General features: G+C 47.4%; 1 protein-coding gene and 1 pseudogene across 1 annotated transcript; both read left to right on the forward strand.

Annotated features, from left to right (window-relative positions):
- Positions 1-18608: 18608 nt before the first annotated feature.
- LOC121833531 lies at positions 18609-31455 on the forward strand. Its single transcript, XM_042286927.1, has 12 exons — positions 18609-18699; positions 19835-19896; positions 22788-22977; positions 23044-23244; positions 23340-23390; positions 23935-23994; positions 24493-24531; positions 25193-25231; positions 25895-26097; positions 26680-26839; positions 28118-28243; positions 29969-31455. The coding sequence occupies exons 1-12, from the start codon at positions 18642-18644 to the stop codon at positions 29977-29979; spliced, it is 1200 nt and encodes a 399-aa protein (XP_042142861.1). The 5' UTR covers positions 18609-18641; the 3' UTR covers positions 29980-31455.
- A 34877-nt stretch (positions 31456-66332) lies between these two features.
- LOC120843893 lies at positions 66333-66963 on the forward strand (annotated as a pseudogene).
- The last annotated feature ends 5126 nt before the right edge of the window (positions 66964-72089 follow it).

A 72089-nucleotide genomic window follows, 5' to 3' on the forward strand; every position in this document is an offset into this window, starting at 1 on the left:
TTGCCTTCCAAATGAAAGCTGGACGTGGCCCACTAACTATTTCTCAAAAATAAAGGTATGAACATGTTTCACTTCATACTGCATCTTACGTGCACTTCCTCGAAATTGCTTACTAACACGTATTCTTGTGCGAATAGATGATTTTGAGTTAGAAGCGAATAGAGGTATTGGCCGAATATTTTCGATTTGAATATCGAATAGTTTTTCCATGCTTTTTACTATCACTGCATAATCCTTAGACGAAAACCCAGCTAAACTTGTGAACATTGTTCCACTTGTTTGTTTATACGCGAAGTTTAATCTATCTATATTTATAAACTGACTTCAGAAGTTCTGATGTCTTGGAATGCAAGTAAACGATGGATTTGACATAAAATGAATCCTATAGAAATGTCCAATTGAGTGAATTTACAAATCTTGGTATATAAAATAATCTTTCGTTAATTTGAGTTAAAAAATGAAAGCCGTTTACGACTCCCTGTTACACCGGATAAGAGCGCAGCTCTTGAGGAGGAGGATGGAAGGGTACTGAGGGCTAGGTGACCCCCTGAGGTTGCGCGACCTCGTGGGGGCAGGTCACGGGGCTTCAGGGGGGTGACCCTCGTGAGGGTAACTCTCATAACCCTCATGACCCTTGTGAGGGTGATCCTCGTGAGAGCAACCCTTGTGACCCTCGTGAGGGTAACCCTTTCGAGGGTAACTAATTCTCGCAATCCTTGTGAGGGTAACGCTTGTGACCCTCGTGAGGATAACCCTCGTGACCCTAACCCTCGTAACCCTCACGAGGGTAACCTTCGTGACGTCATTATAGGAAACTTCCCATAATGCAAAGCGCGATTACGGCGACGCCGCTCAAGCCGGAAACGGGCGCCTAAGAGCTGTGCTCTAAAAGAATGAATCGCGCATGAGGAACGCAGGTTGTAAGGGCATCTCTGCCTAACATAGTATACTCTTGCATAACAGTCAGTTTAATTTTAAAACTTTTACTACAAAGTAGATATGCACATTCACAAAGTTTCCATTTATTTTCAAATACAGCCGGCACACGTGCACCACCCCGCGTTCAATGTATGCTTTTCTTCCAACCACGCAATTGCGATATTTCTATTTTCCCAAGTGTTTATCGTAGTGGGTTATCCTGTTGAGTGCGCTTCTTATTGAGCACCGTTGCACTGCGGAGAAGCAACACCCGCGGAGCTCGCTTCCACAGGTATTGCTTCTCCGCAGTGCAACGGTGCTCGGTAAGAAGCGCACTCAACGAGACTAGCCCGCCGCACGCAACCAACACTTCAAAAAACACGAACAGCACAGTTCTTCTCAAAGCGAATATAGAATAGTGTATTATTTGAAACTACAGTTCGAAATTCCGAATACTCGCACAACCCCACTAACACGGTGTTTAATTATGTCTGGGAGGCACAGCTGGCAGTAACTTCTGAAATTAGCTCGTGACAACAAACTTGAAGTAACTTATTGAATGCGGAAATTCTGTCTTCAAAGGAATTTTTCTAGCTTCCCTTGTTAAAATGGTTTCATACCACAAGTCACAAGTTGGTTTCACTGTTTAGTGCCCGCCAGAGTTCAGCTGAGGCTCCTTCAATGCCCTTACATGTAACTCATTGTTTGTGAAAATTGGGAGGTTTATTCTGTCATCACATTCTGTTCATAACCTAACCATATTCCACATTTTTTGTTTCGTTTTCCAGGTTCTGTAATTCTTCCTATGGACTTGATTGCTCAGAAAATTAGAGATTGCCTTTCACAGGAAAGGTGGACATGGCCCACTAATTATTTCTTAAGAATAAAGGTATGAACATGTTTTACTTAATACTGTATCTTGTGTGCACTTCCTCGAAATTTCTAACACAGTGTTTAAGCAGCTGTTAATCTCTGGGATGCGCAGCTGGCATTAACTCCTGAAAGAACTTGGACCCGCAGCCTTGTCACATTCCCTGGCCATTAGATATTTAATTTTAATTGTTCCCGCGTCAAAAATTAGTTTATGTGTTGTCTGTAACTTGCAGCGGCAGAAAGCTGTAACTCTCAATCACTGAGCTGCACATCATGAGTGACGACGGGAATCGTTCCGACATTGAAAATTAGCTGGCGTGTTGTCCGCACATTGCAGCAATGGCCAGAGACTGTTAAAATGTTAGCTGCAGTGATTTAACAAAACCGATATCTCAGTGAACAATAAATAAGCAGTAAAATGCTATATTGTTCACTTAGACATCCATTTTGTTAAGTCACTGCAGCTAGCAGTTTAACAGGCTGTGGCCGACGCTGCAAGGTGTGGACAACACACCTGCTAATTTTGTATGCAGGAACGATTCCTGTTTTCGCACATCACGTACAGCTCGGTGATTGAGAATTACGGTTTTTCGCCGCTGCAAGTTACGGACAACACACCAGCTAATTTTCGATGCCGGAACAATTTCAGTCGTTGCACATCACGTGAAGCTCAGTTATTAACTGTTACGGTTTTTTGCCGTCGCAAGTTACGGACAACACGCCAGCTAATTTTCGATGCCGGAACAATTCCCGTATCTGTGGTTCACGTACATGAGAGTTACGGTTTTCTGCCATGCTTCTACGGGTCAAGTTACGGGCAAAAACCGTAGGGCCTCATTACTGTCATGCACGTAATACCTACGTAATGCTGTGACCGTTATGCAGGACAACGGAAATTGTACCGGCATCAAAAATTAACTGGCAATTTCCGTAATTTGACGGGATTTTTTTTTACAGTGTAGCGTGAGCTGGCGCGCTCACCGGCACTGCGCCCGGCGCAGTGGAGTCTCGGTTGTTTCATCTAGAACAACGTTCACTCGGGTGTTTTCTACAACCCGTGAGGTTGTGGCAGCTGTCGGGCACCCTAGTCGGCTCTGCTACAAACCAGTTGCAAGTAGCGCTCTGTGGTGTCTGTCTCTCCTAGTCGTCCGTCGTTTTTAGCGCTTTTAACCCCTAAACAGGTCAACCAACTAGCCCAAATCCAAACCCTTCTGTTCAGAGAACTACACACAGAAAACTACATGCTTAGACTACATTAAATATAAAATTTAATTTTGAAGCTTCCCACGAATTTTCGACGAATATTGCGACACCACCTCCTGTCCTGCAAGGATGGATGAAAAGGAATCCTGTGTAGCCGGGCAGTGAAATTTGATTAGTTGGATCTTTTGGTATACTTGTCTCCATTAAGACAAACGTCCACTAGGGATTTCAAAAAATTCACAGTAACGCGAAACTGGTCCCAGTATTTCCGAGCATTACGGATATTAATATGAACACGGTTAAGTGCATTAACTGAAGACAGGTCAAAATCCTAAGGAATGAGTTAAAGTCTTGGAACTTCAAAAACGATGGGGTCATGCGTGTTAGACAGTCAGTTCGAAATCGCCCACAGGATTCATGCGAATGGCTGTTTTCGTTTCCCCTCGACCTTGCCGTTCAGAAAAGCTCCTCGTTTGCATGGGTGAGGTTTTCAATAAAGGAAAGTCTTAGTAGATCTTCCTCACGTGCAAGAGGACCCAGTAAACGTCGAGAGCTTAAAGGGACAATGAAGACAATTTTATTTAATTTTTTTAAATGGTGTTTTTATGCTTCTTGGGAACATAGCATGCTGCCCAATTTTTTGTAGACATTTGTGACGCGTATGTTTGTGCCTACGAAAGAAGTAAAGAAACCGAAACTGTACAATCTCCGTTCTCGTTTCTGGGCGTCCGAAAACGGAGGTGACGTAGGAGTGACGTCAAGTGTGAATAGTCGGTATCGGTAGCATTTAGGAGATCGAGACTCTGGTTAAAGCGGTGGGTTATAGCAGCGCGGTGGGGCGGTCGTTTCGTCGAATCGGTCAACATCGTCGGCAATGCCGCTTTCGCGAGCGAGTTCGAGCTTCCGTTCAGTGACCGAACACCAACGGAACGGGAGTACGTGCGTGGCGGCCACTGCCATCACCCGACGGAGACCGCCCGGCCGGCAACCAGCGGCCCGCATGCCGAAGGACGGACGCGGGGGAGACGCGGAGGGGAAAGCGGCAGCGATCCGGCCGTTCCGGGATCCGGTTTCTCCGCGGACGTCCTCTTTTCGTCGTCAAAGAACACAAAACTAGCGTCGCCCGAACGAATACTGGTCTTCAGTCGACCGTTGGAACAGCCATCTACAGCTACCATTTTGCAGGATACTTCCAGTACCGTGTTCTTTTTTATTTTATTTTGTTTGCATAGTTGTTCGTTGCCCGCTTCGCGTCCAGCGTAGCAAAGCAAGAAACAATTATGCTGTTTTATTTACGGTTTAGTAATCATTTTCGGTCCGATTTATAGTTTTCATGGTTATTCAAGCGGAAATTAGAACAGTATTCTCGTTTCGACCAATCGCTGACGCGTCTCTTGTGACGTCGCGCTTCTTGGCCCCGAATCGATCACGTGAGCTCCGCTTCTCCTGGCTTCTCCCGCAACTCTTGGGGCGTCGCTCCAGTCGATCCCGGTACGATTATTACCGTGACTGTTTAATTGATTTGCGCTGCATAGAAGCGCCGGTTTCGGCTGAAATTTGGGCAGCGTGACATGAGACTTGCCTGGAACCCAGTTCAATCGCCAAAAAGATGTGCGAAATTGCCTTCATTGTCCCTTTAACCAGCGTTCTCTGGTCCGCACTGCCCGAAACCTCACCAGAATAACCGGATCGGCTCCTCGAGTAGAGGGCAGGCGATGAACGGAATCAATTTCCGAGGCCTGCAAATCTTGTATGCCTATCCTCAGGGCGTTGTCACCTACTAAGGATGAAAGCTTTTTTTTCGTTTCTTTTTTATGTCTGCATGGAAATCCATGAATCTCTTGATTAGACTGCCGACGAAATTGCTCGGACTTATTGACCTCAGCACGAAGGAGCTGAATCTCCTGCGACTGGGCTAATAAATTAGATTTTAAAGACCCAACCTCAGTTCGCGGCTCAGTCACAGTGGCCTCATTCTCAGATACTTTCTTAAAAAAGAGTCGTACTGAGCTGAGTGAAAAGCAATGGATTCCAACACCTCAGGTATTGACCTTTCTATGATGTCTAGAGCGGATTTGACGGCCAGTAGCTCTTCGACTTTTGCAGGAAGCTGAAGTAGCGCATCGACATTACTCTTGAGCAGCGATACTAAACCACTCAGTTGGGAAACTGCCATGGAGACTGCCCTGAAAAAGTGGCCCCGATCTGTCCTTGAGCACCGAGCTAATGGCGAACACAACGCCGCCAGTTCACCCGCAGTGGCCACTCGAGGAACTGCACGTGACGTCTACATTGTCTTTAATCGGCCATTTTGGCGCCGAAACAGATACAGCGGAAGGGGTTACAGGGGTACCACCCGCATCTCCCCGACGGACGCGCCGCGTCTTACTATCGAAGTTAAAATGCACCTTGGTCGGGACGCGCTACCTGAAACCCCGCTGAGGCGTGGTTGTATAAAAAGAATTTTAATTGTGCCGCAAACCCTTGTAAACTAAAGTTTCTAAAAACATCACGCGCCCTTCATGTTGTACTAAACTCCAATAAATTTTATACAAAAAGTCTTTTCCGTTTGTTTTTACGCAAAAACATGCTTTCTAAAAGCTCAAAGTGACCAGTACAGACGAATGATAAAGAGTGGCGCTGTTGTCGTATTTAGCTGGGTCTTGGTGGACGCTGACATTGTATGTCATGCTTAGCTAGTGTCCATTGGATTATTTTATGTATAATTGCTTTTTATGCTGACACTGGTCCTGTACACAGTCGAATAGTCGTATATATATATATATATATATATATATATATATATATATATATATATATGTATAAGACGTTGGTATATTTCGCTCAACATCAAGTTATCAATAGACATAATTATTAATGAAAAAAATATCAAATGCATTATGAAACGCACTTTGAAATCTGCTACCCCTTTTCCTCACAAATTTTAAGTTTAGGTCACTGGGGCTAAAAATACATTCTTACTCTTTTCTTGAACATGCAGAATCTTCGACCTCGGCGTACTATTTCAACAATATTGGGCTGGTTATTTATAAGGTCAGATAATTGGCAATCAAGTTTAATCAAACTACCATCAAAATGATGAGTTATATAAAGCGCCCTGCTGAACACCCGTCTTGAAAAAAAGTGGGCTATTGCTTGTTTTATCATAGCTCAAAATGCAGTCAACGACTATAAGATACACAAGCACAAACGCGCAAACTAAAAGCGCAAGGCCATGGTGCATGGTTTGCGCTTGGTTCCCTTGGCTGGTGTGGGGGACAATGAGCGGCACAGCACGCGGAGGGACGGCGCCGGGAGCGGCGAAGAGAAAGGAGGGGCGAGGCTCGTGGTGTGTACATGAGCTGCAGTTCCGAAGGCAGAGACATACGGAAGAGCCGGTGCCGAGCAGCGAATCCGAACAGAGACCCGGACCACACGGCAGCCTTGGCCTTCCGCAACATCCGCCTCGGACTGGAACCTTGAGTATCAATTAAACCTTTCTTTATGATGGCGCTTCCTCGTGTGACTTCCTCGGGGCCAAGGGAACTCGGCCTTGTCGGGCGGTATTGACAGGCGACCCACACCGGGGACACAAAACGCGCCATAAGACGTTGAGCTCCGTGACATAGCGTTTTCTGGCTCTGCTTCATTGGCCTCTTTGACCTGTTATGTCGGCTGCGCTCTGACTTGCAGGAAAAATGAATTTAAACGTTTATGTATTGCAAAAGCTCTTTCATTCACAAAATGCTGACAAGGCATGTCTTATATTTTTTTTGTTTAATAACATTCTTCACTGATTGATTGACTATGTTTTTTTTTAATTCTTGATTTGTTAAAACGATAGCTACCGACTTGCGAAACTCTAACGCAATCGCTTTGCCAACCGAGCAGCGCGGAACAAAGCCAGTATCAAAGAACGAATTTTTCCCAGCTAGTCACTCTCGATCGGGTCGATCACATAGCTAAGCTCCGCTTCTGTGCGATCTGGGCACTGCTGGCACTACTGGCACGTTTGCTGGCACTGTGTCAGCGGGAGCACGCGCTGATCGCTGAAGGAGCACGAGCGAGCAGGAGAAAGGAGGACATTAAAGGGGCGATGCAACGATTTTTGTATTTTGCGCAAATACCGCTTAGAACGAATCCCTGACGTTAATGACCTGTGAAATACCCGTTCGTTTTTCACTACACGCAATCAAAGTCGCAGAAAAAAATAAAGAAAAAACGAGCGCAATTCATCCCCTCAACTCGCAGCCAAAACAAGCGGCCACGGGATCTGGAGCCGATTATATGCCGCCAATGTTGATCAGAGCCACGCACTGGGGTTGGCAAGCCACAGGACACGCGCTGAGTTCCAGGCATTGTTATGGTTCGGCTGTTGTCGTCATTGCAGCGATTGGACACAGGACACTACCCGAATGCTTCTCGAGCTATAGATTATCACGAGCCCAAATCGAGTGCCCACGTAATGCTCGGGTCCAATCTATGAGCCGCATTCAAATATCGTCACTGGGCGGTACTGTTACCGCCGAGCTACGTCATCAGGTTTTGCTAAGGAGAGATTGAATGAAAACGCTCGGTTTTTTCCTCAAAATTACAGCGCAAAAAAAGAGTTTCTTGGTCAGTGGCTTTGCGTGCGAGTATCCTTGAGTCGCATTAGTGCTAGTAAGCTCGTGTAAAGTGAAAAACATTCCAATTGAATATTGTTGCACCGCCCCTTTAAGAACAAAGGAGGAACATCACTGCCGCGAGCCTGTTGTCTCGCCACAAGGATGAGTGCCGCCATGTAGTGGTTGAACTAATGGCTTGTTCAAGATGGCCGCCGTGGAACCGTCGACGCGCGAACAGAATACCGCCAATTGCTAGGAGGTCCCACGCTAAGGCGTGGAGCGTTTGTGTAGGGTGCCTCAATGACCTTCTGTTTAGAGTGATGAAACTCTTTGTAGTACCCGATGCCGACAGCACGCGCTCACAGAGAAAATACAAAAAAATCGACGAAAACAAAATGTCGCCATAGCACAGTCAGCGCCGCAGACGCGTGCAGGGACACGCTCTTTCACGCGCTTCTGAACAAAAAATAAACACAAAATAAATGTAAAAGTGGGAACAAAATGGCCAGATGTCTCCACTCTAATCAAAGCGCACATGAAGGCACCCTACGTTTGTGTAGTCCGAACAAGAGGTCCTCCATCCTCCTGGGATGTCTACGACAGCACGGCTCCATGCAAAAGCATGAATATTTTTACCACGGGATGCGCGTCTTGTGGTAAAGTGACGGATTTCGCCCCCCTCTGAATACCACTTGAACAACTACTATTTTGTAGAAAAATACAACATATACAAAAGATTCCTCTATCATTTTTCAACCCATACAACACTTTCCTTTGAGAGGTAAATGTTTCAACAAACCCAGAAAAGGACAGACGCCCCATAAAGAACGCTACATTTCTCGTACCGAATCTATATTTTATCAGAAGCAGTAGAAACATAATGAAGAGTGGTTCGTATATCCTTAGGAAAACAAAGAAATCTTTCAGTATGGGACAGACAAAAGTTTCCTTTAATGGTATGAGCAGAGATACCTCTATTGATAAAAGCAAATATTTACAAAACTACGGAAGCTTTAAATTATTAAAAGGGTTACTTAATTAAGCTAGTCGGTGTGTAATATTCAAACTTGTTGGTATAGCTTCTTCAGTGTTGGGTATAAAGTTGAACAGCCCGGCTTGTAAATCTCGAAGTCAAGGTCAGCGACAAGGGTGCATCGAGAGCTTCCTCGTGAAATGTTCACGTGTAGGAGATCCCTTAGCAAGTCAGCTGACAAGTACACGTATTGTAGTGCCACATTATCTTTCGACCTAGGAACAATATAAAGTCTGCAGTTTTGCGAGGCGGATTCGACTGGTAGGCCTCCTTCGCACCGTTCGAAAAGCGGAGCCCTGCCCGGTATATGGGGAAAGCGGGTCGATGTTAAAAGATTAAAATTATTCGGATCCACGAGAAAGGCGGCCATGGAAATACCGACGCAGAGCTTTCCCTGATGCTGATGATAGCCAGGAATACTTGTGAGAAACTCAAGTGTTTTCTTCTTGACGTACTGACAAAGGTCATGGCGCCGGGTGTTCGGTCGAAACTGGCGGGTCACGAAGAAGAAAAAGTCTACCAGGTCCGGCAACATTGAGCCTACGGTTGCGGTGTCTCCGTAGGGTAGAATGAGCGTCATCAGCGCTGGTAGATTGTTTAGAATCAAAAGCTTCTTCACGTTAGCGAAAAGGACTGACAGTGTGTTGTTAACATCAGAAGGCTGGCAGGCGCCTGCGGGCAAAACCCAATGGATGGCGAGTCCGTCCAGGCGAAGGTCGACCATCATCGTTACGATGTCGGCGACTAGGGTGTCCATGGCCACGGAATCTCTGCCCAGCCTCGAGAATTGCGGACTTTCCTCAGAATATCCGCCAAGGGCCATCAGAACCCTGGTTTTGCCTCCGCTGAGGCGGTCGCTGGTGTTCTTCAGCTCTGAAATGCCGTACAGCCTGTCAAATGCAGGAACTCTACTTTTTACCCGCCCATCAACGATGCTCATTGACCAATAGATGACATATGGACAGAGGTCAAACGGCAGATTCTCCGGCAGGTAGTGGAAGTCTTCGTTTTTGCGGAACCTTGAGTTGTTAAACAGACAAAAAAAATAGAGGTCTTTCGTATGTGGCATCGAAAAATTTGAGTTAGCACGGCACAGATTGGTGATATTGTCGTCCAGGCTCACCGCACCAGAACAATTTAATTCGACGGCTGACAAGGGATTTATAGTTGTTTTTTGACGAGCATGGGAACGCGTCATTGAGACCGCTGTGGTGCTGTTTGGTGAAATCTTGTCTGAGTGTGACAGGTATCCAATGAGGACCAAGCCAATGGGAATCAACAAGGTTGCCACACTAGCGGAGCAGAGGAACCATATCTGTTGGCACCTTCTGTCGCCTTCTATCTCTTCTCCGTTTGACTCCTCTTCACTGGAGAAGACGTTTTGTTTGAAAAGGACTGCACTCGGTGCAAGGGCGGGATCGGGACCTACCGAATGCCACCTCTCAGCTGGCGGATTCTCTTTTCTCGGTGCACTTCGTGTCCGGAATAGATACAATTCTTTCTGTGTCGTATGGCTCTGCGATGTGGGCACGGCTCTGACTTCGATGGAATGGGTCCCATCGGTGGCTGTGGTCCCGGTGGAGGCGCTCCCGGAGGGTAGTGGACTATCGCTGGTTACCTCGTACTTGTTAGCGTTTGCCAAAGGTGGGCTAATGCTCTCCATTTTTGAGTCCACTAAGCTGCTGCGAGGTGGGCACACGGATGTTAGCCAAGAGCAATGGACGTCCGAAGTGGAACAGCAGGTGCCGTGCGTGCCAAAGCGGGAGTATGGCACGAGACGTTTTCTTCTTTTTCATGCACAGTTAGAGAGATTATTCGGTCAAATTTCGTAATCAAAAATAAACATCTAGACCTCATTGTAAATGGCTGTAAAACCATGTTCCACGACAAACCTGAATTTGGTGCGCTTGCCTGACAAGTAATTACATTTTAAACCAAGAGTACATAAACGTCGTTTTCCTCTTCCACTACGACGAAGTAGATCTTCGTTGATAAAAGGAAAATATTTTTCGTTGTGGAAAAAATGGGACTTTTTTTCCGGTTGCCACGCTCCACACTTATCCGCAAATTTTATTCGCGATTCCAAACAACTCTAGGTGTCGACACTCGTTTTCCAAACTGGCGGTTATAGTGAGGGTCGGAGATGCCTGCCACTGTTGAGCCTGTCTAGTGTGCTGGCTTCAATGAGCGACACGAATTATTTCCGGTAATACGAGGAAGCTGGGGTGTTACGAGCGCCAATCGCCTCTTTATCCTTAAAAAAAAAAAGAAAACGGTGTTTAGCGTAGTACTTATTCAAGGATGCAGGTTTCAATTCTAGAGCGAAACCGAAACTAACGTCTATTTTCGTATGGTTCACCAACTCGCTTGGGCGAGTTGGTGAACCATATTTTACGGTGACAGCGCAGAGAAACAATCACGCACCCGATGCCTCGCGTGCCGTTGACTTGCGAAAGTGACGGTGCCGATAGAAGTTCATTTCTGCCATTGATATGGCAAAACCTAAACTTCTTTACGAACCACCAGATGGCACTGAGTTTCGGAAGGGGTTAGAGTGCCTTCATACACAGGCGCGCTTTGTAGGCACCCTAGAAGGGGTCTAGTGACAGTGAGGTCTAGATTTTTTTTTTTTTTTTGTTTTGTTTTTGAAGTACAAAATTTGACCGGACAATTTCTTTAACTGTGCATGAAAAAGACGAAAACGTCTCGTGCCAGACTCCCGCTTTGGCACGCACAGCACCTGCCGTTCCATTCGTACGTCTACTGCTCTTAGCAAATATCCGTGTGCCCACCTCGCAGCAGCTTAGTGGACTCAAAAATGGAGAGCATTAGCCCACCTTCGGCAGACGCTAACAAGTACGAGGCAACCAGCGGTAGTCCAATATCCTCTGGGAGTGCCTCTACCGGGACCACAGCCACCGATGGGACCCATTCCATCGAAGTCAGAGCCGTGCCCACTTCGCAGAGCCATACGATACCGAAAGAAGGGTATCCATTCCGGACACGAAGTACACCGAGAAAAGTGAATCCGCCAGCTGAGAGGTGGCATTCGGTAGGTCCCGATCCCGCCCTTGCTCCGAGTGCAGTCCTTTTCAAACAAGACGTCTTCTCCAGTGAAGAGGAGTCAAACGGAGAAGAGATAGAAGGCGACAGAAGGTGCCAACAGATATGGTTCCTCTGCACCGCTAGTGTGGCAACCTTGTTGATTCCCATTGGCTTGGTCCTCATTGGATACCTCTCACACTCAGAGAAGATTTCACCGAACAGCACCACCGCGGTCTTAATGACGCGTTCCCATGCTCGTCAAAAGACAACTATAAATCCCTTGTCAGCAGTCGAATTAAATTGGTCTGGTGCGGTGAGCCTGGACGACAATATCACCAATCTGTGCCGTACTAACTCAAATTTTTCGATGCCACATACGAAAGACCTCCGTTTTTTTTGTCTGTTTAACAACTCAAGGTTCCGCAAAAACGAAGACTTCCACTACCTCCCGGAGAATCTGCCGTTTGACCTCTGTCCATATGTCATCTATTGGTCAATGAGCATTTTTGATGGCCGAGTTAAAAGTAGAGTTCCATCATTTGACAGGCTGTACGGCATTTCAGAGCTGAAGAACACAAGCGACCGCCTTAGCGGTGGGAAAACCAGGGTTCTGATGGCCCTTGGCGGATACCCTGAGGAAAGTCCGCAATTCTCGAGGCTGGCCAGGGATTCCGTGGCCATGGACACCCTAGTCGCCGACATCGTAACGATGATGGTCGACCTTCGCCTGGACGGACTCGCCATCCATTCGGTTTTGCCCGCAGGCGCCTGCCAGCCTTCTGATGTTATCTACACACTGTCGCTTCGTTTCGCTAACGTGAAGAAGCTTTTGATTCTAAACAATCTGCCAGGGCTGATGACGCTCATTCTACCCTACGGAGACACCGCAACCGTAGCCTCAATTTCGCCGGACCTGGTAGACTTTTTCTTCTTCATGACCCAGGAGTTTCGACCGAACACCCGTCGTCATGACCTTCGTCAGTACGTCACGAAGAATTCAAATGAGTTTCTCACAAGTATTCCTGGCTATATTAAGCACCCGGGAAAGCTTTTCGTCGGTATTTTGATGGCCGCCTTTCTCCTGGATACGAGGAATAGTTACATTTTAACATCGACCTGCTTTCCCTATATAACGGGCAGAACTCTGCTTTTCGAAGTGTGCGAAGGAGGCCTACCAGTCGAATTCGCCTCGCTTAACTGCAGAATTTATAGTGTTCCTAGGTGGATAAGTAATGTGTCACTACAATACGTGTACTTGTCAGCTCACTTTCTGAAGGATCTCGTGCACGTGAACATTTCACAAGGAAGCTCCCGATGCACACTTGTCGCTGACCTTGACCTCGAAATTTACAAGCCGGGCTGTTCAACTTTATATCCAACGCTGACGAATCTATACCAACAAGTGTCAATATTACATACCGACTAGATTAATTAAGTAACCTGTTTAATAATTCGAAGCTTCCGTAGTTTTGCAATATTTTGCTTTTATTAATTGAGGTATCTCTGCTCATACCATTAATACATACTTTTGTCTGTACCATACTGAAGGATTTCTTTGTTTTCCTAAGTATATATAAGCACTCCAGTTTATTTTTCTACTGCTTCTGATATAATATCGACTCGGTACGGAGCAAGGTAGCGTTCTTTATAGGGCGTCTGTCCTTTTCTGCAGGGTTCGTTCAAACCGGGCTGTCGAACCGGTCATTATTTTGGTTCGGTTCGATTTTGGGTTCAGTAGCATTGTATTTTGTTCCGGTTCGGTTCCGGTTTAGATTAGAGCACATAATATCACCCCGGTTGCCGGTTTTAATAAGTGCGGACCTGTTCGAACCGGTTCCTTAACTCGACTTCTGAATATTGACGGAGCACTTCCTGCAGCCTTTTCTGAACACGAGATACTTGCACTACACCCATGCCAAAACTACTCCCTCTTCAGGCAGATATGAAGACCCTGCACATTGACGTGCGCAAAAGACACCGTTAATTTGGCAAGTCTATTACTTGCATAATGCTGTTCTTAAGTGAACTATATATAGGCGATTGCTTTCCATTTTTACTGTTTTTTGCACACGCAGCTGTGCAGTATTTTAAACTCTACCAGAAGAAGGCGTAATGAGCTTCTGGCCGGTGCCATCTTTAATGTTCGTGCGCATAGCGCGTGCTTTGCTCGCTTTGCGAAGCGAAGAACGCGCACGTGTATGGCTCTGAAGATTGCGCGCTGGCCGAGCGGCTCACCGGCCAGCTCGGCCACTCTCAACTTGCACCCCAAAACGTTCGCTTAGGTTAGCCAAAGGCTCACATACTGACAGACGTGCTGTCGGCCTTGCCTTACGGGGAAGCCACCCACCGTGTTCTACATGGATAGTTCTATACTCGTTAATAGGTCTACGGGCTAAATTTATACATTAATAGTTCTACGGGCTAAAACATTTCTCTCGTATAGTGAAATGTGACTACATCTTGACAGCGCTTCGGGAGCTGGCGGAAAAACGCGGTTCTAAAGGTCTCGGGGCTATGCTTTGTCTTGTCACTTTGACTTTTTTTCGCAAACAGAACTTTATGCAAAATGACCCGGTCGGAGGAACTCAGAGCCAGTCACATAGCATGAATTGTCAACGTTAAGTTTGTGATAATATAATAGCACTCACATTTAAAACTGTCAGCCACTGAACAAAGTTCCGGTAATGCCACCACAGCGAACGACGTTTCCCTAATGCTCAGTTGAAGACGATGGAAGAGGACTTCAAACAAATATGAGAAAATGGTTGATCAGGCGGCATGCTGGCCCTCGCTAGTCTGACAAACCTACAAAAAAAGATACAAAGAAACATTTTCTCCCCCCCACCTCCGCCCCTCCTCCCCTCGGCCTCCCTCTAAGGCGTGGGCCGTCGGTAAATCGCGGTCGCTTGTTTACATAGAGTCTTTGCCGGTCGGGTCACTTGTTTCGTTTTCTCGCCATTAACAAGATGGCGGACGTAGTTCTCGGCGCGCTACTAGAAGGCGCTCTACATTTGACATAGGACCTATTGCCCTTGCAACGTACGATAAATGTTTATTCTATGTCATAGCCGAATAAAAAACACTCCCACATACTTTACGGTATAAGCATATTCAAGCGGGGAACAAACCCAATTCAAGCAAAAAATGTTTCAAAATCCGGGATTCATGATTAAAAACAAATACCTCCGACTTGCATAACAATACCAACAATTTATCAGACGTTTCGTCTCCTATGCGGGAGACATCATCAGTGCGGCCTGGGAACACCTGACTAGCTACCAGCAATAAATTGTTGGTATTGTTACGCAAGTCGGAGGTATTTGTTTTGAAACAATTCAAGCAGCAGCAACACCAAAAGATCTCCGAGAAACCCTCTGACCTCTCCTAGCCCAGCACATACCGGGGACAATTTCTCCCCCGGCAACAACCCCCCCCCCTCCCCACCATATGCAGGGTCCAGTAACCCCCTCTTGGATTCGGACATTACGGTCCCCGAGGTTTGTGCGGCTCTGCTTCAGCTCCACATCAACTCGGCGCCGGGCCCCAACCAAATGACTAACAATCCCCTTCGCAACCTGGATGACCCATTCATAGAAGCTCTCACGAAATACATGAATGAGTGCTGAGGAACAGGCAATCTTCCCCCCGCCTGAAAAACTGCAGAAAATATCTTTATCCTGAAGCCGGGCAAGATTCTCGCCTTAGAAAACCTCCGGCCAATCTCGCTCACGTCTTGCGTGAAGAAGGTGATGGTACACGTCACCCTGAATCGCCTCGTGGCGTTCGTGAAGACGACAACCATCTTCTCCCTCCGCAGATGGTGGGCTTTCGAGCCGGCCTCTCAGTTCAGTATGGGGCGCTACAACTTAAGCATCGAATCCTACAACCCACTACCTCTCGCGACACCCGAGCCATCCTAGGCCGTGACGCCATTAGCCCAGGCACCCGCACGTACGGGTGCATCGAGGCTTTCTTAACTCACAGGCAGGCAGCCATCACACTAGGGTTCCTCACCTCCGATCCCATACAACTGGGAAGCTTCGGTACCCCAAAGGCTCCGTACTTTCCCCCTTCCTTTTCAACTTAGCCTTTTTACCCCTTCCGGCAACACTAAACACCCTTTCGGGACTTCATTATAGTCTCTACGCAGACGATATCACGCTGTGGGTGGGAGGTAGCAGCGATGGACACATCGAGGCAACCCAACAGTCCGCCGTGGACAGCATAGCAGTACACACGGGAGCGGCCAACTTATCTTGCTCTCTACAAAAGTCTGACATCCTCCTACTGCTTCCAGCAGAGTGGCCACGACCCCTCCCGAAATCACGTTACTAGTAAACAACCATTTGATCCCTGAAGTTCCTACTATACGAGTTCTGGGCCTCTTAATCCAAAACAACGGAAGAATGCGCAAGCATTACAAAAACGACAAATAAGCATAAATCAAACGCTTCTACTCATTCATCGAATCTCCTCACGACATCATGGCCTCAAGGAGCAGAAGATGCTTCGGCTGGTCGAACCCTTTGTGATCAGCCGTCTAGTCTTCTCCACAGCCTACGTTTTCCTACAACGAGCAGAACTCAACAAAGTTAACACGCTCTTTAGAAAAACCTACAAGGCGTCCCTCAGCCTCGCACCCTCTACCTCCACCGATAGACTCCTTAAATTATGAGTCCATAACACGGCTGAAGAATTAGCTGAGGCCCATCTCACTGCACAATACGAACGGCTATCTGATACTCAGGTGGGCCGACACATCCTCACGTCACTGCAGATTAACTTCCCACCCAACCCATCTGACAAATGCTCCCTACCCCTCGATGTCCGCCAATCACTCCAGGTTTTTCCTATCCCACGAAACATGCACCCTCAATTTCACGAACAGAGGCGCCTTAAGCGCAACGAGGCCCTCCATTAGCGCCTCGGCGGCCGAGAGGACGTGACCTACGAAGCCGCCGCCGAATACACCCGCCGAGAGGCGTTTGCCCTCTTGGCGGTTAACAATGCAGGCCCCCTTGTGATCTCCGCAACTCTTTACACTACACTTTCAGAAGAGGCGGAAGAGTTAGCCATCGCTCTGGCGATGACCGACACCTCCGCCACCACAATCGTTAGCAATTCCAAAACAGCTATCCGTAATTTCATGAAGGGGCGAGTTCCCCCCCACACCCTACGCCTTCTCACCATTCCGTCCACCTCATCAGGACCCGTGCGCACTCCTCCCTTCCTGGCAACGAGGCCGCCCACACTTCCGCCCGAGGGCTCACCAACCCGGCTGGGGACTCCGCACCTCCTGGGATGCAGTTTCGTCGGCCCGGGACCGATTGATCACTTTTCACAAGATCACTAACCATCATCGACTAAGGCGGCGCATCTACCTTTCCCTCACTCTTCCCTACCTCGAACTCAGGCCACTATGGGGCGACAGCTCCAGACCAACTCATACCCCAATCCAGTCCTGTACTCCCATATACGCCCAGGCCCCTTCACCCCCTTTTGTGCGCTATGCCATGGGAGGGCAGACCTAAACCATATCATTTAGAACTGCCCGAAGGACCATTGGTCCGACGGGCCTGGCATTGCTACCCTGGGGCAGTGGGAGGCCACGCTGCTCAGCTCGGACCCGGTCCTTCAGGACAGGGTCACCCAACGGGCTGAGCAGTTCGCCGGGGTCCATGTACTCCAATCCACCAGGTGGGAATAAGCTCCCTATACTGCGCGCTCAACAGTCGCCCTAAAACAAATAAACCTTTTCTCCTTTTTCTCCTGGACGTCAGCGCACAGCTTTTGCAGCGGCGAGAACCCGAAACCCACTTGTTAGCTCGGGAGAAGTGTGCTTCGTCGTCTCGCCACAGTAGCGCGCCAGTCACGTGGCTCTCCTCTCCTCCGTTGTCTTCCGCTCCACCTTTTCCATTTCGGCGGCCGCTTTTCGTGGTGATCTGCTAGGCTTTGTCAGTATATTGGAGGCTATGCTCAGGCGCGTTCGGAGACCTGACGACGCTCGTTGCTTATGCTCAGCTTCAACCTAAAATGAACCGAGGTCAATCCTACAAGCCATCCTCAGAATTCAGCGCCTTGATCGTACACAATGGTTTCACGTACCGCGCGTCTCTGCTTGTCCGGGAATATAGCCTCTTAACACTGGATATACTAGCGTCCGCTGCAGTCTACCTTAGGGTGAGACTGTACCAGTGTTCTTTCTTACTTGCTTTTCTGCGAGGCCCTCGGCTCGACGGTTCAGCTGGTTCGGCCCTTAAGAGGCCGCTTCAACTCCCCCTCACTTCTTCATTTGCGCTAGTTCCGCTATCACCCGTGTGACGTATCTTTGCCTTGTATTTCAGTCGTCGGTCTCTGACGCGGCCTTTAGTTCATCGTGTGTGATACCCTCTGGCTCTTGAACGAAACCATAAGTGCAATAGGGAGCAACCGAGCGAATCCTGTTAAAGGATTCTTCATCTATGGACATCGCCTCCAACCGGTCAGTGTGCCAAATCGGAAACTGCCGGCAGGCTCTTTCTGGAGGTCATGGTTCAAACTTGGAACGCCACGTGCAGCGGCACCACAAAAGTTAACATGAGCAGCTACTAACGGAGGAAGCAGCTAATAAAGCTGCGTCCTCGAAGCGCTCGGCTACAGTCACGAAGAGTCCACGGCAGCAGAGGTGAGGCAAGTGGATATACGAAACATGCCCTGACCGAAAACGTCACAGTCGCTATCACTTGACATGACCGAGGAAACTATATTGAGGGGCTGCGTCGAGCTAGTGACAAAGAACGGACGGCCATTTCGCCTCGCTAAGGACTCTGGCTTTCTCCTGATCATCGGCCCGGTTCTAAAAGCCTTGGGCAACAATCGTGCCATAATGCTGCAGTGATCAAGGACAGAGTCCAAGAAGATGCTAGGATGATCCCATTGGACCACGAATATCCGAGGGACATCCGGTTTAGATCCGAACGTCCATGACCCCAACGACCGAAACGGGACGTCCAAGGGACCAACGTGGGAGGTGTATTTCAGGTTATAAAGAACGTCCATTTTCTCTGCTCCTGTGGATGTCCTCTCGATGTCCGCTTTGGGATTTGCCCGATAGATCCCGGGCATGATATCCTCTGGACGTCCAATGTAACACAACATATATTACTTCCATTAGCGGGTCTATATAGTGCATTCCAAAAGCTAGAACAGCACTGAGCAACTGGAAAGGCCCCAAGTTTCCAAAACTAGTGAAAAAACAGCGAGTGTGCTGCAGGCAAGCTGGTGAGCCTCTGCGCTCGCAGCATGCAGTCTCAGGTGTTGAAGCTGCCTCCCATAGCTTTACCTTCGGCTTTCAGATTTTCCTACCCTAAACTAGATCCGAGATGGGAGCGCAGCGCCACCGAGATGTAGTCACAGCTTTTATTGTGCATTCGAGAAGTTTTGTAATTTGTAACTCGACTTATTGTTTCGAGGCGAGAGAGAAACAAGACAGCGAGAAGCAAGTCACGCACCGCTCGGAACAACCTTTTATATATGCATAAAAAAAAAAGAAGAAAAAAAAAAAGCAATTTAGTGTGGCCACATACCAGGAAAGTGGATTGAACAGCTCGTACGAGAACGAACGCTGCACGATACGCGCTTCGCTTCCACCGCACAGGGCAGACGAGCGCCATATTGGACGATGGGATGGAGCGCGACTGCTGCGCCGCGACTCGGTTCTGAAACAAAGCTTGGCAGTTGGTCTAATAACGTTGGTTTCGGTCGTTTCGGTACTCTGTTGCCAACGAGGTCTGTTGCAGGCGTTTAGGCCATAGGCGCGCGGTTAACCGTCAAATTATGGGACCGTGCGTAACGAGTTCAGTTTTATTGGTAGCCTTTGATTATCGTACTTTGGGAATATTTAGTGATTCTTGACCCGGTCAGATTCAATGACTTTAGCTCCGGCTTCGAAGGCGGCTCGTGCTTTTAGTAGTTTTATTGTGTACTTTTATAATGACAATTTTGTTACACAAAATATTGGCCAAATTTTGTCACTTATTAATTTAATAGTGATGCGTCGTGTTTTCATCCCGTGTATTTTTGTTTTGTTTTTGGAGTTATTTGCTGGAGAGGCTGCTAGATCTCCATGCTGCTAGATCGCCATCGTCATCAATCCTGTTTTCCGGCTCCTCTGCAGCTCGTGCGCGCGCGAACGTTTTGGCGGGTTTTCTACTTCTGGTTCGTCGTCTCGGAAATAAGGTGAGTACCTCATTGTATTCATCTCGTCCGATATGTATCCTATTTACGTACGAATCCGGCTATACCGCCATTGTGCACTGAGGCATGTCGTAGCGTAGTAGCCCGCGTTGACTGTGAGTACTGTGCCGCCATGCCTGGATCACGGCCGGCATACGCCTGCGAGAAAGCCTCCCGAGAAACAAGAAGAACTTTAGCGCTTTTTGAGCATGCCAGCAAGGACATACAGGAGGCCGAGTGCAACCCCAGTGAACGTCGTCTCGAGCAACGTAGCACGCCCGCCGCTGCTGAACATGCCCGCGAATCCCCGATTGGGCGAAGTGTTCCCGTCGATGGTGCCTCGAGTGCTGACTCGCCCGCATATCATCTCTACCGCCAAGACCCCAAACGCGAAGGGGCAGGTTACGACCAAGGCCGTTCGTTTGCCGAGTTAGCTGAAGGCGGCCCGCCAGGTTTAGATGATTCCGAAGGCAACGGGGATAGTGCTGGAGAAGGCACAAACGCGCTCTGCGAATTCCAGGATTCCTTGCGGGATTGGGCTGTAGAGAGTGGGATTAAAAGAAGGCCACTGACGGCTCTCCTCAAGATATTAAGGAGACGGGAAGGGATGTCAGACCTACCGAAAGATGGACGCACACTCCTGCAGACTCCTCGCAAACCACACGAGCAGTTCCCCTTCACACCTATGGCGCCAGGGAATTACTGCCATTTTGGACTTGCTGCTGGGCTGCAACACTCATTGCGTAATGTGGAACGGCTGCCAGCTTTCCTTTCCCTCACATTCAACATAGATGGCTTGCCATTGTCAAAAAGCTCGAAAACGCAACTGTGGCCTATTCAGTGCATGGTTTCCGGTTGCAATGAAGCACCATTTGTTGTTGGTGCCTTTGCTGGGAATTCGAAGCCAACATCCTCAAACGACTTCTTGAGGGCTTTCGTTGAGGAGCTGCAGACCTTGCTTTTGCACGGCCTGACTATCAATGACAGTGTCATTCAAGTCAAGTTGGAGGCTATTATTTGTGATGCTCCTGCACGAGCATTCATAACTATGACAAAGGGTCATGGAGGTTACAGTGGCTGTCCAAAGTGTACAGTCGAAGGCTCCTACTTGCAAGGTAGAGTTGTCTTTCTTGACATGGATTGCCCATTGCGTACTGACTTGAGCTTTAGACAACAAGACGACTCGGAGCACCACAAAGGGGAATCCATTTTGTTGGATTTGCCTATTGACATTGTGCATGACCTGCCTTTGGACTACATGCATCTCGTACTGCTCGGGGTCGTGAAGAAGCTCCTTTCCTTGTGGACTTCGGGGCCACTGGCTGTTCGTTTGGGGCCATTGCAGCGACACACTTTCAACGAGTACAGTGAGCTTCTGCGTCCTTGCATTCCCTGCGAATTCCCACGCAGGTCACGAGGACTTGATGAAATCGACCGCTGGAAGGCAGTTGAGTTCAGGCTTCTCCTCTTCTACACGGGTCCGTTGCTTTTGAAGTCCTGCTTGCCAGTTCAGCTGTATGAGCATTTTCTTCTCCTCCATGCTTCACTCTCCATACTGGCAAACCAACAGCTGTGTCGTCAGCATGCCGGCTATGCTGGTGAACTCCTGAGGTGTTTTGTGTCAGAGTTTTGTGAGCTGTATGGTAATCACAATGCCTCTTTCAACATACATTGCCTTATACATCTTGCCTCCGATGTTCAAAGGCATGGGGAGCTAGACTCTTTCAGTGCTTTTCCTTTTGAAAGCCACATGCAAGTGCTGAAGAAGCAGCTCCGGAAGCATGGGAAGCCCTTAGAGCAGTTGTGCAATCGGATGGTAGAGGCACGATCAAAGGATCACAGACAGCCTTCTGATGGCGGCAAACCTTTCAAGCTCAGTCGCCAACACTGTGGAGGGCTCTTGTTGCCTGAATGTTGTCCGCCAGAGTACCAGATGCTGAAGTGTCGGAACTTCACCATTGCTCTAAAGGAACGGGACAACTGCTTCATGCAAGATGGCCACATTGTTATTGCGAGAAACATAGCCCACATGAGGGGCTCAAATGAGCCTTGCATTATTGGCCAAGAGTTTCTTGTGAAGGAAGACCTGTACCCTGCACCCTTCGAGTCTTCCAGGCTTGGCATCTTCATTGTTGCACGCCTCTCAACGCCAAAGCCATGGCCTTTACGTAATGTGCGGAAAATGGTGAAGCTGCCCTGGGACAGCAAATTTGTGGCTTTGCCAGAACTGCACACAGTTTGATGCCCTGTTGCCAAGTAGATGTTGCGTTCGAGTGTACATAGAAGCTGCAAAACCCATCTGTTCTACGCACTTAGGTATGTGCACGTCTTAATGAGGTTCATCGTTGGCTCCTATTCAAAATAACTATAGGATGTCTCAAGTTACCGTATAACGCACTAAAATCAACAGGAAAAATCGCCGCCTGCACGTAACAAATTCCCATTTTCACAAGGGGTGTATTTTATAGGTGCATTTTACCTTGTGAAATCTCAAGTCGTAGCTCCATTCCTGTGAAACGTTAGACTTGGCTCTGTTTTTGTGTAATCCAATGCAGCTGACAGCTTTTGCCGATGGTAAACCGAGTCTTCTATGACGGGCATATTTTTTAAATTTAAAGCATGTTCTTACTCTGCACTGGAACTGAGCTACACCTTGAACGTTCACAAGGTAAAAGTACCTACAAAATGCACATTTCATGTAAAATAGGAGCTTGCTGCATGCAGGTTAGATTTTTCCAGTTGACTTTAGTGCATTATCCGGTATCTTGAGACACTCTATGCATGTAATATGTTTTTTTACCACGTTTTCATACTATTTGTTCCCTTACTTATTGGGAAGGTGTGTTCAGCTGTTGGTAATAAACAATCTCTCTGCTTTTTTTTTTTTCTTTCAGATGGCCTATGCCATTGTGGAGTTCCTTCGTCTAAAGCAGGTTGAAGTTGTGCCTGCGCTCTGGATTCAGGGCGAACATTGTGCATGGCCTGACCAGGCCAAAGGGGACAAGATAATTGTGATGGTGAAAAAAGCAGTGCCACCAGATGCGTCGTGGAAACGATTTGCTGTCGTGGTGAAGTGGTTATTCGGTATGGGCAATTTTATAATGTGATGTGGTGCAAGAAAGCTGACACTACGGATGCTTGTCCTTTCAGCAACATACGAGCAGGCACGGAAGAAGCTGGAGCGTAGCCAATACACATCGGAACTAAGCAGCGACTCAGAAAGGCCGCAAGGCAAGAGGAAGCGGAGGCCACCGCCCCAGTGGTCGCAGTCCGACGAGGAATCAGTGCGACACAAGCCAACAAAAGCAGCCCCCCGAAAAGTGCCCGCAGTACCGGCAGATTTTCCTCAAGGTGATTTGCTGAAAATTGCATCCTGTCTCGTGTTACATAAGACAGCCCTGAAAAACTTGTTGCAACCAATGCAGTGTCGAACACTTCTTTCCCAGGCCTGTTCACTGCTGCATCAAAGGAGGGAAGCAGTTCTGCAGGAAGACAAAGTAAGTGAGCTTCCTCATGTTTGGCTTACATGTGGCTCATATCGAGGCATCACGGTGATGCTCCACACTGCACCACTGCTTCTGGCCAGTGGCTTGGCAGTAGTAGTCTTTACTATAATTCCAAGTGCGAGGCTTCAGGAGGTTCTTTTTCAAGTTCTTTCTTCCAGCTCCGGTACCCATTATGATTTGTTGACACTCCCATAGGTTTGTCGTGTATGAACCGAAGTTGGTACTTAAACTTCAGTTAAGCTGCCGCTTTCTAAATATTTCTGTTCTGCTTTTGGTATCCTTCAGGCTCCAGTGTGCCGGACGACGTCGGCAATTTTGCTCCTGAGATTTGTGTGCAAGGTAAATTCCTAAAACAAAAAAAAAAACAATTTTTTGAAAGTAAATTAAGGCACTTATTATATGTGCTGCAATTGAGTTTATCCACAAACACATTTCTAGCGTAGGAAGAAATGTTATAAGGTTTTCTTTGTTAAAATTCAGATATGTACCGGATCGAACAAGTGATTACCTTCAGCTATTTTTGTATGCTGTGCAGGTAGCAGCCACTCGCAAGCGCCCTCGGATTCCTCCGAGAACGGCAGCATTTTAGACACAGGTAAGCATTTTTATAATGGTATAGTAATAATGAAATTTATCAAAAATTTTACCTAGGGAAAACTTATGCTATTGCTGTCATTTCATACACAGCGATAGTCCAATTAGGAATCATAGCTATATGTTGTGTTCTATTGAACACCGCGGGTCCGTGTTGTCATGAGGTATGCGTATGGACACTCGCAAACATGAACAAGCATTGGTGCTGCTAGTCTTGACTTCTTTTTCTACAAAAGCTCTCTTATACTAAAATGTCCATCGCTATGTACCGGTGTCTAGCTAAGATGAGGAATTTTGCTCATAAAAATGTAATATGCTGTAATCAAGAATTAAGCTGTCTCATACCAAAGGAAGTTTACTGTACACAGGGTACATATTTTCAACCTCCTATCGAACAACCTCAATGAATTATGTTGTTTCATATTTTTAGCAATCTCATGCCTTGTAGCTTAGAAACGGGTTTCCTGGAATTGACTGCTTTTTTCCCTTTCACTTACAGACATAAGGAGCTTGCAGGAATCCAGTTCACCTGTTGAAGGTTGTATTGTTTAATCATCTATTCGCAACTCCAGAGGCTTCAACGTCACCCAGCGGAAAAGACATGAAGGATAGCAACAGGTTGTTCGTGCCTTTTCAACTGTGCTGCAAAAACTGGCGCAGCATGGCAACTAAAACGGGTAACAGAGAAATGGGGATTAAATGTGAGCCGTTGGAGTTGCGAATATTAATACAGAAAATTTAATCATATATATGCTTTTTACTTGGGCAGTAAACTTGTTGCACTACAGCCTTGCATCAATCAAACATTAAATTGCATTAGATGAGGCATGCTAGGGGAGATCTCCTCAAGATAATGTCTGGACATGATCATGGCTTGTTGACTAGTTCTGAGACCTTGTGAGATATATTATCAATATCAAGATAAATAATAGTACAACCTTTTTTTTTGCGTCCCCAGTTGGTTGCAGGGAGCATATTGGCAGCGACTAAATTTTGCAAATCCCAGGTGCCAGGAATGTGTATGTTAAAAGACCAAAAATTTTGCTTCCCCTTAAATTTTATGAACTCTTCAATTCACGAACAGTAAGGGCATGCAAATGCTAATAGTCTCTTGGTATCTCTTTTTAGGAGTATCAGAAAGCTGTCTAGAGGACATTTAGTAGTCTTAAATAGCACATCTAAAGCCTGTGTACTTGTAGGGCTTCAAGCAAGCGAGCTACAGGATCCACAAGATCAGGGTAAATATTTGACACATTCTTTCTGGTAAAATTTCATTAAGTTCTAGATTTGGGGTGTAGTGTAAAAAAAAAGCAGGACCAAGAAATAAATGATGCTGACATCTGGCAAGCTTATTGTGCTGGCATGTTTGGTCTTGTATGCTGTGCCTCTTTTTTGTATTCCTGTTTTCTTCTGCATCTTAATTTCTTTTTCTAACCAATGTATGCTGTGCCTCTTTTTTGTATTCCTGTTTTCTTCTGCATCTTAATTTCTTTTTCTAACCAAATATTGTTTTTTGGTATATCTGGTTGCCATAAAGAGTTACGGATAAGGACAGCAGTGCTTCCAGTGAAAGGGATAACGTGAGCTATCTAAGCCTTCAAAAGTGGTGAAGCCTGAGTGCACAGAAATGTATTGGGCATGGAAGATCACAAGGTTGTGTTTCTAACTATACTCTTTTCTACTTTTTCCCCAAGCAATTAATTTGAAGCGTCATTCAAGATTATATGGACCTCGTCATTTTTGCCCTTTGGATTTGTTGCTCAATTTTTTTAAGTTAAACAATGGAGTAACTATGTAGTTTCATTGAGGGAATTATGCCATGCCCAATAAAAATGCAAGTGTAAACTATCTATCCTCGTGTAAAATATATTTTCAATTGCTTTCCTTTTTCATACCACAAGCATTCAAGCAGCACGTCCTGCGGCTGTTAAACATCATGCGCTTCACGCTGCAGCAGCATGGCGAGATGCTCAACAAGCTCTGCGCAATCCTTCCAGTCCATGCAGTTATTGCACACCCATCCCTCGTTGAACAAGCGTTCAACACACTACCTGACCTCCTGGCCTTTGAGAAAGAGTTGGATGAAGAGAAGGCTCTACGTCTTGTAAGTATTTTACTTTAATACTGCTATACAGCTGTGTGGCTGTTTAAAGGGTAACTTGGCCTAATATCAGTTTAAGAGAACACTTCAGTTGTCTTTTGCATGATATTGAAAACCACATGACATAATCCCCTGAAAAGTTCATTAGACATTGTACGTAGAGAAATGTTTTGATGGGTATGCAGCTGTTGTTCGGTTTCTATTAAGCAGCTGACCACCCAGTCAAGTGAGGTAAAAATGGGGGCGCTTAATTAAAAGCAAAAGATGCCAGAGCGAAATGATCAGCAATGACGCGCAGTTCTGCAGTGGCTGCTGAAGAAAGAAGCCGGGTGACCCTCGCTAGAGCAGTTCCCATTTCTGCCGCGAGAAAGCGAGCAACGAACTGGAGACGCAAATATGCAACATGCGGTGCAGTGAAGAGCTCCGTCAGTAGTGTTGTATTTGCGTGGCCAACACTGCACTAGTTGCATTCAAGACATTTTACCACAAATATTTTTTTTTCACATAATCATGCCTGGGTTATGCCATGCTTTCCTGAATTAAGTTATATTCACTCCAAATATCCCATGCTGTCTTTTTATGCAGGTTCATGAGCTCAAGCAACTCGGGGGCAAGACTGCAAGCAAGGCCACGAAGCGGATGCTGACGTATCTGCTAACTGATGAGCTAGCTGCACAGTTCTCGTGGATCGGAAGAAAGGGAAAACTCAACTTTTCAGTTTTAAAGACTGCCACTGCAATTACTGGTAAGCCAGAAACTTGAGAAAGTAACTATTTCGACGTCAAACAAAACTAATCTAAAGGTTTACTCTTAGATGTACGACATCACTTCTAAAAAGCTCAAAAATCAATTTTTTTAAATATTTGTCCATCTTCCATGTAAATAGTAGCTTACTTATTTTGACAGCAAGAAAAAAGCCACGTTTGTATTGTTTACCAGCTTTCCTGTGAATGTGAAAACATTTTTTAGCTATTTTCATATCAGACATTGAAGCAATCATTGCTGAATGTTTACCACCTTTTATGCTACTTACTAGGCCAATGGCAAAAGATATGGGCCTTTCGAGTCAGTCACAGTGCCTGGGAAGACATTTTCTCTTGAGTTGGACCCCTCTGAGAAACAGACAACAACAAAAATCCCTCGCACTGCTCTTCCCTCACTTGAGTAATTTTGTCTTTTTACCAGGTTAGCATGAAATGGACCTGGTTTATGTCTTGCATAATTCTGTACATTGAATCTTTAGATACTTTGCCCATCTTTAATAACTCGTGTGGCCTGTCATTCTTTTGTAAGATGCACATTTTCAAGCAGAAGCAAGTTACACTAGACAGCATAAAATCGGTCTTGCAGTGTATGGCAACGCTGGCTTGTGTTATGGATGAGCAATGTAGCCAGTGCAGTATGACTATGGCGCCCGGGACGCGTCTCTGACTGGTGAGTGGTAAGAAGTGACAACTGCAAAGCAAGCACTTCATGCTGTCAATTGTCACCATTCTGGCAGTTGGTGGTGGAAATACCAGAACACCAATGGATGTAAGGATTTCTGCTGTTGCGACGTTTCGAACCGTGTCTAGGTAGTTTTTGTCAGCTGACTGTCTGCTGAGCGAACTGCAACAGGCGTTTGCCGCAGCTCCTGCTGTGCCGCCACCAGGGTCGCAACAGGCAACAACACGAAGGTGTATGATGCCACGAGTCGGAAGACGAAAAGCCAAAAATAAAGACTCGATAAGCACACCAGGTGAAGATGCGTTTCCGGCACTGTAGTATGACTGCTAAGCTGGTTTTTTTTTAAGTGCACCAAGCAGTAGTTAATTGCACAAGCGCATGCTGGTATGATTCTTACCCTAATTGGAATGGGAACGGCTAAGGACTTGACTCAGGATCCGTGGGTTCTGCCAAGCAAATGTTTGCTCCATGTGCTCCGAGCTGCTTTGCACTAGCATGATCGACCACTGATCCCCTTTCTTTTTTCAAGCATTTTTGGGTATAGTGTTGTTAGGGTTATGCACTAATCTGGTTTCAGATGCTGCAAAGAAGTTGCCAGGAGGTAAAGATGCCATCGAGGACTCGATCAAGTCTTGGCTTCGGCACGCCCCTGAAAGGGCCAAGGGCCAAAGGTGCAAAGCACCTGAAGCGCACCAAAATGAAGGTATGCTTTTCATGCATGTGTAGCCATAGGGCTTTGAAAATGTTGCTTTTATGAGGCCAGTGCAAAATAAATATGATACCGTAAAATGCCGAGCATCTGCCCACTAAATACTAAGCACCCACCCCCAAATTTTGCAACATCTGAAAAAGAATGCGCAGTACACACTGTGGGTTCGCTATTTTAGCAAAAAGTCCTCATCAAGGTAACTACCCACGTCATAGTCCGCTCTTTGCGCGGCTACGGTCGGGTCCATCCATTCACTGCCTCTTGGCTACGGTCGGGTCCGTCCATTCACTGCCTCCGGTGGACAAAAGACTGCACCAACACAGTGAGCCCATTTTCAACGTGTCTATTGACTCGTATGCCAACACGCTTCGCTCTAGGACAGTGAAAGTCTGGACGCTGGCTCAGTGGCTAGTATCACCCGGTCGGTTTCCCGCGCTGCCGCAATAGTCAGATTCACGGGAAGTTGGAAGTTCACAAAGAAAAACCGAGCTCAATAGAGCAAGAGCTTCCGCCGAATAGAGCCCCCGGCCCAGGTTTGGGGCCGGCTTATATAGCCTTTCGGGAAATGGACGCGCCTTGGGGAGGCCGGTAGAAGTTTAGCCCGGAAACGGGACGCATCCACAATCACTCCCAAGGGTGCGCCGGCGGCACTTTCCCCTTACGAGGGCAAGGGGAGAGCTGTCTTTTTTGGGGAATACGGCCTCGAATCCTCGCATCCGAGAAGCCGTCGCTATGATGGCGACGACCCCCCATGGCCTGCACGTGGCTAGGGCTTAGATAAGGCAGAGAAACCTAGTGATTTCCACAACACATACCGTAGAATACCGCGCATCCGCCCATACCACACTAAACGCCCATACCCAAATTTGAAAAATCTGAGAAAATAGGCACAGTACATTGATATATAAAATTGATGACCGGACGAGCGCCCATCCTCTATTTTTTCGCAATTATCTTTAAATTTTGAGTGGGCGCTTGCCCGGTATTTTACGGTAGGAAAAATTGATGACCTAACGAGCGCCCATTCCCCAATTTTTGCAATTATCTCCTTATTTTGTGTGGGCGCTTGCTCGGAATTTTATGGTAATTCATCCCATTGATTACTACAACCGTATTGCTTTAATGCAGTTGAAGGTTTTTCAGCCCCCTCTGTGGAACAGTAGCTAATGCGTCCCATCCCAGCCTGAGCCATTCATTTCCCCGCCAGAGGATGTGTTTCTTTGGGACGACAAAACCCCCGGTGGTTAAACAAATCAGGAGACTGCCACTATGGCATTTCTCAGTGCTCAAATTTGGGCCATAAAACCCCAAATTTGGATTGCTTTGCAGAATCTCATTTGTTAGTGTACCCCAGCTAAACAGACGGGACAGAGGAAAGGAGACAAACAGGCGCTAACTATGGTACCCGGTACCCCTTCCATGTGCTGTTTAGCTTAACAATACTTTTTTTATTGTTCTCTTGCTTAACCGCTACAAGCCGACAATGTACTTGTTAGCAATTATTTTTTGGCTTTCAGTTGAATAATGTATAGCAGCCACAGTTTCTTGTTTATTGACCTGCCACTTTTTACTTTTCTTTTTGTGAGGGCGTATAATGCATACCATATTTTTATTCTTTTTGTGCACTCCTTTCTGGTTAACTATTGTACTATATTTGGGCAGTACTTTTTTTTTTGTCCAGGAGATAAAATGTACTCCCCTTTATCTTTGAATTTCGAGAGTCGGATTGAGAGGCCTTGCAGAACTTCCGACGCTGGAACACTCATCAGCAAGGAGCAGAGTGCCAGCGGGGAGTAGGAGGTCAAAACAGCTTTCCTTTGTGTGCGTCTGAGGTTTCGCGTGCAAACTTTATATATATCAGACCACAGCAGTTTCTTTTGAAGTTCATTATGCCAGGCCTCTTGTACGTGCATTTGTTTTTTCTTTCATACTTGCCGTTCACTGCCTGTGAACATTGTTTCTGTGCTCTTGTGGATTTGCACCGCAATATTTTTTCGCACATCTGATTTCAGGTGGAGTGACTTTTTTTTTACTTTTTAGTGTACAAGTTTTTGCTGTGCTTTTTTTCACAAAAAAGTTTTTTTTAAGGAAGTTCCATATAGTGTGGTGCACCTTGCAGTGGTTAGCTACCCTTGGTAATGTTGCAATAAAACCACTGTGATCCACTGTGCATTCCAGCTGAGGTGTTGTTTTTGAAGTTGTCTTTAATGACAAGTGAAATACATTTTAATAGAAAATTTAAAGATTTTTGGTTTGAATTTTTGTGAAGAAATGTGTTCTTCCTTACACTTAGCATAACATTCGTCAAGGTTGTAATGCTTGTATGGCACTGTTTATTCATACTGTGATATTTTGAACATGTCTAAGTTTAGACAAAGTGAATGCTTTTGAAGGGGTTTGCTTGCCATTTTTTTTAACATGCTATAGTGTCGTTTATTTTTGATAAGATGTTACCAAAGAGGCTGCATATAGCATGGTGTACCCTGCAGGGGTTAGCTACCCTTGGTAATGTTGCAGTAAAACCACTGCGATCCACTGTGCTTTCAGAATAAGGTGTTGTTCTCGAAGTGGTCTTTGATGACATGTGTTACATTTAAAAAAAAATTTGGTTTGAATTTTTGTGAAGAAATGTGTACTTCTGTGCATTTGGCATAATGCATGTCAAGGTTGTAACGCTTGTATTACATGTTTATTCATACTGTGATATTTTGAACATGACTAAGTTCAGTTGGAGGGAATAATTTTGAAGGGGCTTGCTTGTCATTTTTTCTTTACAAACTATAGCATTGTTTATTTTTGGAAAAGATGTTACCAAAGAAGCTGCATAGAGTATGTTGTATGGTCGCGATCCATGTGCAGGCGATTGTCAACTGCTTTGTACTGGCAGCACCGGACAAAAGCGGCCATTTATGCACATTTTTTTTAATTCTCAGAGGCTTTGCGAACCAGGCGCAGAAGGGCATCCGATAACAAGAGTAAGCCGCCACTGCATTACGTGCCAGGACAGAGTGATCGACGATCCCCTGTTTTCCTTCGCACGAATCATGACTACCTCGCAAGGACTGCATGTTTACCCCTGCTAACATCGTTGCAGTATGATCATTGTGATCAACTGCCTGTTCCTACTGTGTTTTTTTATAAAGTTGTTTAGGTGTCTAGTTACACTTAAAAAGTGTTGCTTTTAATTTTTGTGAATAAATCTGTTCCTCCTAACTTTTAGCATATGGTTCTTTAGAGGTACAAAGTTTGTACAGTATAATGTTCCTCGTTATTTTTTCTAATTTTATTAAATCTTTTTAGAGTTAAACGATGTGACCATGCTGTTATGCATCATCTAGAGAGTGCAGCACAGTTAGCGTGAACATGCCTTTGCCAACTTTTTCTGTTTTACTATGACAAGCAAAGCCAGGTCACCAAAACGATTTATGTGGTCGAAAGGGCTTAACTGGGACACAGCATAAGTGATAAAACGTTGCCTCTCGAAAAAGTAGTGATATGTTCTTTCTAACTGCGTCATAGTATGTACTTAACATTTATGTGTAACTTCGTGCAACTTGTTAAACTTGCATGTGAATCCTCTCAGGAAAGCTCTTGATTAAGAATTCATTATATTTTTCCTTTACCCGAGCGTTCAAAATGACCAAGATGCTGCTAAATCAAGGTGCTCCTCTTGGAATTGCCCTTTCCTGTGCATGTCGGAGGTTTCGTGAACCATATATTTTCTCACTATACCCACATCTATTTCTGGAAAGAGTACATCCTGTCATGCCTGTGGCAACCAGTCCTTTTTGGTTTAGAGGGAAACCGTGCAAATAGAGGTCCATAAATAATATGACTCGAAATGGTGAAATGTGCTTAGATGGTTAGCATGTTAATTTTATGCCCACTTTTCCTGCACAGCTTGTTAATTTAGCTCGGTTGTATCCTGGGCCTTCTCATTTGCTAGTCTCTCTTAAGCCACTGCAAAGAAACAACCTTCTTTAAAACAGCTTAGTTATAGAATTTGCATCCCACATAATGCATTCCCTCCCATCTCCCCCCCCCCCCCCCCAAAAAAAAAGAAAGATATTAATTGGATGGTACTGATTTGGAGTTTTCCCGAAACTGGCACTTAGACACATTTAAGTCCATTTTCGGGAGAACTCAAATGAGTCTGATGTCTTCGATATTGCTTCTTGGGGTATAGATTGTAATCAGGCTGCGTAAAAAAAAGCTTTTTCTTTTCAATGCCCTTTTAAAGCCACTATAACTAGTTCCTGCATCAACTGCAGAAAACTGGATGAACAGACATTTTTAAAAAATAAATGTGGGAAAACATGAGAAAATATGGCTAACGAACGTTCTGGCATGCGTAGGGAAAGGCATTTTGAAGGGAGCATCCTGACCGGTACGGTCCAGGTGAGCTCCAGTTAGGATAAAAAAAAGGATGTCCCGTGGATGTCCGTTATCCATAAAAGGTTATTCTTTGGACATCCGGTGGATATTTTAGCATGGAATACGTCTCTTTCTGATCATCCGAGGGACGTCCGAAAGTCCGACTTGGATGTACGTGGGATGTCACCTGGATGAACAATTTCTTTGCACAGGCCCATCCTACGGACGTCCCCAGTATGTCCCTGGGATTTCTGCGGATATCCTATGGACGTCCCAATGTTCATTGCAGGATGTCCACCGGATGTTCCTTGGATATCTATTGTCCAATGGGATGCGGGAAGGAATAGGTTTGTGGTTGAAAAACCGCATGTTTTCGCTCAACTGCGCATCGCGACTGTACCGTTCCCTGCTTGGAATCAACGTGCAGTATGCTGAAAAGGGAAGGTTGGTGCTCCAGCCATTAACCATGAGAGAACTCTTTGGAAAATACATGGGGCCACATCTGGGGTCAGAGGTGATAGATGCACTCTCTCGCTTCAATGGCAACGTCAGCCAGGTATACAGCGCCAGGACAGACAACGGTACCAACATTGTGAAAGCTGTGCGTCTCCTCGGTAAAGTGAACGAGGAATGTACTGACTCAGAAGAAGAGGTCGGCTCCAGTGACCCTGAAGTTGAGTCCCACGCTCTGCAGTCTCTACCGGGGAATTCTCAGGGCACACTTTCTGTCGATTCCGGCTTGCTAGAAGGGATGAGGTGCACCGCTGACACGCTGCAGGTGGCAGTTAGTCACCCCTTGAAAGGCTCGGGCTGCGGGCACATAGTTGAAGAAAGCCGTGCGCTTGTTAAGAGACTACGTGTCCAATTTGTTATGTCCCTTATCAGAAAGCTATGGTTGAAGAAACCAGTGCTCGATTGTCCAAAGCGGTCGATGTCCACGCTGCGTATGCTCAACAGGCTGCTTAAACTAAGGGGCTTCGCTAGAATGTTCCTTTTAATAGAAGAAAGCTCTAGGTGGACTGAAGACGTTTGGGCGGAAGTCGAAATGGTCGCACTATTGCTTCGCCCGGCAGAAGTGACGACGAAGACATTGCATAAGGAACAGCTCACTGTAGGAGATTTCTACGGAGCACGGCTGAGATGTTTCATGGAGACTTCCAAGCGAGGGACAACTTCTTGACCCGGATGTCTTCTGTGCAGCAGTGTACATGGTTCCCCGCTACCGCCTCTTCTCACCCCTAAGCAAAATTACCGGGCCACGTTGCGTGCGACAAACACTTAGAGGCGGATCACAGCTCTGAAATGCGTGTAAGATTCTATCCTTTCGTCTGAAACTGCGGTGGCTCCACAAGATCTGGGAGATGCCTTGGAAGCGCTCAGAAAAGAGGGGATGAGGCTGGCGTGCACGTTCGAGGTACCACTAGCCCACTGGATATAGCACACCTCCTATGCAAGACTAGGAGCCGCGGTTTTCAATGGACGATTACGTGTTGCAGTTTTAGGAGGAGAGAAGGGCACGCCACCCAGAGCTCTGCGCATTTATACAAGTAGCCCTGAGAGTTCCTGCGACCCAGACCAGCATGGAGGAAGCCTTTTTCGCAGTAAAGTTCTTTTTATCGTCTCAGAGGTGCAGTTTTTGCTCGGATATGCTTGGCGACGTCTTGCTTCTTTGGACAGCTGCCTGACACTGAACTGCGCTTTCACCCACGTCCGGAGGTGCCCCAGATCAAGCGCATTCGTTCCACGCAATAATGCGAGCCTTTTCGTTTAAATGTAATGCTTTTATAAAGTATGTATAGTTCATCTTTCGGGGTCGTCAATTGTTTCTGTATCGTATGTGTACGAGCCGGTTTGAACCGGTTTGAACCTTTATTTTTGTCTACGCTGGCCGAGGTTGAGCAGTTTCGTGTGGCTCCTGGAGAGCGTGCTGCGCATGCGTGAGGAGCAGTGACGTCACACGGCTCACAGCTGGCGCGAAAAAGTTCAATTTGGGGGTTTTAAGTGCCAAACCAACGACGGGCATCTTGCACGCCCCAGTGGAGGACTGAGGATTAATTTGGACCACCTGGAGATCTTTTGACGTGCAACCGAAAGTTCGGTTACATGGCGCCCATCCACAATAAGCCTCCGTCAGATTGCGGGCAACTCGGGCGGGATTCGAACCCGCCACATGGGGATCCGTAGGCCAGCGCTCTCGCCTCGGAGCCACCGAGGCGGCAGTACAGCTGGCGCGCCGGAGCCGCCGCAGCGCGCGCTTCGGCGGTCTGTGCGTTTCAGAGGAGTGACGTCATAGCCGCGGCAGACACATTGGCACCGCTGCGTGCCCAGCTGTGCGCCTCCGTTGCGCAGTAGCCAAGTCTGACGCTGCAGCGGCGCCGCTTGATAGCGCCGCTCATTTTGTGCGCATGCGCAGAGGTATCCGTGTGTGTACATATAGCGGGGCGTTTGCCAGTGTCGTATAGCCATGGAGAAGGAGAGCGAGATTGCTGCTCAGCGCCGCAGAAGAGCGGAGAAGCTTAGCTCATCGGATACCGAAGTAGTCACATAGCGCGTATACCGCGTGTGTGTCATTGAAGCAGCAGTAAGCATGATAATCAAGCTAATCCTAGACAACCAGGCAAGCTAAGAATAACCACCTGAGCCTAAGCTCACACTACGTATATCCTGGCATAGCGGAGCTAAGCCACTGCAATTGTTTTTTTCACTCCGGAGTTGAACCGGAGCCGAACCGTTTTCCCTGAACCGGAACGATGACCGGAACGGAAAACATTTTGGTTCGATACCCTGCTTACAACACGGCAGTGCGAAAGACCACGTCTGTAACACCATTTAAACTAGTGCATCACCGAAACGTAACGATCATGCTCGATACGATACTGCCCCACGAACCAGCTGACAATGGGAACCACGATGCCCAGGTGTGGTTGCTCATCGAGCTGAAGACGTTTGCCACCTTGCCCGACTCCGGATCCAAGATCAACAACGTGTCGACGCCACCTGGTACAACCCTCGTCTGATGGACGTTCGCTTCACGCCTGGATACCGTGTGTGGGTCTGGACCCCGGTATTATGGACGCGGTTTCACCAGGTATTAGCGAGAAATTTCTCAAAACGCTCCTTCGGACCCGACAAGGTACTTCGTCGACTCGGAGATCTAAACTACGAGGTGATGCCCGACTGGCCAAGAACGTCACGACGCCGCCCACCACGACCTGAACTCGTCCACTTTGTGCGGCTCAAGCCGTACTACGAACGATAAGATTGTGGACTGTGGTCCCGTGCTACGCTTGGTGGGACTCTGTTTTACCAGCTTCCGTATTTTTTATTCCTTTGTTTGCTTTGCTTTGTTTTGATTGATTGCCCATAGACGATGCTCTTTTTAAATGGGGAAGCAATGCCACGCGCGTCACGGAGCAAGAGGGTCTGTGCCCGAATGGTTATCGTGCTTGGCTCTCACGTAAGGGGCCAGGGTTCGATACCTGAGAGCGGACGCTCCTTTTGCTATTTCAGTAAATGTCGTGATTTGGTGGATTGACGGATCTCCACTAGCCAATTTGACAACACCACCGCTGCCGCAATGCATCGAGGGAACTTTAGCCTTTTTGCACGTGCGGCAACCTCGCTGTAGCTCTGTGCGTGGAGAGGACGAGATGGCACAAGCCCTCTCGATTCACTGCCGTATGCCTCCTGCGAACTAAAGTTATGGCGGCGTCACGCATGCGCCCAACGATTCTTGCGATCGAGAACCCTGTTCTATATTCAAGATCCGAATGCTCTGCGCGTTGAACCTTCTACGCCGATTGTTCTAGAAGCCCACGTGTATACTTAAGGGCGAGCCGCAGTCATTCTCGCCCCAGCTCTCGATCCTGCGGTTAAGCCGCCATCGACACTAGCCTCATTTATTTTGTTTTGGGCACAAGTTCGCCCCATGAAACGTTTTGTTTCCGTCCGTCATTCGTAATGTGATTGTCATTCGTAACAATATGACGAATGAGCAATACGGACGCCTTCCGCAGTTTCGCCTCGTTCGAAAGCCGGTGCGCGCTGATGGAACGGCGCACCGGCGCCCTACTATAGTGAACACACTACGTTGATCCCCGAGTCCCCAGCCACACAATAGCACTGCGTCTCGCTGTAAACCCACAGACTATTCGCCAACATTTCATCCATCCAACGAAGCAAACAAACTTTTCAATCGATACGGCCAACCGCTTTACCGCTTCAGTAACGTCTTGGAAGTCATGCACTGTAAGAAGTTTCCGAAGCACCGCCAAACTTGACTCTTGCCTTAGGCCCTGCGAGCAATCTTTTGCTTTTAAAATGCAATTACATTCTCCACCCACAATCGCCTCGGCAGGTTTGTCGATGTACTGCGCTAAGTTGTCGAAATAGGCCCCTCGTTTTGCCGGACCATTCGGAGCGTTCACTGGCACGACTCGGGGCACGCCGCCCTGGCACAGCAAATCCAATGCGCATACTCTGCCGCTGCGATCAGTTTCCCATTCTGGAAACACCGAAATTTTCTTATTTTTGCGAACTAGAACTGCTGTGCCAGCGCTATGTGAGATAACGGTAGAGTACCGGAAGTGAGAAAGGCGCTCGAAAAATTTAATTGCGTGCCCTACATGTCCGAGCCTGAGCTTCGTTTCCTGCAGAAGCGCATCATCCGCTCGTTCTTTGAGGAGGGTATTTAGGAGCCAGTGCTTACTCCTCTGGACTATAAAGCTGACGCAATTTAGCGTTACAATTTTAAGCTTATATATACATCGTTGAGAAATAATGTGAGCGTTAAAATACTGAGGTGATCAAGAATACAACCTAGAGTGAGTTGGGCTAACATCGGCCATCTGTCTGGTCCTCGGGCTTTGATGGTACTTTTTCTGGCTTTCACCGGTCGCCATGGCGGACGCTGGAGTGGCGCGTCTCGGTCGTCATCGTCCTCGGTGTATTCACTCTCTGCCAGATCCAAGGGTCGCTTCCCAGTGGTGCCCTTTATAACGTCCATAGCAGTTTCGTCGGTTTGTCCGTTGTCCCCGCCACGCTCCGTCAGCGATGACTTGGCATCCTCCTCTGCCTGCATTAGGTGGGAGTCAACGATTTTGCTTTCTTTCGTCACCCCTGCTGAAGCTGCTTCCGTTGAAGGCACGGTGAGCGGCGGATACATGTCGCCTTATTCCGCGTTGCTTGAAGATGGCCGCTGCACGGGTGCAGCGTCCGTAGGCTTTGTTTTTCCCACAGTCGTCTCGGCCTCAACCTCGTCCATTAAAAGTTCAGAGTTAACCTGGGGCTCCACGTTGGTGACTGTTGCGTAGGTTTCCACGCAGTCCTCTTTGAGGTGGCCAAATCGCCGACACAAATCACAGCGCGGCGCCCGACAGTCTCGACGAACATGCCCTTTCCTCCTGCAGCGCAAGCAGATAGGCAAGCAGATGGGACGATGACAAGCATGTGGGCGTTGAGAATCCGGAGCTGGTGGGGCAGTCGTTCCGTTGTAACGCCGTCCTTGATTTTGAGGCACACTCTCCTTGGTCGTCTCAACTCCGCTGAAGCCTTCTTCGAGCCAGGTCTCCCTTTTCCACACCTTCCACCTTTCCGAAAGACTCTAGTGCCTCCCGAACGAGGTCGTCTGGGATTCCATTGGGCAGCCAATGAAGCTCAGTCGCACTTCGGCCCTGTTTGGATCCAGACCAAGGCAACGCCTATCCTTAACTTGAAGCTCCTTTGCCTCCAGTAGCTTGTGCTTTAAGGAGTGGAATGTGACCGCCCAGAAGTGGTTCATCTGGTACGGTCCACATGCCTCCATGTCCTGCAGCACACCTGCGGTCTCGAGCCCTGTCTTGAAGTCCGCAATCCTATACGGCCGTCCGGCGATGTCACACTGAAGGAAGAGGGTGTTTGAAAAAGCAACGCTCCTTGGCAGGGCAGGCATCACATCTGATACTCCTGGGACACGTTGTCAGCAATAAAACCGCTGCCCGGCCGTTATCTCCGCTCTATCGGAGCGAGCCATCCTTGCGTCCGTACTTGCCGAGTGCCGGACACAGAATGGTGAACACAACGGCACATCCGATAATTATTTCTGAGCTCTGCGTTGCCGCCTTTTATAACGGTAGTTTTGAATGTACGAATTTTCTTGGTGATTACCAAAGCAATAAATAATATTTCCAACATGTTGATTTATTTTAAGTAATGTCATGCCTCTGAGAGGATTTTGAACGGCTCAGGGGATGAAGCACTTAGTAAGCTTATACTACAGTATAAGCATGCGTGCCAAGTGTTCGTGACAATTTTGAACTAGAATAATTGTGCTTCATTGCGGCCATTTGCCAAAAATGTAAATCGAGCAATGAACGAGGAGCCATGCTTGAAAACGATGTATGTACGATGTTAACTTCTACCTGGGCGGCTAAAAACAAAAAGAGCCAAGACTGGTTACGGTTTGATGTGAGGCTGGTCCCAATGCAATGGTAGGCACTTAGAGCGCCTTTCTGAACGGCGTGTAAGTGGTATAGCGATCAGCGAGACGAGCGGCGGCGAGAAGCTACAAGTGCCGGCGCCGAGCGACGAAGTTTTTTTCTCACTCTCGCTGCTTGCGCCGCTCGGTTCTTGGGCTTCTAGAAAACGTCGCTCGTCGCCTTGGTCGCTGGCATCAATCGCTTTCATAATGTGTGTCTCGTCGCGCGGCTGACTACCGTGTTTACTCAAATATAAGTCAAACTTTTTTCTTTCTTTTTCCTTTTTTTTTTTTTTTTGAAATTCTGACTAAAAAATTTCGACCTACTTTCGCGACCAAATTTTGCGACCCTACCGGAGGCATGGAGCTATGAAGTCACCGAGCCGGCGTTGCCGTAGAGCCGCGCCGCTTCTTGTTTCAAAAAGCTTTTGGTTCACAAAAACAATTGAAATGACCCGCGCGCGCGGTTGCCGGTGCCGCTATCGCGCGCATGTCGGGCGTCGGGTGTCGCCATCGCGCCTCTAGCCACTAGCGTTCCCCTTGCTGGGCAACGTGGAAGGAGAGGAACGCGATGCGCCATGCATTTTGCCCTCCATCCTCGCAAACACGCACCAAAAAAAAAAGAGTTTATTTTTGTTTGTTGCTTGAGGTGGCTCGGCCAACGCTCGGCTCGCGTGTTGCTCATGGCGACACGGCGGCTTTGCTTGCGTCTTTTATCTTTCGTCGCTTCGCACCTTCTTTCGTTTCTTCTTGGCGTTTTACAACGGTGTCAGTGAAGTATTGTTGCGAATTTGCGAGGGATGTCTACCAAGCTGACGAAGCTTCGAACGACGGTGACATGTCCAGAAGTTCTGACGGTGATAAAGTTGTTGGCATCGCCCCGTGATTTAGCTGAGAGTGATGTAAATAAAGGTTTGTTTCTTTTGCCCAAAATTTCCCCTGTTCGTAAAAATAAAGAAACGAAGGTCGACCTATATTTGAATTATTTTTTTTATTCTCGGTGGGTCCAACGAATAGGGTTCGACCTATTTTCGAGTAAATACGGTAACGTTAATTTTTATTTTGGGTTACGTCGGACATAACTCGAATGCTTGACAGTTACGTTGGGTGTAACTAATTTTTATTTCGGGTTCCGTCGGACGTAACGTTAGACACTGCGTTAGACTTAAGCAAAAATAGGGGCTGCTGGTTCATCATATAAACCAACCATTTGTGTTTAATTAAAGCGTATCACTGGCCTAAAAAAATAGTGCCATCCTATAGGAATGTAGCGATTCAGATAAATTTGTTAATTTTTACTTTTAGTCCCTGCCCCACCAGATACAACATCTGACCTAAAGCAGTGTTCCGGATCTCCTTCCAAGACCTCAGGCGGGTCGTCATTCAATCCAGGAGTCGGCGGCGTCTCATGGGCGTGTTGCTGGTGCTTCTTACTGGATGGTACAACCGAGGGAAAAGTGGTCGTGCTTGGGAAAGGCAAGTATGGCCGCCGTAAGTATAGATATTGTTTTTACCTTTGCTCGAATCCACCTTCAAGAAATGCACAGTTCGCATGTGTGCATCTCTCAATGCTTCTACAGTCGGCTGTTATTATTTGGAGTGCTCCAACACTGTCAGCACTAGTCTCTTTGGATCATGCAAATGGGATGCAACAATAAACCACATATGCTCTCGCAACAAACAGTGCTGTTCTGAAGCACTGTGGAATCTACTCTAGCTTTATAATGCAGCACAAAATAGTTGACACCAAGTATAGCTACTTTTGTGACTCCGTTTTACCAAAAGCTCTGCCGAAATAAACTTGCCACTTTATAGGTAGTGCAAAAGAACCTCGCGTGCCTAACCTGGAGAAGGGCATTTTTTTCATAGGTCAATTTTTTCTTAAACCAATACCTTCAACCTCCTTGAAATGTTAACATCATGTGACACTCAGAAGAACAGTAAACCCCTTAATGTTGGCAAACCTTTAATTTTCGCGGTCTTTAATTTTGCGGAATTCAGTGGCTGCGATTATGTCCTCTGTGACCGATTCGAGAAGAAATAGGGGCCACCAAGGTAAGGGGGTTTTACTGTACATCGGAGGAGAGAGGAAGTCACTTTTGTTTGTATGCAAGAGTAAAACCAACAACAACAACCATGGTGTCGACACTTTGTGAGCCTATCTGTGTCTATTGAATGATATCAATTTTGTTTTAGTTCGTTAAACATTGTTGCCTGTACACTGTGGGATGCCTCTTCAACACGAGCAGTGGTTTTCCTCTGAAGCAGGCAGCATGGACGCGTGCCGCAGCACAACGTAGTTCATTTGCAGGTGGTACCGCAGTTTGAAGGATGGTTCGCACAATATAAGGGAATCGCAATTCAATGTTCTACCTCGGGCGTAGACAAGATTTGCTCATTCTAAATCATTTTTTCTACACATCGGGAACTTGCAACGAATGTACCCGCATGGTTGGAAGGGCCAGACAAGCCTTGTGAGTGCTTCGTTTTCTAGCCTCTCAGTCCTGAACCTACTCACGCACCACATGTGTAGATGTTCTGATAAGTGGGAGCGCTTTTTTGGAAAATGGTGAATGGCAACTGTTGTTATCTTTAAGGTGGACTGCATATTTGCAGTACTTTTCCTCACTTCAAAAAATGTCTTACCAAATATATGTAGTATAGCCGATGACAAAAAGAGAATGGCTGGGCGTCCTCCAGCACGTGCTTGTGCTTTTCACCCCGCTTTGGACAGGTCTCGCCGTAATAATTTAATTTTTTACGGCTTGCAGGACGTCGCTGGTGAATTTTGGCACGATTCTGAGAAGCTAATAATTGATACATGTTCAACTCATCTTGCAATTAACCTGGAGCCACCGAGTATCGAGCGCGCCCACCGGATTGGCCGTTTTTCTCCCGAAAAAAACAGACCGATAATTATGAATTTTGAGTCAAGTAAATCCAAAGAATTGGTATTTTCTAAAGCGCGGCTTTTCAAGGGAACGCAGATAAGTGTAGGGGAGGATTTTTCGCCAGCCGTTCGCACAGCCCGTAATCACCTTCTTGCTTTTGCACGCTCAAAATCATGCGCGTCTAATTTGCGTTTTAATAAACTTTTTATTCAAGATAAGCGGTATTTTTATGATAGTTCTGTTGCCGAGGTAAAAAAGTGTTTCCCACAACTAGTCCTCCGACCACCCATTAACTTGATCGCCAAAAGTGTATCGCCAAAAAGCGAGAAAACATCGTTTTTGTTCACTAATATTCGAAGTGTCATTCTGAAACGTGACGAGATTTCTGCACTCATATCCACAACTAACTGCGACTTCGTCATCTTAACCGAGACATGGTTATCATTAGCTGTCGATGATAGCGAAGTATTTCCTTTTATGAATAACTTTACTTTATTTCGCGCCGACAGAAGTGATAGGCGAGGTGGCGGTGCCCTAATCGCTGCCAAAGATAATTTAAAATGTTCTCTGATTAACGTGGCCTCCTCGCTTGAAATGTTGTGGATTTGTTGCCGTGTTTTCTCCTCCCCTGTTTTGATTGGAGTATGTTATTGCCCACCGGGAAATGACCCATCATCCGTATGCATCCTTAAAGGGGTACTCCACCGTTTTTTTCATTGTCTCCAATTTGCTTGAAATTTCGCTAAACTAGCCAACAAACATTGCTAAAATAGTATCCCAAATATTAGGTCAAAATATTGTTTTTTGCGAAGTTATTGAATTTACAGTTTTGGTCTTCACCATGTTTTTCAAACTGAAAGTCTCTACTGGCAACAACAACAAAGTGACGTCAGTGGAAGGCAGGGGTTAACTTTTTTGACTACAGAAGTTGTTCCCAACGGATTTGAAGGAGTTTCTTGGTGTCAAATGAGTGCTTTGGAAGCTCGCTCCCGTATCCGCGCTCCAGCACGGAACAAATGATTGGCATATTCTATTTTTAGACTACTTGCTAGACTGGCAAGCCTGCCTGCCACTGACGTCACGGCACTGAAAAGTGCGCGAATATTTGAATATTGGTTTTTGCACTATATTCATTTGCCGATTTCACAATACCTATTATGAATTTCGCGATGCTGAATAGCATACCGGAAAGGCTAAAGGCCGGGGAGTCAGAAAATATAGTTAGTTGAGGTAGCTCAAAAAATCGGTGGAGTACCCCTTTAACGACCACATTGTTTTGTTGAAGCGTAAATATAGTAACACCAAAATGTTTTTATTTGGCGATTTCAACTTTCCTGGTATTAATCGGTCTACTGGATCACACACTAATGCAGTCGAGCGTGATTTTTATGATATGTGTCTTAACTTAACCCTTTCTCAAGTAATAAAAGATGCAACGCGTGTGTCCTCCCAATCATCCAATATACTAGACTTAAAACTTACAACTGCTCCTGAAACGTTGGATAGTATATTCCACCTTCCCGGTATTAGCGATCATCAAGTAATACTGGCTAACATCAAGCCCTCATTTAAAAAGAGTTCTACTCAGCAAAAACTAATAACACTTTATGACAACCCTATTGGAAAACCCCAATATAAACAGCGTATTATGGATATTGGTAAACAATATCTTTTTATTGTATTGCAATACAATATAGACAGTGTATTGGAAAACATTACATTTATTGTATTGCATTACAATAGGGATTTGTTATGGGATTCCAATATCCATAATACGCTGAAAATATTGGAATCCAATACCGTATAAACCCTTAATGGATCCCCATGTGTCGTATGGGGATCCAATAAGGGTTTATGATTCCAATATACTCAGCGTATTATGGATATTGGAATCCAATATATTATATCGGCTACCAATAAAACTATAAACGAGTTGGAATATCACGTTCAGCGCAACATTTTTCTGCAACGCAGTCTCTTCTTGTGTGTATTTCTGAGTGATAAATTAAAAAAATGTTGCTGTTGTGAAATTGTGAATAAAGAAGCAAAACACTGGACTTATTCATACCAAATATATTTAACATATTCTTGAACTGGAGGATCTGGCATTTACTGCAAAAGAAAGTTAATTGTTTAGGACTCTTATTCAAAAACTTGATGTTTGAAAACAGAATGTGAAATCCTCACCTTAATGAAAACAGCACCTGCTAGCTGTAGCCATATAGAAACTGCAAAATAAAAATTTGTGATCACTTCGCGACAAGTAGCAATCCTTCACCAAGCGGGTAGATTCAAAATTACGTCTGCGTTTGATTGTGGAAAAATAAGCTTCAATGCCACTGCCACAGGTCATTCTGAGCTTGGTCAATTAAATATACGTATCCGCTCGTCTGGCTTCACAGTTCCTGCTTTGCACCTAACTAAAGTGTCTGGAATGCTCACCTTTGAGGAAAAACAAACTGGTGCTTGCTTGTTTGTAGGCCGTGGAAACTGGAAGAGCGATTTGCGGTTAGTTGCGTCCAAGTAGCAGTTACTTTGAGTAGCCACGTAAAGTACACTAAGTCTGAAAGATTCAAAATTACATGCACGGGACATAGATATCCTCTTGCGACGTAACTGGGCACGTGTCAATGTCGCCCGCTTGTATTACAGAAAACTAAGCTTCAATGCAGGAGCCCCCAGTCGTTCTGAGCTCCGTCAATTAAAAATGCTGTACCGGTCGTATGGCTTCAGTATTCCTGCTTCGGGAATCTGGAATTCTCACCTTTGAAGAAAAGCAAACTGGGACCTGCTGGCTCTTAGGCTGTAGAAACTGCCAGAAAGATTTGCGATTAGCTGCGTCCAAGTATCAATTTCTTTGACCAGCCACCTACAGCACACTAAGCCGGATAAATTCAAAATTACATGTGCGTGACATAATATGCCTCTTGTGACAAAACTGGGCACACGTTTTGTCGCCTACAGCAACACTGAAGCCAGACAGACAAGCGGTACTGCACCTCTAATTGACGGAGCTCAGAACGAGTAGGGACGCTTTCACTGAAGCTTGTTTTGCTGCAATACACACGTGTATTGCAGCAAAACAAGCATCAGTGAAAGCGTCCCCAGTCGTTCTGTCAATTAAATATGCCGTACCGCTTGTCTGGCTTCAGCATTGCTGCTTCAGAGCAATCTAGAAAATCTAGAATCCTCACCTTTGAACGAGAACGAACTGGCGCCGGCTGGCTAGTGGGCCATGGAAACTGCAAGAGAGGTTTGCGATTAGTTACGTCCAAGTAACAATTTTTTTTGGGTAGCCACCTACAGCACACTCAAAATTACATGCACGGGACACAGATGCCTCATGCGACGGAACTCCCTTCGTCCTTGTTTTCTGTTAACCCTGCTCACCTTCACCACTCGCCTCCAATTTCTGCGCTACTTCTTTAATCTCGATTCCCTGGTTCCCAAAGGCCATGCCATGGCTTGCGCCAGTCACGGATCTGTCAGCTCTGCGACTGGCGCTATTGTGGCAAAGACGCCACAGCACCTGGCGCTTGATGTGCTCTTTCAATGTTTTGAGCACGGCTCAAAACAGGTGAATGGGTGACTGGTATGCCCTTTGCTTATTTGCGGATCGTTCCGAATCAGAGGGTAGGCGCTTCTGCGACCTGGGCGCATGCTCGGTATTTTACAATAGTTGAAACCGAACTCTGCAGGAATCTTGAAACATAACAAACATAATGTGCACGCCAAAAGCCATAGCAAATGAAACACCCACCATCTATCTATTTTCGTTTCTTGTCCGCAAGAAGCTGTCGTATATGTAGCCTCCCTTGCTTAAGCCGTTCCTCCCTAGTGTCCCGGTTGGGTCTCGTCCTGATGAATCGTCGGTGGAGACCTGAGGAGCGGTCAACATCAGATTAGACCTTTTTGAGACAGAACCATATACTTGCTGAGAGGAAGTACACCCAAACAAATCTCAGGCATGTCATTTATAGTTCGTTTTAAATTGAGACGAATGATGTAAAATGAGACGTCAATACTGACGCACCCCTTTTGCGAACCCAAAACATTGAAGGCCTTGTCCCGCTCGCTAGGGGGACAAGGCACATGAATCCCGGCATGTGGATGAAATTTTTACCTCAACATCCCGACTCAATGCCCATCCCTGAATATTCGACCACCACACTTTTAGAAAAAAAAATATTTTTTTTAGAAAACACCGAGTCATCTACCACCTTTACAAACGCCTGAACCAAGCATACTCGTACCGTGGCTTGTTTGCTCAGTGCCGCTCCCGAGTTAATTCGGGCCGACAATGTTGTGTTTTTTTTTTTTTCAAATGGAACCCACATTCTTAGTTTTGGTTTGCCTTGTAGAAGCAGGTGGATACTTTTATAAAGCTTCCTCCCTATGCGCTTCCGAGTCAACATTTTTGCAATGGCCAACCCCCGGGCTTTGATTTTGCGATCCTTGATGAATGCTGAAACTCATATAGGTGGGCAATAGCTCGCCTTGAAAATACTTGCTTTTGGCGGCCGAGAACAAACTCCTGTTCCTGATTGGCACCCACTTGCTGCCAAGAATTGCTGCACATATCCTAAAGATTAGTCTAACACAGATGCTTTGGCCAGACAGAGACACAAAAGCCTGAAACAAGGCCACTATACAGACAGGTAGAGTGTCTGTGAGGAATGAAACAAACAACTCAGATAGGCATCAATCACTCACCTTGAAAACACTTACCATGCGCGGCAAAAAACAAACTTCTGGCCATGATTGGCTGGTTCTTGCCACCAAGACCTGCATGTGTAAGAAAGAACCCGGTCTTAATTAAACTTGGGTGCTTTTGCAGAAGAGAGACAACAAAATACTAGTGCAAGACCGCTAAACATAGGTTATGGCATTCAAGAGGAATGAAATACAAAACTCATATAGGCGGGCAATAGCTCACCTCGAAAATACTTGCTCTCGGTGGCCGAGAACAAACTCGTGTTCCTGATTGGAAGCCATTTGCTGCGAAGAATACCTGTAGATATCCTAAACAACCCAGTCTTAGTGTAACACAGATGCTTTGGCCGGACAGAATACAAAAGTCTGATACAAACCACAAAAAGCAGGAAATAGTGTCTGCGAGAGATGAAAAAAGACCCAAGCGGAGAGGCTCGTTCTGTTTCACGTTAGTCAAATAGTGTAGCTCATTTTGCTAAAACGATGCATATTTGCTAAAAAAAGTATCTATATTTTGCCCCATTTAGCAGAGTTTACTGCCAAGGGTACCTGCACACCAGAATAAGTCAGAATTAGTCAGTTTTTGTTTCTTCTTTTGATGAGCGACAACAGAATCCTAAACAGGTGATGAAACAAAATATGAACCCAGCAAGACAGGCTAGTTTGCCTTGATGCAAGCACAGTGCCTCGGCCAACCAAATGAGGTTCTATTCTTTATCACTTGTCATATTTCGTGTGAATAGTAAAGTAAATGAAAATAAGGCAACCTCTCTTCTAGCCGACAGCTGCAAACAAAATTCATATATACCTCCATGAACGACCTGGAAATAAAATTGGGTGGTGACCAAGTGGTTTAAGGTGTCAAATTTCAAACTTACAGAATGTAGTTTTGGTTTAAGTCCTCCTGGTGTATATTTTTATCCTTATAACTATATTTACATTGTTTTTTTTTTGTATTTTTGAGGCACAAGTACTTAATTTATACGATAATTCACCTTTAGAAGCGTTTTAATTACACTTCATGCCTTTTTAGTGCTCGTAATTGATTCTTGGTGAAAGCGGTCTTAAATTTTTCCTTTCTTGCTGTCGCTGCTGCTTGCTTTCTCACCTTTAGAATGCTGACAACTCGACACAAAAGTAATGAAAAATGTGTTTAAAATGTCATGAAGATCAGCATTTCCAAGCTGTACCCCTGCTTCATGCCCCGACCATGCCACCATACCATAGCTGAGTGCAGTGACAAATGGTCCCAGGTTTGTCACCCGACCGTTTTTTGGGCTTACGGTGTGGCGCGACTCATGAAGCACCTATGCTTCGCGATGGAGCCAGTGAGCAAGGTGTGACACACTAGAGCTGTGCAAGCCACAGCTTTACAGCCTGCAAAGCGTGGGAAGATCCCTCTCCCTTTGCAGAGCTGGCATTAGCTCACCGAGAAGCTATTGCAAGCACTAGAAAGCAACAGAGTGTGAATAAAGGCGCTTCTGAAAATGAATAAATGTGTAAATTATGCATCTATATGTTAAAACTTAAAAAAGTATATATGTATATATATATCTATTTAAATACTAAAAAAGGCAAAAAAGAAAAAAAATGTTTCCATGTGGGCTTGCACCCAGAGCTCCACGGCCCTTGAATTCAGTTTTCTAAAGCCCGCTTCAGACGGAACAATTTCGCCCAGCAACTTCATGTCGCAACACCAGCAACACGGGCCGCCCGCGTTCACATGCAGCAACCAAATTGCTACGACTTGCCATCATCATCATGAAATTTTATTTTTCTTACAGGGACAGCCCATGTTTCTCAGGAGGTCAGTGTGTCGGCGGCTGGCCTCGTGCGTGTCCTGGTGAACCACCGGGACCTGGCACTAGAGCGCTGCACGGGCCCGGGCCAGCCCGAAAGCCCGAGCCCGGCCCGGCCCGCAGGCCGGGCTCGGGCCGGGTAGCACGTATTTTCTCGGGCCCGGGCAGCCCGGGCCCGGCTCGGGCTTGAACAAAAAAGTTCTCGGGCCGCGCCGGCCCGGGCCGGCCCGGGCCGTGCCTGGGCAATCTTGTGCCGTAAATCATAAATTGTTGTTGATAGCAAGAATTTAGCTCATTAATCTTTTAGGTTCATTGAATACAAAAAAAAAACGAAGTGCAAATTCACAACAGCGTCGTTAAAAATAATAACTAAAAGACGTCTTGAAGCTAGAAAACCTTCAAGCTTTTTCCGTGTGAGCGAGGGTTCAGTGTTATAAATTGTAAACAAGACAAAGTCCCAGTCTTATGCTTGTCAACCTGTCTGATTCATCGGTCTCAAAAATATCTAGTTCACTATTAGGAAGATTTAGAAAAACGTACTCAAGCGTTTTGGGTACCGTAAAAATAGCGTTGCGATCTAAAACCTATGGCGATGCTAATTTTTGCGTGCCCAAAGTGTTTGACTACGTTAGTCTAAGACTCCCTTATTGCACAGAGCGCGACACTATATTAGCGCGAACAAGCGATCGTCGTGTTTTTATGTTTATCTCATATAATCAAAAGGCTGTTTTCAAAACTATTAGTGTCTTTAGAAGTGCTCATCTGGGCCACAGACCTAAGCGGTATACATTGGTGCCTACTAACACTATTTCGAAGTAAAATTCGAAAAAAGAGGCAACGTCGTGTTCGCGGTACCAGTGTCGCGCAGTGTACATAGTCCGTTTCGCGCTTGCACGTTTTGGGAACCATCTTGAAAAAAACGTTTCAAGGGGTTAAGTAGGAATATATTCAACTTAAGCTTGCCTGGAAGGGTTGTATATTTTAAGAACGCATTGACATGTAAAGCTACTTCAGAACATATTCTTAAACAGGAAAGGTGCGCAGACCAGGCTTAGAACGATGGAGGCATTTTGCGAAGAGGTTGCGATGTGCAGGGCCTTATGAAAGTAGGTTGAAACGGGACGCGTTCAAACGCAAAGGGTGTTTCGGAAACTGGTTCAAATAAGAAGGGCGTTGAGGGAATGGGTAGAAACAGGACAAATTCAAACGAGAAGGGCGTTTACGGAACTGGTCGAAACGGGACGGGTTCATATGGGAAGGGCGTTTAAGGAATGGGTCGAAACACGACGGGTTCAAATGGGGAGCTCGTTTCGGGAACGGGTCGAAACGGGACCGGTTCAAACGGGAATGGGTTGTTTCGGGCTACAGCCATCGGGCCGGGTCGAGCGGGGCCTAGAAATTAAAAATTCTGTCGGGCTCGGGCCGGGCCCGGGCAGTGTCTCTTCCGGGCCGGGTCGGGCCGGGCCTAGAAATTAAAAATTTTGTTGGGCTCGGGCCGGGCCCGTGCCGTGTCTCTACCGGGCCGGGTCGGGCCGGGCCTAGAAATTCCGGCCCGCGCAGTGCTTTACCTGACACAGCCAGCAGGCGCCTGGGTGGTCGTCGGGTAGCGAAAAACGGGGCAGCGTATGCCCCCGGAAGGGCTGCGGGACTCGGCTGTCCGGTTGAGTGGGGTTCGGTCTGGGCTGGTTCCTCCAGCGCACCTTCGACACAAAGTCGACGGCTTCTTGGCCCTCTTGGGCCGTCCAGGTGGCTACCGTGTGTCGGGGGGGAGGGGGGGGGGAGGGGCTTGCGCGCAACAGGGTCTCTAGGTAGAGGCAGGCCCTCTCCGCTCCGTGGGGTGGAGTCTCGTGTGGCTACCTGGGTCTGTTTGCTCGAAGCTGGTTAACTAACCGCGGTTAACCGGATTTCCCTACGAGGGGGAATTTTGAGTCACGTGACCGGCAGAGTGAGGACGGCGGGGAAACATGGCGGTGCCCCGGTGAGTGAGCGCCGCTCGCTTTGGAACTAATACGTCGTAGTAGCTGCAGTAGCGGGCGAGTTAGTCAGCAATGAATGGTGCAGGAGGTTTTCGCGTTGCCTTACCTCACTTAAAACGCAAAACATGAGCAATGACCTCGCCGCATTTTTTTAGATAGACTTTCGACTCTGGCCATTCCTAAGTCTAAATGAACGCGATAGTTGTCGGCATGGCAACGTCTTTGGAAAGTGGATTGCCTTGGCTCAATCAGCCGGGTATTGATAGCACACAAAAGAAGAGAGCGTTCCCGTAGACCTTTTGCTAAATTTCAAAAACACCGAGGTGCATGCTACGAGTGTAGTTACACGCGCTGCACCTGCTGGCGTCTGCAGTAATAACTGTTCTGAAGCAAAAAGCCTAAAACAAATTTTGCCGTGCACGGGTGTTCGTCCAAGATTTATTATGAATATTTACTTCGAATATTTTATAAGAGGAAGGCCAGCGCGCGCGGATTGTAGAATTACACTTCCAGCGTTCTTCTTGATGTTCGGGTAATTTACTAATAGGTCAATTTTCAGTGGAGTCTAGTTACAGGTTTTTCAATTTATGACGCTGTTATATTCAGTTCTTACATGCTGGCCAACCATGCTGCCGGTGTACCGCCCACCTTTCACTGCTCACTTCTTTCTCATCGTTCCTAGGACTCAACTTCGTCGTCCTCTTTCGAACTCGCAAGGAAATTTTGACGAGGCTTTTCTTCACTTCATACAGCCAAATATTTAGGAAATTTCCAAACAAGGGTTAATTTAGTTTTACCTTGCCGATTATTTTTACCACGAGCAACAAAAATTGTTTCTTAAGCTCAAATGTATGCTGCGCTCCGTCGCGAAAACCAGGCAGCGCGCATTTTTCGGTCCCCCCATTTCGGGAACCTTTCCACGGAAGTCACGTATATTTGCTACAGCCAGTAGGTGATAATAAAACACGGAGCTATCGCTCATCCGGCCCTCGTCAAACTTGGCTAGGTACTTGTAGGTACCTAGTAGGGAAGGGCTTAACCGCGGTTAAAGTTAACCAGCTTCGAGCAAACGGGCCCTGGCTCCTGGGACTTCCCCGCTAGTCCGCGTCTCCGCCGCCCTGCCTTCGTTGACGTGGTCGATGTCGGGATTGCTCACCCCGCCACTGTCAAGCAGGTTGACCACCCTGTCAGTTGGTCTGGCCGTTCTCCCGCCAATGGGGTTGACCACCCTGTCGGCTGGTCTGGCCGGTCTCCTGCCGAACGCGTTGGCCAACCTGTCGGCTGGTTTGGCTGGCTCCGCCGGTACCCCGGGAAGTGGAAGGCCGCCCTCCTGGATGGCGCCGCCCATTCTGGTCCCTCCGGGGGTGCATTTCTGGACAGAACAATCTCTATTAACATCTGGTAAAGGTTAGATCAAGTTCTAGGCCGCCAATTATAACGCCGCGCAGAGCCCCTATCAGATCTTTCACCGACGGGTTCGCGCACTGTTCGGCTACCGCGCTTAGGCCGCGTTGCCGGTCGCGCGCGAGAGCCACCCGGAAAGGAGGATCCCTCGTTTTGTTCTCGTTCATCGTCATCCCAATCACTAAGATGGTACTTTTTCAGGTCTGTGATGTGGCCCGGGCCAGCTCCTTACCCAAGTTTAGAAACGCAGGCGTTAACTCAGTCGATCTGTTCATGGTCGTCCGGATTTCAAAACCCATCTCGACAATGTGTTCGTCCCAGTCCCTGTGTCTCTCCGTTAGTGTGATCAGCATGCTCTTCAAGTTTCGGTGCACTTTCTCAGTGATATTGCCACGCTCGTCGGCGAGCGACCGCGTGCGTGGCCGAGTGGTTATCGCGCTTGACTGTCGCGCGGAAAGTCTAGGTACGATTCCAGACGCTGGAATGCTCTTTTATTTATTCTTTCAACATTTCGTTCTCGTAAGTTCGAGAACATTCTCGTCTGATCGAGTTCCGAAAGTTCCAGTCGTCGAACATTCTACGCCGATTAGTCCAGAAGCTTAGGCATGTACTTAAGGCGCTCCGCGTGGCGAACCGGAGTCAGTTTCGCCCCAGCGTTCGACTCTGCTCTTTCGCCGACTTCTACGCCTCCGACGCTCTACTGTTACCTTTTGTTTCCTCCTTTATTTAAGGCACAAGTTCGCCCGATTAAACGTTTAGTTTACTCAGTTATTTGCCGCCTCATCACTTGTCATTCGTGACATTCTGGTGGAGGTGCGGGGTATACACTCTATGTTTCTCAACCGTACCCCTCCGAGGACCCGTTCGGCAAGTCCCACTCCAAGTCGTCGACTCGTGGAAGAGGCAGGGCCTCGGGCAAGCCAGCGTCTGCAAGGACAACGCCCTGAGTTTGGACCACTACCGGACAAAAGAAAGAAGCTACCGAAGCCGACGATGAACTCCACGGCCCAGCCGACGGAAAGCCCCCAAGCAGCACCGTCCTACGTCTTCTTGCCTGTGGTTCCCCGTGTGCCGACGCCATTCCACGGTGAAATCTATGAGGATGTAGAAGACTGGCTGCAGCACTACGAACGTGTGGCCCGCTACAACGCGTGGACGGCAGAACAGCGCCTCCATAACATTTACTTCGCACTGGAGGGAACGGTCAGACAATGGTTTAAAAACCACGAGGCTTCCCTCACGACGTGGGAGACATGCTTGGAGGAGCTAAAGCGCACCTTCACAAACCAACGCCGACGTCAACGAGCCGAGGACATCTTTCAAAGAAGATGCCAAGGTCTGACCGAGGGCGTGACAAGCTTCACTGAAGATGTCCTGCGCCTGTGCGCCCGTGCCGACCCTGGAGCCGCCGAAGATAAGAAGCTGCGCGTCCTCATAAGAGGCGTGAAGAGCGAGATTTTTGGCGGCCTCGTTCGCAATCCGCCGACGAGCGTAGATGAATTTGTTGCTGAGGCAACTAACATTGAACGAGTGCTGTCGGCCAGGGCATGTCATTCTCAGAGAGTCGCCGGCGTAGCTGCCACCTCATCCCTTCCATCTTCCCTCCCTGACCTCGGCGATGTTGGCATCGAGAACCTTCGGGAGGTCATCCGGGATGTCGTTCGAGAAGAACTGAAGCGGTTGTTCCCTTCTCCAGAACGACCCGCCGCTGTTTCAATCGCCGAGGCTGTTCGCGAAGAGGTACACAGGGCCCTCTTGCAAGAGGTCCTCGTCGTAGTGGCTCCCGAACGGCCGGTCCTGACCTACGCCGCCGCCGCCAAGAGAGAACCTCCTCTCACAGCACACTACCAGCCAGCTCCCAGACGTGAGGCACCGGCGCCGCAGTATGCTCCACGTCCAGAGCAGCGTGGTGCGAGGAAGGCCGACGTTTGGAGGACGGCCGATCGACGCCCCATGTGCTACCACTGTGGTGAAGCGGACAACATCTACCGACAATGCCCCTACCGCCAGCTGGGCCTCCGAGGGTTTGCGCCCAACGACCCTCCACCACGTCTTGGAGAGCGACCTCGGGACATCGAGGACTACCTCCGCCGCTCTTCATCTCCTGAGTCGTCTCCCAGCCGGCTGTTCCGTTCACCATCTCCTCGACGGTCGCCATCGCCCTTCCGCCGGTCTCGCCGAGATAGCCTGTCACCCATCGCTTCCCGTCGGGAAAACTAGGCGCGGCAATGCCGGGAGGTGGCGTTGCCGATGACGAACGATGCCAAGATCCTCCAAGATCGTCGGAGCTCTCCCACTCAAACGCTGCAACGCCCCGAAAAGACGTTTCTGTAACAGTGTCGAATACCCTCAACGTTATCATCGACGGCCACGACGTGACGGCACTCGTCGACACCGGAGCATACTATTCCGTTTTGAGTGGGAGGCTCTCCCGCCACCTTCGAAAAGTCATGACGCCGTGGGATGGACCTCAAATACGAACCGCCGGAGGACACCTCATTGCACCAGTCGGGAGATGCACCGCTCGCGTCGAGATCCACAGTAAGACGTGCCCTGTGAAGTTCATCGTTCTACAATACTTTTTCAGAGACGTCATTCTCGGCATCGACTTTCTGTGTGCATACGGCGCCGTCATCGACCTTTGGGAGAACAGATTGACGCTGCGCAAGCCTGTTCTGCCTTCAGAGAAACCCCAAACAGCGTCAACCACCGTCCGAGTCGCTGCCGACCACGTGAACTTGCCGCCGCGATCAAGCGTTGTCGTACCCGTCGTGACCGATGCAGCTACCCGCGGCGAAGTTGTTCTGAAAGGCAACCTCCAGTTGCTTCTAGGAAGAGTAATAGGCGTCGCACGAGGAGTTGCTGAACTTCAGGATGGCCGCACTTTGGTTCTCGTGACGAACTTCCGGAATGAAACGCAACACCTCACAAAAGGTGCAGCCGTTGGCCACGTCGAGGAACTCCGAAACTCCGCCGAAATCGCCGCCATTACTGAAGAATCCTCGCCAACTCAGCAAGACGGTACGTCGCCAGCGCGACTCGACATCGACCCTAAGCTTCTGGACCCGAAACGACGGCAGGTGATTAACCTCCTCGCCGAATACCGTGACTGCTTTGCGACGTCGTCGAAGGTGCGCCAAACCGCCGTTGCAAAGCACCGCATCGGTACCGAGGACGACGCGCGCTTTGTGCATCGATCACCGTACAGAGTCTTCGTTAAAGAAAGGGAGGTGATCCAGGAGCAAGTCCAAGAGATCCTGAACGACGACATAATCCAGCCATCAAGCAGTCCATGGGCCTCTCCAGTCGTACTGGTTAAGAAGAAGGACGGAACGCTTAGGTTCTGCGTGGACTACCGAGAGCTGAACGCGGTGACGAAGAAAGACGTCTATCCACTCCCCCGCATCGATGGCACTTTAGACCGGCTGCGCCACTCCCAATTCTTTTCATCGATGGACTTAAAGAGCGGCTACTGGCAGATCGAGGTAGACGAACGGGACCGAGAAAAGACAGCCTTCGTCACGCCGGATGGACTGTACGAGTTCAAGGTGATGCCCTTCGGACTGTGCACGGCGCCAGCAACTTTCCAGCGTGTAATGGACACCGTACTGGCAGGACTGAAGTGGCAGAGCTGTCTCGTCTACCTCGACGACGTCGTAGTGTTTTCCGGCGACTTCGACGAGCACTTGCGACGACTGACTCACCTATGACGAACTGAAGTTTCTAGGTCACGTGGTTAGTAACGAAGGCGTTCGCCCCGACCCAGAGAAGACTCGCGCCGTCGCAGCATTTCCAGCGCCGAGAGACAAGAAGGCCGTGCGAAGGTTCCTTGGACTATGCGCCTGCTATGGCGCTTCGTTCGAGGTTTCGCAAGGATTTCCGAACCGCTAACAAACCTCACAAAGGACTCCGAGCAGTTCGAATGGGCCGAAAAGGAGCAGCAGGCACTCGACGAGCTGAAACGACGACTGCAGACTCCTCCTGTTCTTGGACATTTCGGTCACGATGCGGAAACCGAGATTCACACGGACGCAAGTAACGCTGGACTTGGCGCGGTACTGGTTCAAGTGCAAGAAGGCACCGAGCGAGTTATCGCCTATGCGAGTCGGACACTGTCCAAGGCGTAGAAAAATTACTCCACAACTGAGAAAGAATGCCTTGCGGTCGTCTGGGCAATCACGAAGTTTCGTCCATACTTGTACGGGAGCCCGGTCCGTGTAGTCACCGACCATCACTCGCTCTGCTGGCTTACGAACCTCAAGGACCCGTCAGGACGCCTCGCTCGATGGAGTCTCCGACTACAAGAGTTCGACATGACGGTGGTCTACAAGTCAGGCCGTAAGCACAGCGACGCCGACTGCCTGTCCAGAGCCCCCGTCGAAACGCCTTCCGGCAGCAGCGACGACGATGACGACGAGTGCTTCCTAGGCGCTGTTAATACCGACGACATGGCACGACGTCAAAGAGACGATCCTGAGTTGCGCGCTCTAATCGAGCACCTTGAAGGACGGCATGGGACCGTCCCCCGTGTCTTCTCGAGAGCCCTGCCGACATTCGTCCCCCGACAAGGTGTGCCTTACAAGGAGAACTTCGGAGACAACAGCTCGCCATGGCTGCTGGTAATCCCTACCGACCCTAGAGCGGAGATCTTCCAAGCCTGCCACGACGACCCGACGTCCGGACACCTTGGTTACAGCCTTCCGCTGGCCCGAATTCGTGAAAGGTATTACTGGCCCAAGCTGCCGAAGACCGTGCACCTCTACACACGGTCGTGCCACGAGTGCCAGCGACGCAAGAAACCACCGACGAAGCCGGCAGGGCTCCTGTAGCCGATTGCTCCCCCTACCGCACCGTTCCAGCAGATCGGATTGGATCTACTTGGTCCTTTTCCACCATCGACGCAAGGAAACAGATGGATTATCGTCGCCACCGATTATCTCACACGGTACGCCGAAACGAAAGCCCTTCCTGCAGGGACTGCTGTGGAAGTCACCAAGTTCTTTATCGAGTCCATCGTTCTCCGGCACGGCGTTCCCGAAGTTCTGATCTCATACCGTGGATCATCTTTTATGGCCCAGCTGACACAGGAAATCCTCCGTCTCAGCCACACCAGCTATCGGCGCACAACGGCTTACCACCCACAGACCAACGGGCTGACGGAGAGACTCAACAAGACCATCGCCGACATGATCTCCATGTACGTCGACGTGGAGCACAAGACATGGTGCGAGGTGTTGCCGTACGTCACATTTGCCTACAACACGGCTGTGCAAGAGACAACCGGGGTGACACCCTTCCAACTGGTTCATGGTCGCCAAGTAACGATAATGCTGGACGCGATGTTACCCCACGAACAGGCTGTCGACGGAAGCGACGACACCCAGGTGGTTACCCAACGGGCAGAAGTCCGCCAGCTCGCCAGACACCGTATTCAAGCCCAACAACGTGTCGACACTGGCCGCTACAACCTTCGTCGTCGGGACGTCCACTTCCAGCCCGGAGACAGGGTGTGGGTGTGGACACCGAACCGCCGCCGTGGTCTCAGCGAGAAACTCCTATAGCGCTACTTCAGACCCTACAAAGTACTTCGTCGACTCGGGGATCTGAACTACGAGGTGGTGCCCGACGGAACACGGACTTCATCACGCCGCCCTCCACGACCGGAAGTCGTCCACGTCGTGCGCCTCAAGCCGTACTACGCGCGATAAGACTGCGAAGATTCTTCGATCTTCTTCGATCTTCTGGGTTTAAACTAAAAAACAAGGGGGCACGACACTGCATCCGGAATGGAACGCTCACGCATATTCCTGCTCCAGGTACTAAAGGGGACCCTCTTCGGCGAAGGCGTGGACGCTGGGCCGCTACGCACGGACATCACCGGTCTAAGGCCCGCCTGGCGCGGGAAAACTACGGCGGAAAAACATCGTATGCCACCAGACCTGGAGGATTTTCATCACTTCAGCTGGCAACATCGATCATCGACCACCGACGCCACCGCCACTACAGCTGGACTACAAAAGGGCGCCCACTTCGAGCTACCTTTGGGGCACGACACTGCATCCGGAATGGAACGCTCACGCATATTCCTGCTCCAGGTTAGTTATTTGGAGTTCGCTGCTTGCTATCGCTCGAGTGACTACTGTCTGTTAGCAGTGTCGTGCCCCCACCACTGGCTTGGACCTTCCCGCCGCGTTCGTTTTTGGTGTGAAGGCTTGTTGCCCGCTGGACTGAGGGGTATTATGTTGCTTATGTGCGGCGACGTGGAGGCCAATCCGGGGCCGGATGACCTGCCCGTACACTCTAAAAAAAAAGGGTATCACCTTACACCCTTTGGTCCCATATAATACACCCCAAAACTTCATTTCGACGTACAGCGCCCTATAGTCGAACAAACGGCACAAAATTTTACCAGGGGCTTGATAACGGTGCGATATAACTTATTAAATTGCTAAAGTACGTATCAAAGACCAAAGAAAGAAAACACGGAGCTTTTGTAGAACGGCCAAGAAAACTCCGATAATCTTTTTTGTAGTCAATAATAGGTACATGAGCTATCTTAATAAGTTGTACCACACGGCTATCAAGCCCCTCGTAAACTTTGGGGCCGCCTGTTCGATTATAGGGCGCTGTACGTCGAATTGAAGTTTTGGGGTGTATTATATGGGACAAGGGGTGTAATAATACACCTTTTTTTCTGAGAGTGTAGTCTCCACTCTGAGCACTGACGTCATCTTGACAACGGTACTTGCCACAGTTCAAAGAATAGAACAAGGTCAAATTAGTTTGCTTTCAGAAATGAAAGAACTCAAAGAGAAGCAAAAGACGACGGACGAATGAATGCAGGAGCTGTATTCAAGGGTAGTGGCGCTGGAAACAAAAACTGGTAACGCATCTGACGTTCAAAACGAAGGGGCTTCAAGTGAGTCCCTTTCTCTAGTTCATGAAAACCTCAGTGATATTGTGACCCGATGTGACAACGCAGAAAACACACTAAGGCGATGCAATTTATTGTTCTTTGGTTTTTCTGACGACTCCAATGAAACATTGAGTAGATGTGAACAAAAAATCGTGAACTTTTGCGCGGAGAATCTCGGGATTACCATCGCAGCCGATAATATTGAACGAGCTCACCGCCTGGGAAAGTATGCTGGTGGAAAAAACCGACCCATAATTGTCAAGTTTCTTCGTTTTAAAGATAAAGAGCAAATACTATCTTCTGGGTTTAAACTAAAAAAAAAAACCCTTTGCAGTAAGAGAAGACTTTTCCCTCGCTGTACGAATAGCAAGAGCTAGGCTACTCGCATTTGCAAAAGAAAAAAATGTTCCTTTTAAGCTACGTTTCGAGAAGCTTAAACTCGACAACAGAACGTACGAGTACAATCATGACACTAACTGCATCACGGAAGTAAGATAGCAACACGGGAGACTGCGCAGTCACGCCCGCGTCGTTTCTCCGCCCTCCGTGAACACGTGCAAAAAATATAAACCACCCCTTTCCTTATCGTTTACCAACATTCGTAGCATTCTTTCTAAGCGCGATGAATTGAGTGCATTTCTCAAAGATAGCGACTCGGACATAGTTGTGCTGACAGAAACGTGGCTAAAGCCTGATAACCTCAATTGCGAAATTTTCCCGGAGAGTAATGACTTTCAAATATATCGTCAGGATCGCCTAAACAAACGAGGCGGTGGTGTCATGATAGCGATAAAAAACCATGTGCTCTCGTGTGTTATTAACCTAAGTAGCAATCTAGAGATACTTTGGGTCTGCATATCTTTGTCTACCGGCAAATATGTTGTTGGTGTATGTTACAGGCCCCCAGATTATGATAAAAGTTTCTGTACTGAGTTAAGAAGTGTTCTTTCCGTCATCAAAAACAGGTTTCGAGCTTCTATTGTGCTGCTATTCGGTGACTTTAATATCCAAATATTGACTGGACGACGCTTTCATCGTCATGTCAGGAGGAACAGGCATTCGTTGATTTGTCTCTCGACTTTAACTTTGAGCAAGTAATTGACCAACCGACGCGCTTGAACAATATTCTTGATCTCTTTCTTGTGACTCATCCAAGCGTGATAAACTCAATCAAGTACATAAAGGGCCTAAGTGACCATAAACTAATACACATAACACTAGACATATGTTCACCGCAACACTCAACAACTTCAAAGATTATACTTGATTACAATAAAGCTGATTATTTTCAAATGAATGACGAACTTGATGTGTTTTTAAACAGCTTTTCTGTTGATTTCTGGAGCCGCACAGTAAATGAAAATTGGTTGCTATATAAAAACAAAATGATTGAATGTGTTGACCGTTATGTGCCACGCTTTAATATACTTTCCGATAGCAACAAACCTTGGTTTAACAAAATATTGAAATCCTTGCGGAACAAGAAGAAACGGTTATTTCGAGCTGCCAGGTATGTCAACACAGAACATGCTTGGTCCAATTACGACACATGTGCTAAACTTTATGTTAATCGCCTACGAGAATTCAAAGGAAAATTTTATAACTGTGACCTACTATCCGTCCTCAAACACAACCCTAAAAAATTCTGGAAGCTTATCGCACCAAATGAAACCACAAATAAAATATCCTTGGCTAACCGTGAAGGTGACACCATTTCTGATGTTGAATGTCCTGTTGTTATGAATAACCATTTTGCATCTATATTTACGCAGGAGGATACGTCAACAGTGCCCGTTATTAATGACGTTAGCTATCAATTCATGAGTCCTATTTCCGTATCACCTTCGGGAATTGAAAATATTATAGATAACCTAAAAATTACTACGTCGGCTGGCACAGATAACATTAACTCTAAGCTTCTTAAAAATACAAAACGCGTGTCCAGTGAAATTTGCGGTCTACTATTTCAACAATCATTGTCCACCGGTATACTTCCAGGCGACTGGAAGATAGGGAAGGTGGTTCCTGTTTTCAAAAACGGAGATCGCCACCTCTCACAGAACTACCGCCCCATCTCTTTAACTAGTGTTGTGTGCAAAGTACTTGAACGTATAATTTTTTTCACATGTTGCATCGCATCTTGAGTCTAACAATTTTTTTTATAAGCATCAGTATGGTTTTCGCAAAGGCGTTTCCTGCGAAGCACAACTGCTTGAATTCACCCATGACCTACATCTTAACATGAACTCTAACTCTCAAACCGATGCAATATTTCTGGACTTTTCTAAAGCATTCGACCGCGTTCCCCACTGTCGCCTTTTGTCGAAGCTTTCGTCACTAAATCTTGACTCTTTAACCCTCTCATGGATTCGCAACTTTCTGCCGTTTCGCTCTCAGTATACTGTCTTTGGTGATTTTCAGTCTGACATTACTAATGTAACCTCTGGCGTTCCGCAAGGCAGCGTCTTGGGTCCTTTGTTATTTCTTATCTACGTAAACGACCTCCCAAATGCATTGTTTTCTAATGTGCGTTTGTTTGCGGATGACTGTGTCTTGTACAGAAAAATAAACACTCCAGATGACCACGTACTACTCCAGCATGATCTTGATCGCGTTAACAACTGGTGCGAAGAATGGCTAATGACACTAAATAAATCCAAATGCCAAGTAATGAACTTTACTCGCAAACGATCTCTTTCACAGTTTCCATACACATTAAGCACTTCGTCCCTTAGCGTATGCTCATCCTACAAGTATCTTGGTGTCCATTTTACATCTAACCTTTCATGGGTCACCCATGTTAACTCTGTGACCGCTGACGCATCTAGAACGCTCGGTTATATTAAACGTAACTTAAAATCGGCTCCTAACCATCTCCGCAAACTCGCTTTCGAAACATATGTCCGTCCTAAACTCGAATATGCTGCCGCGATTTGGAGCCCTCATCAGAAATACCTAACCACGCACATTGAAAAAGTCCAGACTCGAGCAGCACGCTTTATAACATCTTCCTATTCATATAGCATGAGTGTCTCTCTCCTAAAAGATCAATGTGCTCTGCCATTGCTCGAAGTGCGTCGAACCATTTTCACTCTGTGCCTAATTCACAAGTTCTATTATAGCAATCGTTTTTCAAGCGTTACTTTCCTTAAACCTCCTAATAGATCATCTCATCGAACCACTAACAGTAAGAGTTTTCAACACCTCACTGGGTCAACCAACGCGTTTATTAACTCAGTTGTACCACGTGGCATCCGTGCATGGAACGACCTTCCCGAATCCATAGTCACCATTGGCGAGACTACACTGTTCCGTGCTAAACTTGAATCTTACTTTCTAACCAATGCGCTTCCGATAAATTCTGTTTCTGTGTAACTTGACAACTTTTTATATTAGTCCAGTGTTTTTTGTTATTATTTTTATTTTTCTAAATTTGTACTTAGCTGGGTTTTTATTGTATCCTGTGCCTACATGACAACTTTGTGTGAGACTGTATGTGCGTTTGTTCTATTTTCTCTTCTGAATTTATGTGTATAATACCCCCCTTACTCAATGCTCTGGAAAAGAGCCTGTAAGGTATTGTGAATAATAAATAAATAAACAATAAACTGTGATCTTGTGCAACGCTTGATAGGATTGTTTTACTAGCTTCCGTATTTTCCCATTCTTTTATTTTTCTTGCTTTGTTTTCTTGCCTTCTACGTGGCATCGAGACGATGCCTTTTTAAAGGGGGGAGTAATGCCACGCTCGTCGGCGAGCGACCACGTGCGTGGCGGAGTGGTTATCGCGCATTTCTGTTTCCGGCACTCGTCGAGTACGGAGGCACGGATGGCTGGCTCCGCGGGAGCTGAGATAACGGCCTTATCGGGCAGCGGTTTTGAGACATCTGCTGTTCCTCAGGATTATCGGATTGTATTGCCGCCCCTGCCGACAGGTATCATCATGCACAACAGCATTTTTCTGCACTGCGATGTCTCGGGAAGGCCGTACATGATTGGCGACTTCAAACCAGGGCTTCAGAGCGTCGGCGTCTTGCAAGACCTCAAGGCATTTGGTCCATACCAGATGAACCATGTTTGGATTGCTACCTTCCGCTCACTGGAATCCAAGCAGAAGATCCAGGACGCAAAAGAACTGCTCGTCAAGGGAAAAAGGTGTCTCGTGCTGGACCCCAACAAGGCTGAGGTACGCTTAAAACTGCACTGGGTGCCGTGTGACGTCCCTGATGACGGAATCCGGAGGGCTCTTGAGCCTTACGGAACCGTTCAAGGTGTTGTTCGTGAAAGCTGGCATGAAGACGGCTTCCCAGGCGTGGAATCTACTACTAGAGTGGTGCGTCTGAAGCTCAAGGACAGCGTGACCTTAGAAAGGCTGCCGCACCAACTGCGCATGCCGCACGGCTCAGTTCTGGTCATCGCCCCGGGGCGCGCACCAATGTGCTTGCGTTGACGAAGGACAGGACACTTTCCACGTGAGTGCAAAGTGCCCCGCTGCGAACTGTGTCGGCGCTTCGGTCACGAAAAGGACGACTGCGTCAGGAGCTACGCTACAGTCACAGAAGGTGCGACCGGAAAGTTTGAATTCGAAGACATTATGGATGAGGAAGAAGCTGAAGTCGCGGCAGGTGGCAGCTTGCCGGCCAGTAGCAACATGGACGTGCTGTGCCCCTTGGAAGCGGAAGCTGCAAAGGACAACACCCCCTCTCCGCCTGCCACTCCCTCGGCCTCCCCGGTGTCTACCGCTCCTGCGAAGGAAGACACCACGAACAGCAGTGCAGAAGTCAACGCATCTTCGAAGACTGCTTCAAACCGCCAGGAGAACCGCCCCACCGGCCAGGACCAGAGCACAGACGTCAAGCCGATGCAAGCTGCACCGACAGACACTGGCACGGCTGTTCCGAAGTTCAGGAGCTGTGAAGACTGGACCAGCAAGGATGAAGACGGACAAGTGCTACCGGACCAGCGCCTTAAAGGGAAACCAGTCAGCCAGCGGAATTTTCGATACGACCCAAAGACCCGGATCCCGACTGAAGCTCGTCGGCAAAAGGACTCTCAGTAGGTTCTTGCATGCACGGTGATGCTTTCTGGCGCATTTCTTCTTGTTTGATGCATAACCCCCCCGGCACACACACTACTGGGGGGTGATTTCAACTGCGTGACTCGGGCCAAAGATTCGTCGAAGGGACTTCGGCAGGACTCCAGCATAGCAGAACTCAAGAAGCTACTTAGAGATTTTGATTTGCAAGACGTAACTGAATTTGTACAAGCACCATCTCCCGGATACACTCATTTGCAAGGGGAATGTCACTCGCGACTAGATCGCATATATGCTTCGAGTGGCTTGGGAGCAAATACGATAGCCTATAATGTTATACCAGTACCTTTTTCAGATCACGCTCTTGTTACGGCGCAGATAGGGAAGGAAAAGAAAAAGCAAAACTGCGATTCATCCTGGAAAACGTGGAAACTAAACGAAAGCGCGCTTGAGGAGGAGGAGCTTCAACAAGAGTTAAAAAAGCTTATCACAGAGAAAGCGAAAAGTCATGAAGTGAACGCTGAGCACTGGGAGCTGCTGAAAGAAGAAATAAAGATGAGCGCAATCGCCTTCTGCCAGAAAAAATCTATGGAAAGGGAATCCGCTAAAAGAAACCTGATGAAGACATTGCAAACTTTAATAAGAGAAGAGAATTTAACACCTGGCTTGTTCACGGCTGACATTCAACAATGCAAGGCCCAACTGCTGGAACAACTAGAAGAATATTGAGGGGCTATGGTGAGGTCAAGGTTACGCACGCTTGAACGCTCAGAAGACCCCACAAAGATATTTAACACGCGCGAACGTGAGCGCGCGTGCCGCAACAACATCCATGAACTTCAGAGCGGAGAAAACATACTCTCGAAACCCGAAGAAATAGATTTACAGTTAGTCGCCTTTTTTAGTAAAATGTTTGGTGAAATAAATTTCCGAACAGACAAGCAATGAAGGAAGTGCTAGCAGTTATGCCCAAGGTACCGGAGAAACTGGTGGAGTGCCTTAACGGGCCCATCAGCGAGGCGGAGGTACAATGTGCAATTAAGGATCTGGCACCAAGGAAGTCAACCGGGGTTGTTTGGCTCGGCGCAGCTTTCTACAAAATGTTTTCATCGGAACTAGTGCCAGTTTTAACGAAAGTGTATGCGGATATATAATCGAAACCTCGATCCTTCCACCTTCAATGCGACAGGCAACAACGGTACTAATTCCAAAGCGGAAAAGTGATGGGTCATTCAGAAGTAGCGAAGACTTTCGACCAATAAGCCTTCTGACAGCGGATTATAAGATCCTAGCAAAAATTATATCAAAACGCCTCGAAGTTGCATTCCATACCATTGTTGGAAATCATCAAACGCATGGTTTCTAAAATAGATCGATATTCACTAATCTGCATACAATGAGGATTATAGCAGAAACGGCAGAAGATATGGGACGTCCTACGGCTGTCCTACAAATAGATTTAAAAAAATCGTTTGACAAAGTGTGTCACTCCTTCTTATTTTCATTATTAGAGCACTGTGGAATTGGAAAATTTCTGGTCAATTTCATCAAAATATGTTACAGGGACATAAGCACACGGATCCTTATCAATGGACGCAAGTCACGCTCCATTCCCGTGAAGTCGTTGGTACGCCAAGGATGCCCAATGTCGCCCATACTTTTTGCTATCTATCTAGAACCGATGTGTAAGGCAATCTTGAATGACCTTATCATAGAAGGCGCAAGCCTGGGTGCAACGTCAGCACTGTTGCTGGCTTACGCGGATGACGTCACGCTAATTGGTCAAATCAGAAAGATATAGTGCGGGCCGTAGAACTTGTAAGGCAGTTTAGCGACGTTTCTGGAGCTGAAATTAACCCCAAAAAGTCCGTTGGAGCCTGGCTGGGTCCGTGGGCATCCAAGCCAAAACAATTCTTGGGCATCATGTGGTCCACATCCATTTACAACTATCTTGGGGTTGGGCTGGGCACAGAGCAGCTAAGGACCGGACTGGATGGCATTCACCTGAGCACACTGAGGGCCAAACTTCCAGAATGGCAGGGCAGATACGTGCCGCTACTGAAAAAAGCGGTTATTAGTAACACAGTATTTTTTTCAACTGTCTGGTATTCGGCGCAAGCTGTTCCATATAGGCAACTCGACGTGCAAAAAGTGCGTCGGTTTTGTGCAACGTTTGTGTGGGGCTCTGGGTTTGAAAGAATGCGCAGAAACAATCCTTTTATCAGCAAGCAGAAGGGAGGGCTGGGACTTGCAAACCTAGACATAAAATTGAAAGTGCAACGTTTCCTTGTCTTCCGAAACCGAGCAACCAGCCCGGTGTTGATGGCGGCGTTAAAGGAGCTCGGTGGACCATATCTGGCTCCATGGACTAAAGAGACCGTTGGCACTCCAGAAAGGACCTCGATCCTACGATACTATAGAGAAATTAGAGGTGCGATTCCTTTTTTTAAGAACGTTTTCGTGGGAATACCTAAACAGCGTCAAACGCAGGCGTCTTTATTGGGACACTCTAGACCTGGCAATGCCTCCTCCAATGTATCGCCAAATGTTTCCTGGCTGCGAAAAGTCGGACGTGTTCAAGCGTCTAAGTCTATACCCAGTTCGGCCAGGGATAAAGGATTTTTTTGTGCGCTTTCATACCGAAGTTTTACCGGTCAAGACCTGGGAGGAACAAAAAGGTTTTTTTCTGCCTTGGGGAGTCAATTGTGTCATTTGCCCTGTTCCCGAAACACTGCAACATACATTCATGTATTGTACTAATGCAGAACTATTTTGGGCTCAGTTCCGCACGGCGCTTCGGATCGATCTATACCCAACCTGGTACAGCATGAAGTTTCTAGACACACAGGAAAAGCAACAAAGCAGATGTTACGAGCTCCTGACCCTGATCGGTTTGCATGCGATATGGAACTCGCGTACTGATCACACCTTGGTACGAGAACGAGGGAAGTGTGCGTGACGCCACTTCTTAGAGGGATTTCACTACACGTCATCCATCATAAAAGAAACTTCGTTTAAGGAGACGGAACACTGGGAGAGGTTCAAGACCCTTTTAAAGCTATAAAATCCCGAAGGTACTGCACTCTTTGGAAAGGTGTGGCTACGCAGACCAACGTGACAAACAGCGTCACGCTGAAAATGTGCGCACAATTGTGAGAGCTGTGTCAGAAGTGCTGACCTTTTAGGTTGTAAATAGCAAAATTTTTTAAACAAATAAAAGCCAAGCTGGCAAAAAAAAAAGAAAAAAAAAAAACGAGTGGTTATCGCGCTTGACTGTCGCGCGGAAAGTCTATGTTCGATTCCAGTCATTGGAATGCTCTTTTCTTTATTCTTTCAACATTTCGTTCTCGTGAGTTCGAGAACATTCTCGTCTGATCGAGTTCCCAAAGTTCCAGTCGTCGAACATTCTACGCCGATTAGTCCAGAAGCTTACGGATGTACTTAAGGCGCTCCGCGTGGCGAACCGGGGGGGGATTCGCCCCAGCGTTCGACTCTGCTCTTTCGCCGACTTCGACGCCCGCGACGCTCTACTGTTATCTTTTGTTTCTTCCTTTATTTTGGGCACAAGTTCGCCCAATTAAACGTTTAGTTTACTCAGTTATTTGCCGCCTCATCACTTGTCACTCGTGACAATATTACCCTGAGGATGGTATGGTGTCGTCCTTTTCTGCTTTATGTTTAGCGCCAAGCAGGGGTCAGTGAACACTCTGCTGGTTAAATAGCTAGCATTATCGCTGGTGAAAAACGTGGGTGTGACGAAGCGCATGAAAGTTTCCAACAACGTCTCCTAGATGCGCTTCGAAACCAGCTTCCTCAGCGGGTGTAACTCCATCCATTTTGAGAAATGATCGGTTATTATCAATAAATACTGGTTCCCACGGGGACATTTTGGAAGTGGGCCGATGATGTCGCAAGCAACCATCTCCCACGGGTAGTGACTCACTACAGGCTGCATCAGGCCTGGGGGCTTTCCCCCTCGCGGCTTCGCTTTCTGGCAGGCTGGGCGGCTACAAGCGTATCGGAGTGTGTCCTGTCTCATGCCCGGCCAGATCGCGACGCAGCATAACTTTTGAAAAGTCTTGCTGCCGGTGCCATGACCAGCCAAAGCCGAGTCGTGGAAGTATCCGATAAACCGCCTTCGTAGCCTCCTAGGAATCACCGCCCTGAACGGAGAGTCGTTCCCCTCCTCGTCGTCGATTGTTAAAATGTAGCGGAGCAATAAGCCGTCTTGACCCAGCAAGTATGAATCAATATGTTCGTTAACTTGACCGCCAGCGTTCCCCATGTTGCTTGCCATTTCCGCAATTTTCCCCAACACCCGCTGACAAAAAAAAAACATTTGCCTTTCGGTCCTCGACAAGCTCTTCCTTGCTCACCACTTCACCCCAAGCCACGATTCCTTTTTCCCTCGTGCGGCCTCCTAACACTGCGACAAGCTCCTGTTGCATCGAATCCTCCCCGCTTCCTCGCTTATGAGCGGCCGCGCGGGAAGCTTGTGTCTCGCAATCCCCCTGGTTGCTTCTCCTTCAAACCACTAACTTGGGGCGCCCGAGAAAGTTTGTCTGCAAGCTTGTTGGAGGAGCCCTTGAGGTCTACTCGCGCAGCTGTAGTTTACTCCTCTCGTGATCCGGCGAATGAGCGTTCTATGCCCTGACCGAAACTCGGTGGGACGGCAAAGGGAATAAGGGGATTCAACGGATTATAGTGGTAACCGTTATTCTTCAAGTTTATGATAACCCCGTCCCGGCAGACGGAGTCCTGTCCTAAAATCAGAGAAATTTGCATGCCTGACAGATAGAGAAAACGCTGCCTCCTTCGTCTGCCGTCGAGGCTAAGGTGAAGGCGTATTGCGCTTTGTGCCCCGATCCTGTTGCTAAACGCAGCGCGGTGGAAACTTCCCGCACCTGAAGTGCGCTTCGTCGACAGTCTTCGAAGACTCTGTCGCCGATTAGGGAAAGAGTCGAACCGGTGTCAATTAGTGCGTAGTAAATGCTTCCACCGATCTCGACGCACACGTACGGCCCCTTCTCAGATGTCAAACCCTGAGTCCGACATGCCGACGGGGAAACACCAACCTGTCGCTGACCGCAACTCCTGCGCCGTTGGCAGACTGATGAGGGGCCTCGGCAGCGGCCGGCAACCGTTAGTCGGGAAGTCCAATAAGTGGCGCCGGCCTCTCCCGTTTCCCTGAGACCAATGGGGAGGGGGGGGGGGGGGGGGTAGGGGGGGGGAGCTGCCGTCCATGTGCACTGACGCTTGATATGCCTAAGCTGATTGCATTTATAGCACCTGACCTATCTCCTGCCATTGTGTGCTGAACGTCCGCCGCTACCATCACGCGATGCAGTGTCGCGCCGGGGGTCAGTGTAGTTCCTGCGACCTTCGTAATGATTCGCGACTCCGCGGTGGTCGGCTGCGCCGCCTCCCTTACGGGGATGCGTTCTGGAAGAGCCCGCGTTAGCTGCTGTTCGCCTCTCTTTAAAAGCAAAGGGATCTAAGGCGCGGGGCACAGCAGTTTCGCCACTCCTGAGTCCTATGTCCTGTAATGGCCACGTAAAGGCCTGTCCAAACAGGATACTTCAAAACTCACGACTCCGGCAAATCGCGCCGCGCTACATCACTACATCGAAAAAATACCTGCGATGTTTTTCTTTGCAATGTCATTAAGTCAGAACGTTATATTTACGAAAAAAAACGTCCATAATACCCAAGCGTTGCCCCATACGCTGGTGTACTTCGACAGTTCCGAGCCTGTGAAACGACACAGTTAGGGCGGCTAAAAACAAGTTTTGTACACTAGCGGAAGTGGACATGGCAGCTTCATATTCAATGTTCCTTGTATTTACAACACAGAAGAGAGTCATAAATAAGAAATTGCTCACCTTTGAACACTGCGAAACGAGCCTCCTGGTATACATAAGTTCTGAAAATATCCGTCTTGAAAAACATTTATACATATGCATCTTAGATGAGGTAGATTTTGTGACACCGATACACACAATATGTGTGCAGCATGTTGGCATTCACGCTGTAGCACCACAAGAAACACAAAAGATTGCTACAAGGACACCGGCTATCGGCACATACACGCACACACACACAGATCCACCGGCTTCAGAGAGCAGCTGCCTTCGCATGAGGATGAAGCGTAAGCATGTTGCTGGCCGGACAGGAGCTAATTTGTTTAGCCTTGACCCCTTAGCTTTTTTTTTAGATGCTGCACCGGCACTTATAATATTGTTGCCATCTTGCAACAAAGATTTCTCAGTTGAATGTTTTCACTGCAGTCCAACACATGCTTCAGCTTGAACTCACGATGGGTTCATCATCACAGGCGTCAGACATGTTCGCTTCTTGACATCCGTGACGGTTGACAGCCAGTGTCTTTGATTGCAGAGTTTCAGCTTTTAATTTCTTTATTTTGGCATTCGTCGCATTAATGAGAGAATTTATTTTGCTGCAAACATGTCACAAGATAAATGCTTGTGCATTTTCTTGTGACGACAACACCTGTTTTAAAATGAGCTCACTCGTACGTTAATTTTCACAGTCAGAAGTCTTTTTTTTTTTTTGGCGTGTAGTTCCAGTATGTGATACGTAACAAGTCGGCACTGGCTGGGCATCACTAATTGGGGAACAACATAGTTGTGCTCTACACCATTTACACCAGGAAAAACAAGCCCTTTTATGATGAGTTCCAAGGCAAGAACTCAGTCTTCCTGTACGAGCAAACTGTAGTCAACTTGTCCCGTGCTGTCGATGCGGCTTTGCATTTTTCGCCCCTTAGGTTTTTCAAGGTGGTGTACACTGCACGGCTCGCTACATAGCCCAGGGACGGGAGGATGTGTCTAATGTTTTACAGCCTAGGGCCACATTGCAGGTATACCACGTTGCAGGTAGGGCGTCAAGTATCCGCTCGCTTGGGAAGATCTTTCTGGTTTCCATCCTTGCTAGCTGTAGTGATCGTTGACAGTGCGCTCCACAGCAGTATTTTGTTTCATCTTCGTAAATGTGCCTTGTAGACACGTGATATTAGAAGCAAGCCAGTTGCCTATACATTCCGAAGCACTCTTCTAAGCTGTCAGTTTTCAGCTTGTCCTATAGAGGCCGTACAGAAGCCCGAGTTCAGCAAAGCAGTATCCGGGATGTGTATTTGACGGCTTCTGCAGGAAATGGAATGAAAAAGGAGGAAATCATATTAATCCAAAAAAAGTTAAAGTTATCAAGAACGGTTATAAATAAAAAGAAAAAAAAGAGAATGCTTTTCTTTAAGCTGACGTGATGCCGTATTTGAGAGAAAACACTGGCAGTGTTTCGATCTAGTATTTTGGATCACAAACATCACAATTATTCTTGAATTTGATGTGCCGAATGCGCTAGAATAAAATTAATAATGCTTATTGCACGAGCACATAAAACCAGGTAGAGAAAATAATAATAATAATAATAATATGCTCCATAGAGCTTCCTGGTGTGTGGTCGGATTCCTTGGGGAGCCTGAAGGGGCTCCAGATAAATTGTTAGTATACGACTCTGGTGCATGGATAAGTAAACTGGTCATTTAACCATATTTCGGCCTGCGTGCACTCCAAACTACAGCTCAGAGACCCGCTACAATATAGGTCTTACAAGTTAGTTGTAGCGGATCATTTCTGCGCTCCGATGAGGATACGTAGAAGCGACAGAAAGTACTTCAGTTGTTGTTGTTTGTTTGTTTTTAATTGATGTGCTGGTTGCAACCGAGATAACCTATTACTTGCATACCTTGCGAAGACATTCCAACCTGAACTCATGAATCAAGTCATTTTTATTTAGATCTGCACCTACAAGTAGCGCCAGCATTTGAATATGTTGCTTCCAGACCACAACCAAATCACTCCAAGTATGCATTCGGCTAAAAGTAAAAACAAAAAACGAAACCACGATCATAAAAATCAAAAAGTGCTCACCTGTTATGTCGTCAAGGAAAGAGATCTTCCCATCGATTCGTTGTATGGTCCACGCTTTCGTAGTCATCCTTGCAGAAACTCGATCAAATATGGAAAAGAGTCAAAGTACAGGCAAGCTGGTGGAAGTCAACCATTTCGTCGTTTACCCTGAGACTGGGTTTTTTTTTTTTTTGAAGAGCAGAAGTAACAGAAAAAACAGACAGGTCTCAAACTCAGCTACACGTTTATTTCAACAACTTCCTCTTATATAGTTCGTTTTCGTCGTCAACAACCAATCACATACGACTTGTCCTTTGCACCGTGACTTTACAGGTTCCACTCTATCACAA

Source organism: Ixodes scapularis, unplaced genomic scaffold, assembly GCF_016920785.2.
Source record: "Ixodes scapularis isolate PalLabHiFi unplaced genomic scaffold, ASM1692078v2 PGA_scaffold8__174_contigs__length_109621045, whole genome shotgun sequence".
Taxonomy (NCBI): Eukaryota; Metazoa; Arthropoda; class Arachnida; order Ixodida; family Ixodidae; genus Ixodes; species Ixodes scapularis.

Bases quoted from the DNA above. Each gene is read 5' to 3' on its own strand.
- LOC121833531 (XM_042286927.1), top strand. From the start codon at position 18,642: ATGACCCCAACGACCGAAACGGGACGTCCAAGGGACCAACGTGGGAGG. The intron at 23,995-24,492 runs GTAAGCATTTTT...TTTCACTTACAG, and splicing joins CGGCAGCATTTTAGACACAG to ACATAAGGAGCTTGCAGGAA. The intron at 25,232-25,894 runs GTAAATATTTGA...TCATACCACAAG, and splicing joins ACAGGATCCACAAGATCAGG to CATTCAAGCAGCACGTCCTG.